At 56.3% G+C, this 68,589-nt stretch overlaps 3 protein-coding genes and 1 long non-coding RNA gene across 5 annotated transcripts; 1 reads left to right on the top strand and 3 right to left on the bottom strand.

Moving 5' to 3' along the window:
* Positions 1–43,354: 43,354 nt before the first annotated feature.
* Positions 43,355–48,299, bottom strand: TVP23C (trans-golgi network vesicle protein 23 homolog C). Its single transcript, XM_048323988.1, has 7 exons — positions 48,230–48,299; positions 47,383–47,465; positions 46,305–46,449; positions 46,080–46,169; positions 45,555–45,686; positions 45,342–45,470; positions 43,355–44,661 (listed from the first exon to the last, which is right to left on the bottom strand). The coding sequence occupies exons 1-7, from the start codon at positions 48,230–48,232 to the stop codon at positions 44,629–44,631; spliced, it is 615 nt and encodes a 204-aa protein (XP_048179945.1). The 5' UTR covers positions 48,233–48,299; the 3' UTR covers positions 43,355–44,628.
* LOC125335959 lies at positions 48,125–64,630 on the top strand. Its single transcript, XR_007207596.1, has 3 exons — positions 48,125–48,207; positions 60,211–60,217; positions 64,620–64,630. It is a non-coding gene; the product is annotated as an uncharacterized LOC125335959 (long non-coding RNA).
* Positions 51,535–60,321, bottom strand: LOC125335958 (F-box/WD repeat-containing protein 10-like). The gene is made up of 11 exons (XM_048323991.1): positions 59,976–60,321; positions 59,755–59,882; positions 58,685–58,813; positions 58,081–58,193; positions 57,483–57,686; positions 57,094–57,215; positions 56,441–56,589; positions 55,440–55,582; positions 54,489–54,647; positions 53,407–53,621; positions 51,535–52,489 (listed from the first exon to the last, which is right to left on the bottom strand). The coding sequence occupies exons 1-11, from the start codon at positions 60,067–60,069 to the stop codon at positions 51,648–51,650; spliced, it is 2,298 nt and encodes a 765-aa protein (XP_048179948.1). The 5' UTR covers positions 60,070–60,321; the 3' UTR covers positions 51,535–51,647.
* Positions 62,714–67,734, bottom strand: LOC125335951 (cytochrome P450 2C5-like). 2 transcript variants are annotated; one of them, XM_048323983.1, is made up of 10 exons: positions 67,659–67,734; positions 67,175–67,364; positions 66,655–66,817; positions 66,177–66,326; positions 65,398–65,558; positions 65,073–65,249; positions 64,832–64,973; positions 64,250–64,437; positions 63,426–63,567; positions 62,714–63,275 (listed from the first exon to the last, which is right to left on the bottom strand). In XM_048323983.1, exons 2-10 carry the CDS (start codon positions 67,352–67,354, stop codon positions 63,082–63,084), a joined length of 1,497 nt encoding a protein of 498 aa, XP_048179940.1. In that variant the 5' UTR covers positions 67,355–67,364; positions 67,659–67,734; the 3' UTR covers positions 62,714–63,081. The 2 variants fall into 2 exon arrangements, with proteins under 2 accessions (XP_048179940.1, XP_048179941.1); XM_048323984.1 differs by having other exon boundaries at positions 67,175–67,359; positions 67,659–67,715.
* Between the last annotated feature and the right edge of the window lie 855 nt (positions 67,735–68,589).

Genomic DNA, 68,589 nt, shown 5'->3' with positions numbered 1-68,589 from the left:
ACAGGGGTGGCTGATCCCCTCAGGGCCGCGGAGCAGGGAACAGAGCACAGGGACCTGCCCAAATGTGCTGCCTCAGCAAAAATCCCAGAGAGAAGAAAGGAAGAGCAGGAATGCTGCTGACTCACCAGGCACCAGGGAGCCCGGCAAACACGGCAGCAGCACAGAGCTGGGGAGCTTTGGCTCAGGAAAACCCCCTGGAATTCCAGTGCCATCACTCAAGGTAGACCTGAGCTAGAGCTCCGTGCTTGGACAGAGGAGGAGGAGGAGGAGGGGGAGGAAGAGGAGGAAATACTTTTTTCAAGCAAGCTCTTGGCATCCCCAAATGTGCCTTTTGAGGAGAACAGGAGGAAAGATAAATGTGAGCCCTGGCAAATCTGCAGGAACTGTGTGGGGCACGTGGCAGGGCCAGGAGCATCCCAGGGGGGATTTATGGCCCCATTTAGGAAAAAAATTAAACTGCCCTTATATAAAATAGTGTTCTGTGATGGCCACAGCCCTTTTTGCACCCTTCTTTGGCAGGAAGGTTCTTGGGAGCTCACAGAAAGGGGCTCGGCACCCACAGCACAGCCCGAGGATGCGGGCTGGCATCCAGAGCTAATCAGCTCTAATTGCACATTCCATTTGATTTAATTATGCTCTTGCTCTCCCTAATTCACTTCCACTCCCCTCTGCCATCCGCAGCAGGGCTGGGATTGCAGCAGGATCTCAATCCACACCATTTGGAGCTGCCTGAGGGGGCTGGACAGAAAGATTTGTGTGCAAGGCCTTTCCCACTGACTGAAAGGCAAACGGGGTAAAGAGGAGTCAGGAGCAAGAGGAACCCAGTCCCAAAACCAATGGGATTTTTTAGCATTGAGTTCAGCCCCAAGATTATCACTGATAACCAGGCTGGGTCTCATGGAGGGGGAAAGGCTCCATCAGGAATGGCAGAGGTGCCTTGGGCCCAGCCTTGCTCCATCAGAGCCTGGAGCTGGGTTTTCAGCTGACGGCACCAGGGCTTTCTGGGGGGCCTTTATGCAACACTCTGAAAACACCTTAAAAAAAACCTCCATAGATAAATAAGCAGGAAAAAAAACCCTACAGAGATAAAGTAAAAAAATTGTGAGCTTTCTTCTGACTTTACTTCTCCTCACCTGCCTCCAAATGATTTTCATTAAAACAGTTTCTAATGGAATAATATTCACATTTAACTAGCTCTGATTTTTCTGTAATTAATAATGTTATTCTGAGCGGCTGAGTCGAACTGTAGCAATCTCACCCTACCAGCACACACCATCCCTGCGACCAGCGCCCCAAAGCCAAGAGAATTCTCCCAGACAGAAGGGGGAGCAGTAATTGCAGTCTTATCTATTGTTATCAGCCTTGCACAAGTGATTTATTGGCGTAATCAAAGTTGGAGCCTGGGCATGACTCCCAGACCCTCCTGTGTCACCAGGACAGTGCTGCCGGGGAGGTGACACTGTGGTGACGCTCCCAGCGTGGTGGCACTCCTGGCACAAGGCAAGGGCAGGGCTCAGGTGGCACCAGAGGCACCGGCACTCCCCGGGGAGCTCTCCCGCACTGGGATCGGGGATTCCGTACCCGCCAGGACCAGCCAGGACCAGCCCACGGAGCCGCCCTTCACCGGGGCAGGAACGACCTTGGCGGGGCCCTCCGGGCATCCAGACTGGGAGGGAGCATCTCAGTGTTGTGTCTGCAGTTCATTAGCCCTAAACCACTGTCCTGACGTGCTGCCAGCTTTATCTGATTCACCCCGGGGAGCCGCCCAGCTCCTCCTGACAGATCCGTGCTGCTGGAAACCAGGGTGAGCTGTCCCTGTCATCCCCAGCCCTAGTGCTGCAGGGCAGGAGCTCAGGATATCATGGAATTCCAGAATGGTTTGGGTTGGAAGGGACCTTAAAGATCATCCCATCCCACCCCTGCCATGGGCAAGGACACCTCCCACTGTCCCAGGCTGCTCCCAGCCCCAATGTCCAACCTGGCCTTGGGCACTGCCCCACCCTCACAGGGAAGGATTCCTTCCCAATATCCCATCCATCCCTGCCCTCTGCATCCAAAAAGGGCTGCAAGGAGATGAGGGATGGGAAGTCTTATTGAAGTTGAGTCTCATTTCTACAAGGCAGGGAAAGCTGGGACAGGTGGGATTCCTCTGGAATCCTGCTCCTGCAGGGCTGGGTGGATGAAACACCTTCCTCTTACAGGAGGGGATCCCAAAGTCCCTGGGCAGCCTCACACAGGACCGGGATCAGGGAAAGGACCTCGCTGGGTCCTTTGCTCACTGTTACTCTGAGCAGGTTTTTATTGCAGTGAAGGATGGAGGCCCCCCGGCCGCTCTGGGCCGAGCAGTTCCATGAGAGCACATCCAGGAAGGCCGGAGCTGGCACCTGCAGGAGCTGCCAAAACAAATGGCTGAATTATCCAACAGCTTCCTCCCTCGAGACATGGGCCAGGAACGGGAAAATCAGAGCCAAGGAGCCTGAGGTGAGGAGCAGCAGCCCTGCACAAACACAGGGCCTGCGCGGGGCTGGGACGCAGCACCTCTGGAATCACAGAAGTGTTTGGGCTGGAAGGGACCTTGATGCCCATCTGATTCCAACCTCTGCCGTGGGTTCCACTGCCCCAGGCTGCTCCAGCTCCTGACACCTGCTGATGTCCCACTGGAAGTTTGGTCTGGAATAACCACGTCCGTCCTGCCTGACTTCAGACACTTGGCTGAATAAGGAGAGAGTTCCCCGGGGACTGGGGAGTGGAACAGGGGCAGACACGGCCCCGGCGCTCTGCATCCCCCCACGAACACACAGAGCCCCTGCAGTGCCACACAGTGCCCAGAGTGCCACACACATCCCTGCAGTGCCACACAGTGCCCAGAGTGCCACACAGTGCCTGCAGTGCCACACACATCCCCGCAGTGCCACACAGTGCCTGCAGTGCCACACAGATCCCTGCAGTGCCACACAGTGCCTGCAGTGCCACACACATCCCTGCAGTGCCACACAGTACCTGCAGTGCCACACAGTACCTGCAGTGCCACACAGTGCCTGCAGTGCCACACACATCCCTGCAGTGCCACACAGTACCTGCAGTGCCACACAGTACCTGCAGTGCCACACAGTACCTGCAGTGCCACACACATCCCTGCAGTGCCACACAGTGCCCAGAGTGCCACACACATCCCTGCAGTGCCACACACATCCCCGCAGTGCCACACACATCCCTGCAGTGCCACACACATCCCTGCAGTGCCACACACATCCCCGCAGTGCCACACAGTGCCTGCAGTGCCACACAGTACCTGCAGTGCCACACAGTGCCTGCAGTGCCACACAGTGCCTGCAGTGCCACACAGTACCTGCAGTGCCACACACATCCCTGCAGTGCCACACAGTGCCTGCAGTGCCACACACATCCCCGCAGTGCCACACAGTGCCTGCAGTGCCACACACATCCCCGCAGTGCCACACACATCCCCGCAGTGCCACACAGGTCCCTGCAGTGCCACACACATCCCTGCAGTGCCACACAGTGCCTGCAGTGCCACACAGTGCCTGCAGTGCCACACACATCCCCGCAGCGCCACACACATCCCCGCAGTGCCACACAGGTCCCTGCAGTGCCACACACATCCCTGCAGTGCCACACAGTACCTGCAGTGCCACACACATCCCCGCAGTGCCACACACATCCCCGCAGTGCCACACAGGTCCCTGCAGTGCCACACAGGTCCCTGCAGTGCCACACACATCCCTGCAGTGCCACACAGTGCCTGCAGTGCCACACAGTGCCTGCAGTGCCACACACATCCCCGCAGTGCCACACACATCCCCGCAGTGCCACACAGGTCCCTGCAGTGCCACACACATCCCCGCAGTGCCACACACATCCCTCTCCTCGTGCTCCACTCCATTTGCAAAGGAAAAGGAACATCCCACCGGCAGAGCCGGGAGCCGCGCTGTGGTTTGGGTTTCACTACAGGCTTTTTATAGCTTGCAGGGACACAAAGCTCTGTAACGCGAGAAGGTCGGGGTGAGGCTGCCAGGGCCACAGCAAACGCTGCCTCTGAGAGCAGCTGAGCACGGAAACACAGCCCTGCCACCATCACACATGGTGACACCGTCCCCAGCAGTCCTGGGGTGACACAGAGCCATCGCCCCAGGGAAAGACGCTTGTTCCCACTTATTCCTCATCTCTGTTCCAGTGAGGGGTCGCCCTCGTTCGTGTGCCCAGTCACGAGGAGCCCCCACGCCCCGTTCTGGTGTCCAGCAGTGTCACACCAGGGCACTGCAGTGGCTGCTCCCAAGTGCCAGGGCAGGGCTCGGGGGCTGCGCCTTCATTTCCACACCACAAAGCTCTTGGAAGGAGCTGCTGGCTCCACGGCTCTTTACCTTGGATTGCAGAGAGCATATTTGTGCTTGAGTCAATATGAAACTGATTGTTTGGGCAAGGAAAGAATTCAGACCCCAGATTCTGTTCCCCTCAATGCGAGGAAACTTTGGGGGGAAAAAAGCTTGGAAAAAAAAATTTTATCCAAGTTAGTTGGAATCTGCAAGAAAAATGTGGAGACACAAGAACAAAACCCAAAGTGAGACATGAACTGGATGGAGCCTCTGAGCTGTTTGGGAGCAGCCTGGAATGGAAATGGTGAGGTGGCTGCAGGGGGGACCCAGGGATGTGTGTGCAGCCCACCCGGCTCTCCCTCCCTTTCCAAAGTGCTCATTCCCAAATCCTGCCCAAGCTGCACCAAGCGCTCCAGGAAGCCTCAAAGGCAAACAGGAAAAGCAGCAAGGGCTGAGTGGAGCCGCGCTCCGACAGCACCTCCCACCCACCGCTCGCCCTCCGGGATGTTTCCGGAGCACCACGGAATCCTGGATAACCCAGCAGGGCTTCAGTGGCTCTGAAATGGCTGTGCCACAACAGAGCCTCGTTTGTCACACGCTGCTGACGAGTTTTCCATGAGCAAACCCAGGGATGCTCTCAGGGACAGCTCCTGAGACACAGCCCGGGTGTGGATCCAAAATTGTCTCCTGTGTTTCAGATCAGATTAAAAAAAAAAAAACAAAGAAAAACCCCACTGAAAGACAATACCCAAGTGGGACACGGCCCCTGCCCTGGGCCCTCCCAAAGACAAGGCATCTTTCCCTGTCTCAGAGCAAAGGAACCGGCTCTGCCTCTCTCCAGAGCCACCCGAGGCTTGGGGACAACCAAGGAAAAGCAGGAGAAGTCACCCCACCAGTGACAGAACAACCCCAGACCCTCCTTCAAAAGGGGTTTAGGCACCAAGGAGCCTTTTTTCAGTTTGAGACACCCTTTTTTCTTTCAGGTCAATACAAAGTGGGAGTGCAGAGTGTTTGGTGCAGAAATCTCTTCAGCAAAGCAGAGGCAAGGACAGACGAGACACTTGGTGAGCCTGTGCCATTTGTCCCTTCTCCTCCTGTGCTCAGCGCCCGCTCCCAGATCAGTCCCTGCCACTCGGCCGGGCACAGCAGGAAAACCAAGCCCCCACGTTTCGGAGGGAGATTGCATTTCAGAGAGAAACCTCTGGCATTTGGCCTCAGGACCATACAGGGGATGAACGGGGTGGGCTGGGTGCTCACAGAGCCCCATCCAGGCCAGGCAGAGGGAGGGATCCACCCCCAGCCCGTGTCCCGTGGACAGGGAGGGATCCACCCCCAGCCCGTGTCCCATGGACAGGGATGGATCCACCCCCAGCCCGTGTCCCGTGGACAGGGAGGGATCCACCCCCAGCCCGTGTCCCATGGACAGGGATGGATCCACCCCCGGCCCGTGTCCCATAGACAGGGATGGATCCACCCCCAGCCCGTGTCCCATGGACAGGGATGGATCCACCCCCAGCCCGTGTCCCCTAGACAGGGATGGATCCACCCCCAGCCCGTGTCCCATGGACAGGGATGGATCCACCCCCGGCCCGTGTCCCATAGACAGGGATGGATCCACCCCCGGCCCGTGTCCCATAGACAGGGATGGATCCACCCCCGGCCCGTGTCCCATGGACAGGGATGGATCCACCCCCGGCCCGTGTCCCATGGACAGGGATGGATCCACCCCCAGCCCGTGTCCCGTGGACAGGGATGGATCCACCCCCAGCCCGTGTCCCGTGGACAGGGATGGATCCACCCCAGCCCGTGTCCCATGGACAGGGATGGATCCACCCCCAGCCCGTGTCCCATAGACAGGGATGGATCCACCCCAGCCTGTGTCCCATGGACAGGGATGGATCCACCCCAGCCTGTGTCCCATGGACAGGGATGGATCCACCCCCAGCCCGTGTCCCGTGGACAGGGATGGATCCACCCCCAGCCCGTGTCCCGTGGACAGGGATGGATCCACCCCAGCCTGTGTCCCATGGACAGGGATGGATCCACCCCCAGCCTGTGTCCCATGGACAGGGATGGATCCACCCCCAGCCCGTGTCCCATAGACAGGGATGGATCCACCCCCAGCCCGTGTCCCGTGGACAGGGATGGATCCACCCCAGCCTATGTCCCATGGACAGGGATGGATCCACCCCCGGCCCATGTCCTGTGGACAGGGATGGATCCACCCCCGGCCCATGTCCCATGGACAGGGATGGATCCACCCCCAGCCCGTGTCCCGTGGACAGGGATGGATCCACCCCCGGCCCATGTCCTGTGGACAGGGATGGATCCACCCCCGGCCCATGTCCTGTGGACAGGGATGGATCCACCCCCAGCCCGTGTCCTCATCCCTGCTCCCCACAGGAGGCAGCTCAGCGGGACTGGCAATATTCCGTGCTGGTGAAGAGCGAGCATGCCGGGAGCTCCCATGAAGGCTCTGGCACGCTGGGATCTGTTCCCAATTCTCAGTCCAAAATATGTCTTCACATCAATGCTCGGGTGTGCCACAAAACACCAGTTATCTGCTGGGATGTGGGGCAGGGCCTGACTCCCCGGGAGTGTTTTCCTGCCCATTTTTATCCTCTATATGATGAGAGCTGAACTGCCCCACTGAGAGAATGGTGTGGAGCTGGCAGAGGGTCCCACAGCCCCCAGGAGATCCATCCCCCAAAAGCTGTGTCAGCACTGGGAGGGATGGGGAGCGGACGGACGGGAGGTGGCTCGCCTGGAATTCAGGCAATGTGGCAATCAGAAGTGGAGAACTGTGCTGCTCCAGGGAGGGGGAGGAAGAGTTTTCCAGGGCAAAAGTGCTTATTCATCACCAGAACTCTTCTGGAAATTGTCCAAAACGTGGCTGTTTGCAGAAGTGAAACCTCTCCACAGCCCTGGGAAAGGATTCTCCTCCCTGCAGGAGGTGGGAGCAGGGCAGACACACCCTGGGAATGTCCCTCCCAGGCAGGGCTCACTCTTTGCTGCTTCCTCAGAAAACTTGTACCAGTCCCAGCCTGTCCAGCTGCAGGAAGAGAAGCTGTGCTGTTGGGAGAAATCTCTTCCTCCAGTCCCTGTCCTGGGGTGCAGAGCCCGGGGAGCACAGCACAGCACAGCACATGGGACAGCTCAGAACTGTCACCAGGCTGCCCCCAGGGTGTCCCCAGCACCTGCAGCACTCCAGGAGCATGAGCACAGACGTGGGCAAGGCTCCAGGGTGGGATGGAGGGATCTGCATGAAAACAAGCAGTGGGAGGCCTTTTATCCCAGAGGGAGTCTGTGTGTGGAGCACACCAGCTGGAATGTTTTCCAGCAAACTGAGGGGCTGGAACAAAGCCAGGGCAGCCAGGAAAGTAATTTCCACTTTCTGTTTCACAATAATTGATCTGCCTCATTTGCAGTGCTGGAAGCAAAGGGCCTGGCCAAAATTTGCAGGGAAGTTCACTTCTGTGTGAAGTCTCACTCTGCCTCCTTCCAAATCCCACCTCTCCACCCCAGGCTGGAGGAACAGCTGGAACCTCTGCTCAGTGCTGGGAGCAGAGCAGGGGCTGGATCTGACCATGGTGGGTCCTCAAATTTGGAAAATGGAGCAGTTTAAGGTTAAAATCAGCACAAAGTCCATTGAGACCCAGAGCTGTTCTGCGTGGCCAAGCTGAGCGTGACCACACCGGGAACACACAGAGGAGTTCTGGCCACAATGTGGGGAGGAGTGTCTCATTGAACTTTGGCTTTAATTGAACCGACTTATTTCTCCCCCATAAAACAGATGTATTAGTAAAAAGCAGTGCCTGGTTGGGTATTCTGCTCTTGTTCCACTCCAAATCCCTGAGAAATGAGGAGGAATGGAAAAGCTCACCCAGGCTGGGGCTGAGGCCCTGGGTACCTCGAGGTGTCACAGGGAGCCCCAGCCTGAGCAGCTTCCCAGGAGGCACCAACCCTCTGTGCCCACGCCCAGCACAGACTGGCACCGGGAACAGCCCAGTGCCACTGACCCCACAGAGCCCAGCCCAGCTGTGCCCACCCCAGACCAGGGAACTGACTCTGGGGCAGGGCAGGAACAGAGTCAGGCTCCTAAACCAACTGGTTTTACTCCAAAACATCTCCCATAGCTGGAAAACTTTTTTAAGAGTCAGGTAAAGGCTCCACCTGCCCTATTGCATCGCTCCAGGGACGGCAGGGTTCGCACAGCTGGGAGCACCAAGCTCTGAAATCCCCCTGCTCCCAGTGACCAGAAGCTCTCAGGGATCCACTTGGACCAACTTGTCCAAGCAGGATGTGTTTTTCCAAGCCAAAGCCTACACAAAACCGTCCTACAGTGGATTCTCCAAGCCTTTTCCAGCAGGAGCCTTCCCCTGCCTGTCTCTTCCCAGCGTTGTGCAGAGGGCAGCAGCACAGCTGCTCTCACCCGGCTCCAAGGTCACACCGAGGTTACCACAAGGCTCCTCCAGCTCCTGCCCCACCCTTTTACAGCCTCAGCCCGTCATTCCCACACCCTCAGGCTCCGGGATCCTCCAGGGAGGAGAGCTCCCGGTGGACGTGCTGACTCTGCGGAGCCGCAGCCCCGGCCGTGCACAGCTGCACCTTTCCCTGCACGCTCCGGGCACGGAGCGTGGGCTCAGCATCCCTGTTTATCCATCGGGGAGTGAATCAGCAGGTCTGGAGCCGCCTCGCTGGGATCAGCTCCCGTTGGGATGGATCTCTGTTATCAGCTCTGTTATTGCCATTGATCCACCCCAGGCAGCCTGGCCCAGGCCCAGGGCAGCCTTGGCAGCCACACAGAGGTTCTGTTCCTCCAGCAGGTTTTCATCGCCCCCCCACCCCCCGCGACCTCCCCACAGCCTCGGCTCTCAGCACAGCCGCTTCCAGCTCCCAGGGATCGATGCTGATTTAATTGGTGTAACATCTTCCAGGAAATGTGCTGCTGGAACCACGTGTGGGTGGAGAGAAAGCAGAGCACGGCTGGCCTTGGCTGCCATCCTGCTGTAAACCCCCCAGATTCAGGCTCAAACTCTTGGAGGGGAAAGAAGAGTGGCCAGGAGATTGAGGAGGGCATTGTGCCCCTGTGCCCCTGTGCTCAGGTGAGACCCCACCTGCAGAGCTGCCCCAGCCCCAGGGCCCAGCACAGGGAGGAGCTGGAGCTGCTGGAGAGAGCCCAGAGGAGGCTCCAGGATGAGCAGAGGGATGGAGCAGCTCTGCTGGGAGGAAAGGCTGCGAGAGCTGGGGGTGTTCACCTGGAGAGAAGTCTTGGGGTGACCTCATTGTGACCTTGCAGGGCCTGAAGGGGCCAATGGGAAACCTGGAGAGTGGCATTTACAGGGGCCTGGAGTGACAGGACAAGGGGGAATGGCTCCCACTGCCAGAGGGCAGGGATGGATTGGGAATTGGGAATAATTGGGAATAAATCCTTCCCTGTGAGGGTGGGCAGGCCCTGGCACAGGGTGTCCAGAGCAGCTGTGGCTGCCCCTGGATCCCTGGCAGGGTCCAAGGCCAGGCTGGATGGGGCTTGGAGCAGCCTGGGACAGGGGAAGGTGTCCCTGCCATGGCAGGGGGCTGGAATTGATGTTCTTGAAGGTCCCTTCCAACCCAACCCCTTCTGTGTTTTTCTGACTCTTTGATCTGCATGTTCTAGAGGAAGAGTTACTGATTTTCAGTGCTGTTGTTCCTAAACTCGACCTTTATGGATATTGCCAGTGCAGGGGAGGAATCCAAATGCCAGTGCTGAGGCAGCAGAGGCTGCAGGAGCAGGGAGGGCTCGGAGCCTGCAGCCAGCGTGGGGAGCCTGAGGAGCTGGCACAAAGCTGGGCTCTGTGGGACACGCCAGAGCAGTGGGGGCATTGTCCCGCTCCAGCAGCCTGGGGAACATGCCCGAGGTCAGCCCGAGGCTTCAGGAAAAGCACTTTGAGGCGAGATAGAGATTTCTGGCCACATTTTGGAGGCTCCCCCTCGGAGCCGCAGGGCACAGCGAGCCAGGCTTTAACCCACTGCTCGTCAGGATTGTTTTTCCTGCCTTTAAGGAGCAAGAGTTTAATCCCCCTGGATCCCAGACAAGTGACCCTGCAAGGCCCTGAATCTACCTGCAGAGCCTCCCAGGCATTATCAGCCCCACCTTCCTGCCCGCAAGGCTTTTTCCCATCACAAAGATCTGGGAGTTTTTCCCCCACACGAGTCAGGGTTATCTCTCCATTAGTTGCTCTCCAAAGTGTCCCAAAATCCATAAATCCAATCTTCCAAACCAGCTCCTCTGAGCAGCACCACAGAGCAAAGCCCTGCAGGGTACCAGCCCAGAGCACTGCCAGGACCAGCCACACCTCTGGCCAGGGGCAGCAGCACAACTTCATGGAAAGTTTAAAAAGCTCCCACAGGCTTTGGAGAGCCACTCCTGACCTTTGGAACCTCCTCACCTGACACCCACAGCTGTCCTTCCTGTTGAGGCAGGGAGGGAACAGGACCTAGAGAGCTTTAACTCCTGAGAACAGCCCCAAAGCTCCTGCGAGCAGGATCAGACCTGGGGAGGTGGTTCAGGTGAAACAACACCCTGAGAAAGTCTCAGAGCACTTCAAAACTATGAGGTGAAGCCCTTTACCCAAATTCCATAGATGGGGAAAGAGAGGTGAAGTGAAATGTAGTGATTTGGACCTTTCACACGCAGCAATGAGTGGCCTGAGGACACCTCCCTGGTCACCAGCCTCCAGAGTTCATCACAAAATGCAGGCTCAGACCCCGCTGTGCTGCACCCCTGCCCTGCAGTGAGCCAGGGCAGTTTGTAGCAAGGGATCCCCTGAGCACCCCGAGATCCCTGTGGGTGCTTCATGCCTGGATTGGGAACACTTCCAGCAGGTCCAGGCACACAGAGGCTCCCCCTGCCAGGGGCTCAGAGCTGCCTGCACACATCCTGCGGGTCCAGCGGGGATGTGCTGTGCTGCAATTGGAAGCAGATTCACAAAGAGAGCTGTGTTCAGGCACCCAGCTATAAATATTCCTCTTTGAAAAGGCATAACTGAAAAAATGTCTAAATGTCTATTTTTGCCTCCTCTGCTTCACCCACTCAAAACATTGACATCATACCAAGCTCCTACTGAGGCAGAGCCACTCCGAGAGCTGGAGCATCACAGCTGCTCCCAGCACAAATGCTGGGACAGGAAAAAAGCATCTTTGTGCCCTGGGAGGATGGAGCAGTGCCTGGGGAGGGGAATTCTTGCTTTGCCACTGCTCCGTGATCCCGATAGAAATGACTCAGCAAAGCCCAGGTCAGGCTGTCACGGCTTTGCCCTGGCTCAGCTGAGGGCCAGGACTCCTCCAAGATGCCTCCGGCAACCAGAGCTCAGCCTCAGCAGCCACACGTGGAGTGGTTTTCTCCAACAGAATCATGGAATAGTTTGGGTTGAGGGACCTTTAAAGCTCATGTGCTCCATGCAATGAGCAGGGACAATCTCCCTCTCTGTGGGAGTTAGGCCCTTTGAGCAGCCTGGGACCCCCTAGCACTCAGCACAGGTTTGGGAAGAGCTGTGAGGGATCAGAGAGCACCAGGCAGCAGCAGCAGCTCCATCACCCCGGCGTGTGCAGGCTCCCAAGGGGCGGGGAGGGCAGGCTGAGCACTGCCGTGGGGCCTGGCACCAGCCAAGACCCCGAGCAGCACTGGGCACGACTCCCTGTGAGCACTGGCAGCAGCTCAGCCCCTGCTGGGCTCCAGCACAGCCCTTCCCAGGGCAGGGCAAGGATGCTCCAGCCTGGAGCTGCTGCTGGCACAGGCCTGGCAGGGACACAAGAGCCACGTGGGGATTGCAGACACAGAGGGCTGAGAAATTCTGATCAGAGACACCCTGGTGTGAACTGGGCACCTCTTGGCTCTGGCACAGCAGCTCTGCCTTGTGCCTGCTGTGCTCACCATGGCTGTGACCAGGGATGGCGGCTGCCAGGGACAAATGCTCCAACTAAAGGCTCTGTTTGGGAGCTTAAAGCGCTGTGGGGACCCCACAGACCTGACCTAGGACTAGACCCAGCATGACCCCACCTGCTGCTGAGGGTCTGTCACCTTGTGCCAGTCCCCTCCAGCACGGCAGGTGTCCCACCCAGAGATGCTTTTCAAACACGTAGGGACACCTCTGCGACTGCTCAGGAACAGCTTTGGGGCAGAGTCTCTGCCCCAAACCCCTCAGCAGCTCCTGACCTTCCACCAGCCACGTCCCAGAGTGATACCAAACCCTCACTGGGGGTCCCCGAGTCACAGCAGCCCCACTGTCCCCAGCCTCCTGCCGCTCCCGGTGCTGGGATGTGTCTGCCCACGCTCCCCCCTGCAGGAAATCAGCCCCTGCTGTGCTCAGCCCGGGCCTGGCTCGTGTCTGTGACAAGCTGAGCGTGTGGGGAGCTGGCAGGAGCGGCCCCTCCGTGCCACAGTGACCGAGGAGGTGCTGCCGCAGCTGCTCACAGGCAGAGTGGGGGCAGTTCCAGCCCCAGGAGATGCCCCACATCCCCCCATCCTCAGATCCCGACGTTCCCTTGTGCCACGTCCAGCGTTCTGCGGGTGCTGTGCCCCTGGACGCACTCGGGGCAGGATTCCTGTGCCAAGCTGGGCTGCCCAGCACTCTGGTGCCAAGCTGTGAACCCAGGGCAGGGCCCAGGGCACCTCTCTGGGCTGCTTTAGGGGATTCAGCCTCGCCTGGAACACAGAGCTCACCTGTGTGATGAGTCCTCAGCTCTGGGACCTCAGGGCTCCAAATATCAGTGAATGTTTCAGCTGGGGCTGAGCAGGGCCCTCAGAGAATTTCACTGATGTACAAAAGGCATGAGTGACACCATTCTGTGATCTGCAGGTCTGGAGAGGTCCTTTTATCCTCAGCGACAGCAGAAAAGTCAACATTTCCCATAAAGTGAAGTTACTGAAAAAGTCATTTTAAGAATTAGCAAAGCCAGCACATCTGCGGTTTTTTGGTGGTTTGTTTTTTGGGGTTTTTTCTCTTTTGCTTTCATTGTGTGTTTTCCCCCTTTTTTCCCACAAGTGCTTTTCAGAACACTTGGTTTTGCCTGTTTCCATTTTACTCTAATTTGTCCTGGAGAAGCAACACTTCAGCCTTCACTAGGCATGATGCATTTCCAACTACTTTTTAATGATAAAATTCCTCACTGCCTTGAAACTTTCAGACCCCTGGCCTGTTGCTGCAGGAAGCTGCACTGCCAGAACAATTCCAAGGCAGCTTCAAGATTCCTGAACTCCAGGCATGATCCAACTGCATCAAACTGACCGTGCTGCAGGGAAAATGAGAGCAAAATCAGCTCTTGTGAGGAAAAGGAGAGCAAAGAGCAGCCAATGACACCCCCATCAGTCCTGGAGCTGGCCAGGGACAGGGTTCCCCACCTGCAGGGACACTGGAAGGGATGTCCTGGGACACCTTCCCTCAGAGTCCCAGCACAAGTGCAAACATTTCCACACGCAAGAGAAAAAATGGGAATGTTTTCTCAGCCACCTCAGCTACTGTTCCTGGCTCTCCAGGGATGATTCCAGCCTTTTCCTACACCATTTCCTGCCACAGAGCTGCCTGTAAATAGCTCTGGCCATCCACCTGAGGAGAGGGGAGGCCATTCCCGGAGGGGGAGGAGGTTTAGCACAGAACCAGATCCCAGCCCTGGCAAAGCCTCCGTGCAGCCAGGAGAGGGAAAGGGGGTGTTTGCCTTCTCCCCATCCCTGAGCCAGCACAAACAGCTCCCAGCTGCTCCAGCATCCTCTGCATGGGCAGGGCTGGCTGACAGCAGCCCTGGAGGGAAATCGGTGCCTTCCTGCTCCCCTGGGAACGGGGGATGGAACAGCAGAGCCTTGGCCGGGGGCTCACATCCCATCGGCCTTGCACAGCCCTGTCATTAAGTGGGGCCCTCAGCCCCCTCGGGGTGGTGCTCCCACACCGGAGCTTTGTCCCCAGAAGGTGCAGGGGACAGCCCCCCGGACCCCTCAGCAGGGAGGCAGCACGTGGCTGTGTCCCCTTCCAGGATCCCCCAAACAAAGCCCCAGGGAAGAGCTGAGGATTTATTTATTTACTCACTTATTTATTTATTCCCGGTTCTGTGGCTCGTGGCCAGCACTGAGGGGTGGCAGGGCCACTCCTGAGCTCGGGGCTCGTGACGTGCTGCAGGCACAGGGGAGAGGTACCAGGCTCAAAATAGGGCAGGGAACAAATTTATTTATCCAGCCCCAGAAAGTGGTAGTTTCTCCTTTTTTTGTCACATTTTCTCATTCTTCACATTTTTTCCCTGCAGAAGCCAAACACCCTTTCCCAAAGCACTCAGCAGCCAAATCCCAGGAGCTGCACAGCAGGAACCACACACTGGATGCAGCAGAAAATACTCCTGATTATCAGAGAAGTTGTTTATAACTCCAGCAGGGTTTTCCAGGACAAACGGCTTCCTTAAGCAAATTTCATTTTGACAGCAAAAAAGGGTCAATTTTTTTTCCACCATCACGAGGTAAATATTTTACTTCAAATGCAGAGGCTGTGGTTTGCTCCAGCCCTGAGAGCAGAGAACAGGATGATTTCCACCCCCTTCTGCTTTCATTCCAATGGGCCTTTTAGGAAAAGACTCCAAGACTTAAATGTTGTTTGCAGGGGAAGTTTAATGGAGTCTGGAAAACCCTCAGGAGCATCTTCTTCCTTTCCTTTGCTTCCAGCTCAGCCAGGTCATTCCCTCTTGCTGGAACAGGCCGGGCAGCTCTGGGGCGGCACAGTTGAGGAAGGTTTTCCTGCAAAAACGATCCTGTGGCAAACACCCGGTGGTGTCCAACTGCTCTTCTCCGTGGGAATTCCCATGGAATCCTCCTCGGTCCCGGCGGTGCTGCCTCTCCTGCCCCGCACTGGGGTCTGCTCCTGGGCCCCGGCGTCTCGGGGGCCGCCGTGGGGCTGGGGCTCTGCGGGACAGCCGGAGCGAGCCGTCCCCAGCGGGTCCTGCTGGAGCAGCAGCTGCACCAGGGGCCCCCTGTGGGTCACGTAGGCGGGCCTGGGGGGCTGCCGGGCCACCAGGGCGCTGGGCAGCCCCACACTGGCCGAGGGCAGCACATCCTCTGGAAGCCAAAAACAGAGCGTGAGAGCACAGCCAGGCGCTCCCACCAGCTTCCCTTCCTGGGGAGGGTCACAAAGGATCCTCAGGGATGCTCTTTGGAGCCAAGGACCACCCTGGGATCAGCGATGGCTTTGCTGTGGCTGTGGGGGCCAGGCAGCACCAAGGGACAGCAGTGCCTGTAGCTACTCTGCATCCAGAGTCAACCAATCCATGGAAGAAACTGGTGATATCCATAATTTCCACCTTTGTGCCTTTATTTCTATGTTTGATTCACTGCCCGAGGAGGAGCTGCACCAGGTCAGGGTCTGCAGCCCCGGGAACTGCTCCCATTGCATCCCAGGGATTGGGGCTTGCTCGCCTCCCCCATGCTCCCTAGACAGCGATCCATCCTCCCTGCAGGACACCCCTGGAAGCGCCACCCAGATTTATAAACAGGAACAGCCTGACGTGTTTTCAGGGGGGAGAAGAGTTTCTGTACCAAAAGAAGTTGGTGCTGCTGTGGCGTTAACTCGGCTCCGTACCTGAGCTGTGCACGCTGAGCTCCACCAGGACGAAAACCCAACCAAAACAAGCCTGGGGTTAAATTCTGAGCTCTCAGACTGTGGCACGCTCTGAGCTTCACCAGGGTTCTTTCGGCAGGCTGGGATCATCCCTGTCCCCAGAATGCCTGTCCTGACTCATGAGTGGGAGCGTTTAACCCTGGTTTAACACTGAGCTTGTGGGATGATGTGGGGGAAATCCACTACAAGAGGGTTAAATAAAGAATTTTTACAGGAGAATTCAATTATTTTCCAGATGTTTCTGATGACCAGGGAGTTCTGGCTCAGCCCATCTTCCAGAGAGCCAGGACAGACAGCAGGACACCCCCAGCAGAAGGATTTGGGATCCCAGGAGCTGCTCTGAACAGACCCATGGGTTTGATGGTGACAGTGCACTCGTGGGGGCTGCAGCTCTGCACCCAGTGAGAAGCAGCAGGATCAGACACAAACCAACAGAATGAGGCACAAAAAGAGCTGATGTGGAGCCTTTGCCCCACTTTTACAGGCTGCAGTTCGTGTCTTTGGGTAAACACAGAGCCACCAGCCAGGGCTGAGCTGCGGGGCTCATCCAGCTGGATCAAACCCCGGGCAGAGAACTCCAAACACCCCTGAGGAGCAGCAAAACCTCCCAGCTGCTGCCAGGCAGACCCAAAGGGGTGCCAGGGAGTGTGACAGCGAGGCCACAGCCAGAGCAGCCCCCCCAGCTCCTCAGCACGCAGACAGAACCGAGCGTGGGGCAGGACCACACCAAAAGGAGCGGGAGAGCAGCTCCTGCTCATCGCCACCAAACAAAGCCAGCCCCCCCATCCTGCAGAGCAAAGATGCAGCTCAGTCCCTCACCTGAGCCACCAGCTGTGAACAGGAGAGGCAAGGAATGAGCACACCGAGGTGGTGGAACAGGGAAGGACAGGGGTTATGGGATGTGGGGCCAGCCCACACCTCCCACCAGTGTTTTCCTTGGAACATTCACCTTCCCTGCTCCAAGCCAGATGTTCCCAGCTCCAGGGGTGAAGAGGCTGGCTGAGCTCACATGTCCAGGACAGGAGGACATGTGCATGCAGCAGGAATGGCTGCCGTGTTATTTAATCCTGGATAAACACTGCCACTCACGGGATATTCCTGTAGGCTGGGGTTTCTAAAGGGCCTGGGGCTCAGCTCTGGTGTCCAACTGCTACAGCGTCATCTCACAGGGCAATAAAGGGGTTTTACACTTTTCTAAATGGTGAGAGGAAAGAAGCAATGTGATGGAGAACACCCCCAGTTTGGATTTCTGATGGTGTGGGAACTTTTGGTGTCAGGAGGAAGTTTGGATACTACCAGCTGAATTTTCCTGTGTGGTTGTGGGTGCTTGGGTGCAAAGAACCTCAGACAAGGCCACAAGATCAGATTTCCCATGTTGGAGAGCTGAGACAGAGGCTGATAAAAATCCCAGACATTTCTCCTCTGACCTTCTCTCTAACCCTTCCCAAAGCAGAAATGATAAAAGAAGCCACAGGGAAAGGACACACAAACATCTCCCTGACTGCAGAGCCTGGATCCAGCAGCTTTCCCTGCATTACATCCCTGGGGAGGCCCCCACAGGAGCAACTCCTTCACACCATGAGCGTGGCAGGAGAGCCCTGGGAGCTGGGGATGGGAATGCAAAGCACTGGAGAGAAGATGCCAAGGGAAAGCCCAGAGCTGACAACATCTCGGAGCAAAACAAGCCGGGATCATCAGCCATGCTTTGTTATTTACAGCTTGTGCTTGGCTACTGGCCTGGAAGTGATTCCAGAGCCCAGGGAGAAAAGGCTCCCTGACATCCCTGGGAATGCTCTCAGCACGAGCTCCTCTCCCCACAGCACCTGCCAGGGAGAGCAGTCCCAGCTGATCCCTGGGATCCTGGGAAAGGCTTTCCAGGCAGAGCTGGCCTGGCTCCCCTCCCACTGCAGGCACAGGATCATCACTGCCCCTGCCCTGCCCAGGCTTCATCTGGAGCTGTCCACACCGAGGGATCAGCTCAGGACCTGCTGCAGTGGGAAATGCTCCCACACACCCCTGTCCCATCCCAACACCAGCTCGGGGTCTGGCTGAGGCACTGGGGGAACTGGTGGGACTGGGATGTTCCCTCCAGGCTGAGGCATCTGAGATGAGCCAGGCACCCACAGCACACAGACATCCCAAAAAATTCAGTTTGGCAGTTTTCACCCTTGGCCCGAGCTGATCCAGAGGCTCTGGAGGACCCTGTGCAGTGGATCCCCTCTGCGTAACCTGGAGGATATCAGGAACAGCTGCAGCCGTGGTCCTGTGGGAGCTCCCACCCTGAGCTGGCAGCACAACAGGGAGAGGATGGGCCTCAGACCCTGCCACGGCCCCCCGAAGGACAGCACCCCCAGCACAGAGCCGCACTGGTGCTGCATCCCAGCACCCGCAGAGACACTCGGTCACTTTGGTGCCCGTCTGTCCCAGGCCAGGCTGGACGGGGCTTGGAGCATCCTGGTCTGTGGAAGGTGTCCCTGCCCATGGCAGGGGGGACAAGGAGAGATTTAAGGTCCCTTCAACCCAAACCAGTCTGAGATTCTCTGATCCAGTGCAAAAATCGAATCAAAAAGCCTCCTTTGTGCACCACAAGCTGCCCCCTGCATCCAGCTGTGGCTCAGAGCAGAGCTGGGACTCCCTGAGGCCGCTCCCCCCTGGTCTGGCAGCAGGAGCCCCAGGCTCAGCCCAGCCAGGCTGTAAATCAGGCTCAGGGTGTCGGGACACCACAGGAGCCCCTTTGGAGAGCAGAGTGTAAAAGACCCCTTTGCTCAAACAATGACCCTTTTGTGACGCTGAAAATGGGCAAACCCAGAATTTTATAGTTCATTATAGAATTACAATTTCTGCAAGAGTGGGGACACACGTGGCCTGCTTTAAATCCAAATTAATGCTGCTGAGCTGCAAGACATTGACAGACAAAGGTCCACGTTTTTCTAACTCCATCCAAACAACTACCACCAAAGGCAGAATACAGATACACAGAATATCATCACGCAGAGAACACAGCTTCCCCTTAGAGCCAGAGCTTAAAGCACCAGCTGAATTCTGCTCAGGCTTTCCCCAATTTCAGACATAATTAGCAATTCACCTCATCAGCAGCCTGTGCTGTATCCCTGCCATTGTGTGAGGCTTCGTCTGGCTCATTTTCTTTACCTTTTCATGATGAGAATAAAACAAAACCTGAGACAAAGCCCTGGTGCTAAAGCCTTGCTCAATGAAGAGGTGCCTCGTGATGCCAGCCCTGCACTGCCAGCACAGGGGAGCTGAGCAGGGCTGCACTGAGGGATTTGGTTCCATTCCTCCAGCTGCAGGGCGAGAGATTCTGGAGAATACAAGGAAAAACTCTCCCCAGAGGAAGGAGAGAGGGTGGCTTTTCTGAGAGGCATTTGAGCCATAAAGCACCCAGCACTTTGCCTCATGCTACAATTCATGAGTTTAATCCTCAGAGCTGCTGGCAGCGGGACAGGTTTCACACTCTTATATTTAGAGAGCCTCGCCTGACAAACAGCCAAAGCTGTCGCCTGTAAATCAGGGGGTTCTGACAGGGCCCAGAGCAGGCAGTAAAAGCAAATGGGGGAAATGAACTTACAGGCTGCAGAGGGACCTCTGGGAAAGAATAAGCTTTTATTTTCTGTTTCTAAAGTTCATAGTCATTAGAAATATTTCTCCCTCTGTTCTTTCATTTGTTTTTTAGCCAGTCCTGCTGTCAGGCTCTGGCCCTCCCATTCACTTGGCCTTGGCCATGTGGTCCCCCACATTCCTGGCGGGGGTGCCCCGGCCTGCAGGAGCTGGCAGATCCCAGGGCTGGGGCAGAGGAGATTCCACATGTGGCTCCCAGGGGAAGCAGGAACTGGGCACTCACACATCCCTGCAGCCCACGGGACTCCAGGCCTGGGGACAGGGCCGTGCCTGGGAGGGAGATCACAGCACTCGGGAGCACACAGCACTTAGGGGGAAGGTGGCAGTGTGAGATTCATGGCTGCAGTCAGCCCTAAAGGCCTTTCCCAGCATCAATGACTCTGCAATCTTCCCTGACACAGGGTTTTCCTTCACACTGAAACATCTCCTTTTCCTACAACCAAAGGGAAGCACAGAGAACTCCTGCACTACCCTGGGAAGAAGCAGCAGCTGCTGTCCCTCCTGCCCCACAGCCTGGGGGGCTGACGAGCACTACCGGGCACATCTTAATGCTGCATTTTACCTGCTTAGCCTGCATGGCTGGGGGACCCTCAGGACAGAGGCTTCCTGCCCCCAAGGCTCCCATCCAAGGGTTTTCCAACCTCTCAGCTTCAGCAAAATGAGGAGAACCAAGTGCTCCTCTGACAGAAGCAAAATTCAGACCTTCCCTGTCCTGTACAACTCCACAGCAGTTTGCTCCCAACTCCAGCAGGATTTTAATTTGACCCTCAGCACAAAGATGGAAGAGCAATTGCAAAATAACTGCTGGGAACCAAATCAAGCTGATGAAAGGATAAGAGCAACAAAAATCCCCTTTATTCATTCATCTGATTCTACTGTTTGAAGTTCTCCACGAGCTGCTGCCAGGCCAAGCTCCGCCCTGCATGTGCAAATTGGGGGCTGTGTGATGAAGATGGAAAGAGAGGATCATAGGCTCTGAAAGGGAGGAGCAGGAACAGATCAACAGAAGAGGCAGCACGGCAGATTTGGGAAGTCGGGATCCCATGACAGATTCCAAGGAAGGCGAAAAACCTTGTCTAGGTGCTAGGGCTGCAGTGAAAAGCCAACAGAAGGAACAAATAGCTCAACAAGTATTTTATTCCTGTTTATTCCAGGATGGGCTTGATTCAGCACCAGGTGGAGTGGACAAGTGCCCATCCCCTGCCTTCAGAGGGCTTTGGGTCTGCTGGGAATTGAGCCATGGGCTAACTGGGATGGCTGGTTAGCCAAGGTCCCACCCCAGGCCGGGGGGTACCACACTCCCAAATATTTCCAAACAGGTGCTGAGGTGGGAATGAATCCCTGTGGATCACATCCCCCTCATCCCTCTCCAGAGCAAGCACTGCCCTCACCAGCCCCAGGAACACATTCAGATTCCAGGACCATTCCTCCAAACAGCCCCAAGTCTGGAAAGTGCTGGAGGAAGAGGAGGAACACGCGTGAGGGTGTCCCCAGCAGCAGGAATGTGCAGGCGCTGCCTCCCCAGGCTCCCGGGGACGCTCCTGACAGCGCTGCTGGGGACAGAGCAGGATCCACGACACAGGACGGGAGCACTGAGCAATAACCACGGGAATGCTGCTGCCTCTCGCTTTCAGTGCACCTCTGCTCTTTGCAGGCACGTCATCTGTCCTTTCTGCACTTCTAGTTTTTCTTCTTATAAAGGGGAAGAGAACACACACACAAAAAGACAAGGTGGGCTCCAGACAGAAATCGTTGGTGCTACACCCGAGACACTCCAGTGCTCATGCAAGGAACCCCAGAGCAGCAGGGGCGGCTCCGGCTGCTGCTGCTCGTTTGACAGGCACCTAAAGCAGGGCAACGCCTGAGCCCAGAGCAGCAGCAGACACTGGGCCAGCCTGCTGGAAGCGGGGATTCACCAGGCTGCTGCTGCTTCAGCCAGCTCAGAGCAGTAAGCAAGGGCTCGTCCCTGCTGTCAGACAAGCAGCAGAGCCTTGAATTCAAGGCTGCTCAAGCTGCTCACCTCTGCCCGAGCCCAGCTTTAGTCACCTTTCCTGTGCTCCCCCTGCCCTGAACCCCCAGCCATCCCAGCACCTCTGCACAGCCCCCACCCTGGCTGGGAGATGGGCAGCAGGGACGTGTCCATCCCTTGGGAGCCACGAAACGGGGAGCACCGAGCTGGGGGAGCAGCCAGAGCACAGAAACTCAGGAGAAAGTGCTTGTTTATGTGAAAGCACGAGGAGGCAAATAGTTGACATTAAGCTTTTGGGGAGGCTGTGGGACTGGGCTGTTTCTTTCAGCCCTCACACAAAGGGGCCCTTTTTGTCTCGCTGTAAAACAGAAACGATATTGAAGGATCTGTGGAATTTCTGGGCATTTTTTCCCCGGGAGACGCAGTGCCCTGCTCTCCAGTACAGATGAAGCAGGATGCAAAGGGCAAGATGCTCCAAAGTGGCTCCGCACCCGCCTCCTGCCCCGCTGCTGCCACAGCCCCCCCAAAATCCTGCCCCCCAAGACCTCAGTGCTTCCAGCACGTACAGGGGCAGAGCTTGGAGGTGCCCCCAGGGACCAGGGCTCGCCCAGCTCCCACACCTGGAGATGCTGCAGGGAGCCAGTGCTGAGCCCATCACCCTTTGGGAAGGGGATAGCAGCTCCCACACCGGCCCTGCCGAGCATCTCCAGCCTGGCCCCAGACCCAGCTGATGCCAGACTGCCTCAGACTCATCATCCCACACAAGGCTCCAGCTTCAGCTGTCCCCAGGAGTGACACCAAGCCCACCCACAGCAGCTTCCAGGCCTGCCCAGCTCCGTGTCCCAGCAAGGACCAGGATGTGGCTGCTGCTCCATCAGTGCTGAGGACACGTCCCGGTTTAATTCGTGGAAGTTACACACCACAGTTTTGCCCCCAAGGTTTCCTGCCCCACAGGGCTTGGACCAGCCCAGAAACAACAGCCAAGCACAGCCAGCTGTGGCCAGGCACCTCTGGAGCACACAGCCCTTCCTGCAGCTCCTCTTGGTGAAAGCAGGGATTTCTCCAAGCCCACAGAGGTCCCTGGATGTACCTGGGTGACCCTCCAGGAGCACCTGCCACCTCAGAGGCTAAACTGGGCACAGACCGCACCGCACTGCTCAGCCTGGAGCTCCTCACATCCCCGAGGCACCTTCTGCCCATGTGTCCTCCGCAGGCTCTGCCCTGGGAATGCAGCTGGGACAGGGATGAGGGGGCAAGGCACCCAGCAGGGGCAAGGCAGGGATGCCTGCAGGGAGTGAAAGGAGAGAAGCCCAACCCTGACAGAGCAGCCTCCGCTTCACAGAACTGCAGAATGGTTTGGGTTGGAAGTGACTTTAAAGCCCATCCATTCCCACCCCTGCCATGGCAGGGCCACCTCCCACTGTCCCAGGCTGCTCCAAGCCCCAATGTCCAGCCTGGCCTTGGGCACTGCCAGGGATCCAGGGGCAGCCCCAGCTGCTCTGGGCACCCTGTGCCAGGGCCTGCCCACCCTCACAGGGAAGGATTCATTCCTAAAGAAGTTTATAGGATCAAAGTCCCATTAACACCAGGGCTGCAACTGCTGCTGTTTGCAGACATTTCCGCTCCTCACCGCTCAGCACCAAGGGGAGAAACTGCGAGTTCCATTCCCTCTGGAGCTCCGCCACCTTTCCCCTTCCCGACTGTGCCCAGCACACGGCCGGGGCAGGGAGGTCATTTCGGGACAGCCCCGGCCCAGAGGCTGCTGCCACGGGAAATAAAGTCCCCATTGTCCCGCCGTGTGACCCCCGGTGGCAGCAGGAGCGCGTCCTCCCCCCGGGTACGGGGAGGGACCAGCCCGGCTTCGTGCCGGGGGAGCTCCGGCACCTCGCAGGGAGCGCAGACGGGAACATCCTCCCAGTTAACTGCGAGCCTCCAGGGAGGGAAGAGAAACCCCAGAGCACATCCACAGCCCCATCTGATGGAAGCCTTTTGGAGAGCAGCCGGTCCCAGCCCTGCTGGGGCTGAGCACCGCTCCCGTTTGCCCCGGGCACCGGAGCAGCCCCTCCCACCCGCACGCTGCACGTGTTTCACTGGAAATCACAGAACCAGGGAATTCCCTGAGCTGGGACCCACAGGGACCATCCAGCCCAACCCCTGCTCTGCACAGACACCCCAACAACCCCACCCTGGGCATCCCTGGCAGCGCTGTCCCAACGCTCCTGGAGCTCTGGCAGCCTCGGGGCCGTGCCCATTCCCTGGGGAGCCTGGGCAGTGCCCAGCAGGTTTTTAATAACAGAATGGAGACTCTTCTGCTTTATGTTTTTTTCTGCTTTCGCTAAAATCCCACTCTCTAATAATGGGAAAAGGATTTCTGTGTGAAGGCACTCAGATGAGGAGACATCCAACACCAACAGCTAAAATGAGTTGAGCTGGCTGGGAGTTTGGAGGAAAAAGCTCCAGCCTGAAAGTACTTTGCTGGGATAAATCTGCTTTTCAGAGTTGCTGACTTTTTGACAAGATGAAAAACTGGACAACATCCACTTTGCATCAAAAATCAGATCAGGCAAGAGAACAGAAAACCTCACTTTTCAGTGAAAACAATCCCTCCAAATGGAAAATTTGCACTGCTTGTTTTCATTCTGCCACGAAATTCCCCTCAGCACAGGGAAACATTCCCAGCCAGCCCCATCAGCACGTGGGCTGAGAGGAGAAGTGACAGAAGTGACACCGTGACCCAGGCACAACATTCCAGCCACAGGGCTCAGCTGTCCCTGCTCATCCCGACTGCCTCTGCTCCTGCTGGGGTTTCACATGTTCCCAGACTGGCTCCTGCTGAGCTGAGCTCCCCTCCAGCTGCAGACCCACGGGAGATGTCACTGCCCAACATCTCCCAAGCTCCAAGCCAGCAGCATCACTCCAGCACAGAATTCCAGGCTTTTGGCTTTGCTGCACTCGGTGTTTCAAACCCCAGCCCTGCCTGAGCGACCTGACCCTCTGAAATCACAGAATCATGGAATTGTTTAGGTTGGAAAAGCCCTCCAAGGTCGCCAAATCCAACCATTCCCTCAGCACTGCCACGGCCACCACTAAACCCTGTCCCCAAGTGTCACATCCACAGCTTTTAAATCCGGAGGGATGGGGACTCCACGCCTGGGCAGGCTGTTCATGGCACAGGAGAGGATGGACAAGGTCACATCACCCCCAGCTCCCCTGCCCGTGCATGTCATGAACACCCAGCACACACCCCTGACCCACCCCACATTCCCGGGAAGGGCCTTGGGACACGAACTGTCCTGGACACAGCGTGCAGCAGAAGCAGGGCTGGGACAGCAGCTGTTTTTAGCAGGAAGATGCTGCAGGGCTGTGACACCTCCCTGCCACGCCAGAAATGTGAGACAGGAACATTCAGTGTCCAACCAGATCCATCTCAGTTTGTACCATTCACCTTCCATGGGAATGGAACGTCCCCCTGCCCATCCCCAGGAAACCCAGGGTGACCCAGGACGGGCTCCCCAGTCCCTCATTCCTTGACAACAAACAAGAGAACACGAGAGCAGAAAAGGAAACCCTGCCCAGACCCACCACCAAATATAACCCGGGCAGGGCCGGGGCGCAGGAGCGGCGAGACCCGTCCTGCACACGGATCATCCCTGGGGACCGGAACATTTACTGCCCCTGCACCCAGCACAGATCCCTCCAGCCCCGGGGTGTCCAGAGCTTCTGCCGGAGTAGCAGCAGCAGCACAGGGGGATAAAAATAAAATTCACACCTCCAGGGAAGAAATTCCCTCCAGGAGTTGTGGTTGCTGAGTTCTGGTGGGGGCTGTGTGTTTCTGGGAGCCTCCTGGAATGACCTGAGTGGTTTGAGGTCACTTGAAGCAGCTTCTGGATGACTTCATTTTCCTACTCATTAGCAGGTCCCTGGTGGGTGTCACACACCACAGACCCATTTATCTCAGAAAGCAAAAGCCAGGCCTGGATTCCATCAGGAATGTAACAGACCCAGCAGAGCACTCTCCTGAGGGTGCCTGAGCAGCCCTTCCCGGACTAAACCTCTCCCCTATGATCCAGAGCTGGGAACCACCTCTGACAGCTGAAGCTGTGAACAGCTTTGTCATCGGGAAACACTCAGAGCACTCGTGCCACCACTTTGTCACCACTCGCGTGACCCTTTCTGTATCTGCCACCAGCAGCAGCTTTCTGTCAGCCTCCAGCTCCACTCAGCACAGAAAACTCTCCCCGTTTTCAGACCACACCTCACCAGAAGGGAAAGCAGCACTCCCAAGTCCTGCAGACAAGCCATGGAAACCCAAATGATTTCCCAGGACACAGGGGCTGCCCGTGCTCCTCGCCTTTGGCTTGGGGACAGCACACGAAGCTGTAGGAACCTGGTGAGTTCCCACAAACACATCCCTGCTCCCCCTGGGCCCCCTGCTCTCCTACAGACACCAGCTCTGGCTGAGTCTGAGCCTTGCTTGGAGCCAGCTCTGAGGTCTGGCCTTCCCGGCTCTGACCCCCAGGAACAAACCCAAAGCACAGGTGAACTGGGCTTTTAGACTAAAGGAGGGTCCACTGAGATTGAATAAAAGAAGTTTTTTTACCATGAGGGTGGGCAGGCCCTGGCACAGGGTGCCCAGAGCAGCTGTGGCTGCCCCTGGATCCCTGGCAGTGCCCAAGGCCAGGCTGGACATTGGGGCTTGGAGCAGCCTGGGACAGTGGGAGGTGTCCCTGCCATGGCAGGGGTGGCACTGGGTGGGCTTTAAGGCCCCTTCCAACCCAAACCAGTCTGTATTTTATGATTTCACTGCCACATTTGACTGCCCCAGATCAGCGCAGGAATGTGACCCAGGACAGATTCAGCGCTCAGCACCTCCCCAGCCCCGCGGCTGCAGAGCCTCCTCCTGCACCTTTAGATGGCAGCAGCTTTCTGAAAGCTGTGGGAACACAGGGAAAGGGAAAAAAGATTTCAGGCTGGAGGTCAGGAGATGAATGTGGGTGAGCAGCAGGTCAGGGACAGAGCTCAGAGTGCCCAGACACAAGCACAGGCTGGAGGGAGCACGACTGGGGCTGGCCAGCAGCGCCAAGGAAATACAAGGAGCACATCCAGAATGACCTGAGGAGCTTTGTGGGGATTTCTGGAGGAACTGTTCATCCTGCCTGTCCTGCTGTGCACAGGCTGCCCCATCAGCCCTGGACACACCTGGGGTGACAGAGGCCACCAGGAGCTGCTCAGGGGGACAGAGCAGCCAGCAGGACACCTGATCTCACACTGAAACCCTCAGATCAGCCACCCGCAGTGAAAACTGTGCTCTGCTTTCCTCCAAGGGTCCCCAAGGGCTTTGCTCGGGGTTTCTTGCATCCCTCACACATTCCTGCATGGAAGCTTTGGATGTGATTTCCAAGAGACACCAACACCAAAGGAGCCTGGACACCAGGAGCACAAGTTTCCTCAGAAACAGGAGTGTCCACCACAGAATTAATCACCTGCAGCATTGTTCTTCCTGAGCTGTGCTCGAGAAAACCTCACACTGAACTCCTGCCCGGCTGTCCCTGGAGAGCAGCTCAGCTATCCCAGGCTCAGCACTCCAGCACCCTCTGCCTCCTCCTGCCTTGTCTCCATTGCATGGAACATGGAAATGGAGATCAGAACGATCTTCCCAGGGGTGCAAGGAAGGTAAAAGCCAACAACAGTCAAGCCAAGTGCCCCCCTCCCCACCTTGCCCTTTCCCTGAGCTGGCAGGAAAGGGATGTCTCAGATTAACACTCCATAAAGTGCTTGAATCCTAAAAACAGAGGCACCCTCAAATGAAAGCACAGACCATGTGTCCAAGAGCATCCAGAGATTTTTCTTGCCAGCAGGGACACACTCTTGGCTGGAGTTGCCTCAGCAAAAGGTTAATCCCCTCTGAAGTACTGGTTTTCCAGAGAAAAGTCCTGTCCAAGCCATCAGCCACATGCAGGCCCTCACCTGTGGGACTCAGCCCCACACAAGAGGCATTTAACACCTCAGATCACGCATTGGGTCTCAGATACTCCGTATCCAGAGGAGCCAGATCAGGGCATTTGGATCCAATTAATTTCCCTAATCTGCCCTGAAAGTCAGCCAGGGCTGGGGCTGCTCCAGCTGCACACATGGCCTGGAGCAGGAAAGGACAAGTCCCTCAGAGCGTCCTCTGCAGCACGGATTTCCCAACAGTGCTGTTCCTCGCTCCAAGAGCAAAATCACTGCACTGACGTTTTCCTGACAGCAAAACTGATCCCTCTTCCCTGCAGCAGCCTCTGCCTCCCCTCTCCAGCCCTGAACCATCAAACCCCTTTGGGAATTCTCAGCAGAGCCCATGGGCAAGGCAGAATAAAATTCCTGCAGAAAGGCTTCCAGCTCCCCCGGACACCTCCTGTGCTGCAGGAACTGCTCCTCTGCCACATCCGAGCTGCAGCCAGGAGCCAGGGCTGGCAGGAACAGCAATGTCTGTTGAATTAGGATCCTTTTTCGTGGTCCAGGATCCATCCCCTAGTGCTCAGCCCTCATGTCTGGTGAGCAAGCATTGGTGACACAGCAAAGGACAAAGGACAAGTGAGAGAACTCCCATTCCTTGGCTTGTGGAAGTCGGGGAAGTTTGTGGAGGCCAGCCAGGATCTCACTGGGGGCTTTCTCTGGGAAGTTCAAATGGATGTGAAGGTCTGGCCCAAACCCATGTGGAGAAGGGCCCAGGTAACCAATGCTGGCCCCTAAAGGATGAGCAGGGCAGACTGAGGAGCACCCACACCCAGCTGCCCGCAGTGGTCACCCTGGGGTATCTCAGAGCAGCTCCAGGCTTCCTCAGGAACAGGGAAAAGCAGTGGGAGCACCTCAGTTCCCTGATCATGCTTCAGCTCCCGTGTAACGTGACTCCTGGCTGGTTTTCCGCTCTCCAAACGCCACACGAGCAGACATTCTGTTCAGCCAGAGCTGCACCGAGCTCCCTGAGCCCTGCAAGCTCCTGACTCCAGCCCTGACCACAGAGGCACAGGAGGAAGTGAGGGCCCAGCGCTTCTCCAGCAGGTCCCAATCCAACATCTGCTTTCCATGTTCCCCTGGCAGGGCTCCGGGTGCACACAGCACATCTGTCTGTCTGTCTGCACACAGCAGGGCCCTCTGTCTGCTCCAGCACTGCTGGCCACCGATCCCAGAAAACCTGGGTGGGGGATACAGAGCAGCTCCCTGAGGAGCACCCCTCATCCCCTGGGATGAAGTGAGAAATAGAGCTGGACAAAATAGAGCTGCAGTGGAGCAGGAGGGATCCCTGCCCACAAAACAGGGCTGGAAAGCAGCTCAGCCGCAGCAGGTAAAACCCAGCAGAGGCACCCAGAGCATTTCTGCAGCAGGCAGGGGGGACACGGCCCTCCCACCTGCGTGGCAACACCTGCAGCTGGGGATGGACGGGGCTGGAGGGGCCGGGGGAAGCTCCGCAGGGAGCCAGTCCCACACTCCAGGTGTCTGGGGCAGGACTGCATCCCCGCAGGCTAGTGGAAGGGCTCCTCCAGCTGCCCCTGGGGTGGCCACAGAGCTGGGCCGAGGCACATCCCCACCCCAGGCAGGGGTCACAAGAGCAGGGATGCACCAAATCCATAACGTGCAGGGAAATTCAAACCCCCCAGAATTTAATGACAGACTCCAGAATCACTTCATTATGCCACGGACTCCACCGCTCGCTCCCCGCACACGAGTGAAGGCACCGCACACCCCCAGGCCGGCTCTGCTGAGGATGCTTCACACACAAAATTCAGTGTTCGCTCTGCACCACCCACGCCGAACTACCCAGAAAATCATTTCGGTGTCACCTGGTGCAAACACAAACTCCCTGCCCGAGCAGCGGAGACAAACGAGGCGCGAAAGGCTGCAAATAGCCACTAATTCGCATTAATTACCGGCGATCAGGGAGGGCAGCGGTACACCCGGGGCAGCGAACTGCTACAAGAATTTAGAAGTGAGGCTCATTTTCCTGCTGCACGAAACAAAGTCCGAGTATTTCCCGGTATTTCAGGGAATGCGTCCCACATCTACCACAGAGTAAATCCTGACTCCCCTGGGAGCTGCAGAGATCCCGACGGAGCGAGAGCTTCCCGCAGTCCTGGAGGACACGCACGGCAGCACCACCAAGGAAAAGCAGCGTGTTCACCCTCATCACAGCAGAGCCCCGAGCTTCAGTACAAACCATCCCAGCTGCAGCTCCACCCGTGCTCCTGCAGCCGCGGGTTGAGCTCCAGCCCAGGGGAGATTGAAGGTTATCAATAAAAAAGTCACAAAGCTTTGCAGGAAAGCAGCACGAGGGAAATGCCCACACTGTGGGAATCCTCTGCTGTAACCCTGCCCATCACAGCCTCACCTGAGCTCAGGCCCTCGAAGATGCTGATACAAGGTTTTCCCGTCCATGTCAAGTGGTGAAATGCATCCTGCTCTGATGGTTCCAGGATTTTCTTTAAAAAACTCATTTGTCTCACCGAATCTATAGTGGGGGTACAAAACAGGCAAATTAGTGTTTGGCTGAGTGGCCACGAGGTTTTTTCCTCTTTGTTCCCCCTCAGGGACAGGCCAGGCCAGGAGTGTGTGGAAAATCACCCTGTGAAAAGGCAGTGTCCATAACGGAGACGGAGGAGTCCTGCAGCTTTACTGGAATAAAGGGAGAGAGTGCACTGGGCCATACCCCCATGGGGTCTCTCTCGAGGTTTTGGAGGGTGCAGCCTCCTTTTATCCCAAACTCCTGGCCGCACGTTGCTCTCTTCCTTTCCCCCTGGGCTGAGGTACCAGGAGGGCACAGCCTGACCCAACCGCCTGCCCCGTATCCCCCCGGGAACACTTGTGGCCATTCCCCCCAAAGCTGGGAAGGTCAGGCTGCCTGCGCTCTGCAGGACTTTGGGCGGCCCCCTTTGTCCAGTCCCCTAAAGTTCAGGGGGTCAAACTCTCTGGGGTCCGTAACCAGCCCCTGGGGCCGTGAGAGACCTTGGGACCCATTTCCCCAAAGAGGCCTCGAGCTGTTTGTAGAGAATCAGCGCCCACAGTCCCTATCAGGAGCATCCTGCAGGGAGCTGCTCCCAGATCTCCCAGAGATGTTCGGTGCTTGCCTGCCTGGCTCCATCGGCTCGGGGGTGCAGGGGAGCCTGACTGAAAGCTTTGGAATCTGCCTTGGAGTATTAGATCCTGCACAAAGGCTTTGGAGAGCACAGGCAGGTGGCAAAGTCACGGATTCTAGAGAAAAGCCATGGTTGGAGCTGGTGACACATTTCAGGCCCATCCTCCCATGCTGTGTGTGCCTTAAACCCAGGTTATTAGGGAAACTCCCCAGCCTGTCCATTCAGGGGCCGTCCTGGGAGTCACACTCCCGCCCCAGGCTGCCTGCACCAGGGTTTGAAACGCTGCTGGACACTGGGACAACTGGGCTGACTGGGAGCTGGGCAGAGGACACAGACCGGGGCTGCAGATGCTCCCTGGATTTCCCTTCCCGTGCCCTCTCTCTGGCTGCTGATTCCCCAGCTCCCCCCTCCCGGGCCCTTCCTCTGCTTTCTCCTTGCAGTCCCATCCCCATTTTCACACCCGCAGTACTGGATGCAGCAGCCAAGCTCGGAGCGGGGCAGCTTCTGCTGGAGTTAAGGCGCGAGGCACGCCCAGGAACGCAGCCCCTGCTGGGTGCCCGTGACACCATAGAGCACCCCCAGCCCCGCTGAGGGGACAGCTGAGACCCGGCCCAGCGCTGGAGGTGCTTTTATCCCCCAGGGCCTCCTCCCCAGTCAGTGCCACCAGCTGAGCCCAGCCACCCCTGCACGCCTCTAAAAGGGGGTTTTAAGGTGGTGGGGGATTCCCCCTCTGCTGAGTTCCAGCTGGATCAGCCAGGGGGTTTGAAGGCTCCCAGGGCAGGGGTGCTCAGAGCTCATTTCTGTAGGAAACCAGCCTCAAATCAGCCTGGATGTGCCCAGTTGTTCCTGTTGTCCTGTGCATGGCCTTTGTACAGCCTCATCTGTCTCTCCAGGTGTTTTTCTGTCCCCTGGTTACCTCCCCACAAGGATGTGCCTTTTCTTGGGCAGCTGACACAAATCCTACAGGAATCCCCACTGTGGTGGGTTTCTTGTGTTTTTCTGTCCCCTGGTTACCTCCCCACAAGGATGTGCCTTTTCTTGGGCAGCTGACACAAATCCTACAGGAATCCCCACTGTGGCAGTCACTACCATGTCACCATCCTCCTGCCACACCAGAAACTCCAGATCCTGGCTAGAAAAAGTCCTGCTGCTCCCTTTGGTGCTGCCCCACCTGCACCAAAATCAATTCCAAACATCTCAAACAGCCTCCCTATCCCTGGATACATTAACAGCACATTGACCCAGACAGCTCCTCCTGCAGTGCCCACCTGGAGTTCCCGTCCTGGGACAAACCACGTTTCCTATCAGAGATGTAGAAAGGGAGAGCTCTGGTGATGCCTTTTCCTGGTCTTAAAATCAAGAGTCATACACGGTTAGAAGGGGAAAAGGGATTTTACCTTGGTATTTATTTTAAGGATCCTTAGGTGTACATGTTTAGGTCATATGCATCGAGATGCACCCCGCCGAATCTATCTCTGTGTCTGTGTCTCTCTTCCTCCCCCCCAACACTGGGTATAACATTATAGGTTTTACTAATTAGCAGATCTATCAAAGATTCCCCAATGAGAGGCTCCAGTGAGCCCCCCTCCCCAAGGAACCTTCCCCTGGATGGTTCTATCTTGGTTTACAGAATGTGTTCTGGAGAGGACCTTGGGGTCTGGGGCACACTGATCCCCGGCTACGAAGCTTCTAAAATGTTGAGTCTCTCAGCTTGACAAACAAGTCCAAGAATGGAGGCAAAAAGCACTGGGAATACAGAAGTTGTAAAAAGGTATAACAGGGGTATAAAAGAAAAGGCAAAAATCTTCATGGCATCACTGGGAAGGACACCCATGGACACCTGACCATCCATGTCCAGCACACGCTGGTGTGGGAAACCCTTGTAACCAGGAGAGCTCCACACAGAAGCAAAGCTGATACAATTCCCTGCTTCATTTTGGGCAAGACAAATCCTGTAGGCACAGGGAGCAGATCCTGGGTCCTATAAAAGCTGGTTCCAGGTCTTGACCATGAAATAACAGCTCAGGTGCTGCTGCTGGCTTGTCTTTGAGCCCCACAGCCTGGGCAGGGGTGGTGTCCCTGCAGAGGGTGCAGAGCAGCACCAGCACAGCCACGGAGCACACTGCCATGGATCAGAGCGCTCATGGATCGGAGCACTCATGGATCGGAGCACTCATGGATCAGCTCAGAGCGTTCGTGGATCAGCGCTGTTTGTGTATCCCCTCTCAGACCCTTCTAAAGATTCTGCTTTGATCTCCACGTGTTTTAAAAACCTCCAGCCCAGCCCCAGGAGCTGCTGGAGCAGGAGTTGGATCCAGGGCAGATCCCGCCTTACACAGAAGATCCTCAGAGGGAAAGGTTTTGCAAGAGCCCGACTGGGGTGACCTCATAGAGGCTTTCTACACAAGGCCTTGGGGAAGATGTGATTCCTCCCAGCGCTTCCAGTTTGCTCCTTATGACAAATGGCAGGAGAAGAGGGGTCTGTGGGAGGAGCCCGGCCACCAGGGAATTCCGGGGCTTTCATCCTGTCCCCGATTCTCCTTCCCTGCTGCAGTGCGGGGCTGAGTGTGCTCTGCCCAGAGCTGCTGTGCTTGCCCTCCTGGTCCCTGTGTGGGGGACAGGAGGGGACAGGAGGGGACCAGCAGCCCCCCCGTCTGTGCCGTCCCATCAGCTCAGTCCCCTGCGGGCACAGAGCAGAGTTTTTCCAACTGAAACGCGGGGCCCTCATGGAAGGAACTTATTTTCACCTGCGGCAGGTGGGCGAGGGCTCCTTGTGGGACCCGGGCTGTAATTCCTGAGCCGACTGGTCAGGAATGGGATGGGATTTGGACGCTCATTGTGTCTGGATTGAGTCACGTCTCTGGCAGGAAGCAGCGAGTTTGGGAAGTGTGTAATGGAGCCTCTCGTGCCACGGGAGCCTCGGGGGATGCCTGGTGGGAGGGAGGGGAGGACGGACCACCCAGGCACTGCCTGTCCCCTCCCGAGCCACGGAACAGGGCTGGCAGTGCCCAAAGCCCGGAGCTGCCGCCCTCCCGCAGGGTCACCCTGGGGGCGGTGACAGGGTGTGAGCCCTCCGTGTCCCCAGAGGAGCCGGGGCTGAGCCGCACGGGCGGGGGACAGCACATCTTTATCGTATTTGGGGGCAATGTCCCCATATATGCGATTTCATAACCGCAATCCTGAGCAGTGCAGTCAGAGAGCAGAAGGGGGACGCCCGCGGCAGGGGCAGAGGGTGGGAGCCGGAATGGGCTGAGGTGGGACAACGTGGGAGGATGCTCCCAAAAAAACAGCAGGAGAAACCAACGAATTCCAGTGAGCCGAGGAACTCCACCCAAGACAACCCCGGCAGCGGGGCTGGTCTGAGCCCCAGGACAGCCCCTCTCGCGGGTGGGCAGAGCCCGGGGGTCACACGAGCTGTCCCCATCTCCAATCCCATCACTGGCAGCTCCCGGGCGTGGCCCGGCGCCTGCATCCCTCTTTCCAGGGAGCTCCTGCGGCGGTGACAGTCCCCGTTTGCTCAGAGCACCGTAAATAAAGCGGCTTTTGGCCAACACCCGCGGCCGAGTCCTGCTCCGGGCCAGGAGTTTCAGCGCTGAGCTCACTCCTGTCCCAGCCCCAGCGCGTCCCCGCCCGGTGCTGGGAGGAGCAGGGATGCAGGGAATGAGCGCTGGCGGGTGCACCCAGCTCAGGGAGAAAGGGAGAGGGCAGGAAAAGGAGTCAGAGCTGAGGATGGGGTTATTCCGCCTAAAAAACTGCAGATCTCCTGCTCGGGGGGTGCTGGTGGCCCATCCCAGAGGGATCAGAGCAGGGTGGGGCTAAAGGGAACCTCCCAAGGGAGGTCTGAGCCCCGCAAGGCCGTGCTAAAGGAGAGCAGGAGGAGGCAGGTTCAGAACAAGCAAAAAGAAGGTTTTATTCAGTCTGTGGTTGCTCTGTGACAGGCTGGGCACAGGTCCTGTGTGTGCTGAGCTTGTCCCGCTGTCAGGCCCAGAGGGAGCTCGGGGAAGAGGTTTCCATCAGGATGAGTTATCTGCACTCATGGAAACACCCCTGCCTCGAGTGGTCCCTGCCCTGGGAGAGCCCAGCCCTGCACAGGAGGTGCCAGCACCCCTCTGCCCCTTCTGGGAGGCTCCGTGCTCTGTGCTGGCATCAGCCCAGCCTGGAGCTGCCCAGGCTGCCCGGGTGGCACCAGGAGCTGATGCCAGAGGGTTCCCCAGCCCTGACGGACAGAGCAGTCCGGTGCTGAGGGAACACATCCAGGAGGAGGAGGATTCCAGGAGCTCCCTCTGGTTCAAACATTCCTGGAAATGAACAATCCCTTCCTCTGGGAGCCCCCTGCCCCAGGAAGAGCCTTGCTCTGGAAAAAGCGTCATGAGGACAACCTGAGCGAGCACAGCTCCAGGCTGGGCTCTGGCAGGACAGGGAGCCAAGGCCGCTCCTGGTGTGACACGGATCCGGCCGGGCCTGGCCAAGCTCTGCATCACTTCCACCAAATCCCTGTCCCTGCAGAGCCGGATCTGTCACACAGCCGGACACTCGGCATGGCCTGCAGGATCCTCCTCCCTGGGGCTGGGCTCCTTTCCAGATGCCTTTGGGATGTGCCAGGGGGGTGGAACAATTTCCAGGATTTATTGTTTACAGCCAGAGGTGCTCATTCTATGAGGGATACACAGGGAAATGCCTGTGGAGCCACCTCCAAGTCATTCCTTCCCTCGGATCACATCCAAAAGCTCTCACCACAGTCCCAAAATATCCCTTTCCATCCAGTATGCCCACGTTCCTCTTCCTCTGCCTGGTTAAGAGACCCTCGGGGCTGGGCTGAGAGCTCTGCAGGGGTTTCCCAGGATTATTTAGCAGGATTGCTCTGCCATGCCCAGCTCGCCGTGGCCTTTCCTTGCAGGAGAAGCTGAGCTGGGGCCACAGACCTGCCCTGACCCCCCAGACCCTGGCAGTGCAGCCCTCCCTGGGCTTTCCCAACTCCCGGAGTGTGTGGGATGCACAGCAAAGCCCAGCACGCTGGGGAAGGGCAGAGGGCAGCTCTTCCAGGGCCGCCGCTGAGAGAGCACCGGGCAGGACGAGATAAGAACATCTCTGGGAAATCTGAGTCACCCTGGCGTTCCGTGGGGTGGGAGCGGTGGGAACGCTGTCCTGGCGAGAGCTCGGACAGCTCCAGCCTCTCCTGACACAGCAGAGCAGCCTCGGCACTGCCAGGGCAGGGGGAAGCCAGGGATGGCTGTTCCTGTGTGGAGCAGTGAGAGCTGCAGCGAACAGCCGCCCTCCAGGCCCTGCCTCCCTCCTCCCTGTGCTGCTGGCCTGCCTTTATTCCCTGTAGGGAACGTGCCAGTGCCAGCCCCCCGTCCCCATGCATGGCTTGGACCTTTTCCTGGGGGAGGAAAGTGCCAGTTTGGGACTCCCCAGCCCATCCCAGCAGTGCCAGCTCCAAAGGATGGGTGGGGAGAAGGTTTGGGAGGCCCAAACAAGGCCCTGGCACCCTCTGACAGTGGCAGGGAGCTTTGACACTTGTGGGGGTTGGCATGGCCTCACCCATGGGCACATCAGCCCCATCTCCCATCCTGTGTGTGAGGACAGAGCCTGGCCTTTCACCCCACTTTTGGGACAAAAGGCTCCTGGTCCATGGCTTTGGCACTGGTCCGACACAGTGAACCCCCAGTGACCTTCCCCACAAACCCCCAGTGACCTTCCCATCACCAGCCGGGTGCTCCCCAAAGATCTCATCCCAGGGAGCAGAGACAGACCCTTTCTTGGGAAGTAAGTTTATTTATGGTTTATCTGCACAGCCCTGGCACACGTCTGTGTTGGTGGGAAGGAGAGGGGCAGCGAGGAGACACCAAGCTCCAACTCCAGCAGTTAAATATTAGAAGTAATTTCTATCCTACTCTGAGCCAGACAGGCTCTTTGGGTGTGCTTTGTCACACTTGGGGCTGGACACACCAAACCCACCTGCTGAGAGCTCCTGGGACACTGGGATTCCTCGGATGTAGGGGGTGTCCTGAGGGCCCCATGGGGTTAAAATGGACTTGACTTCACCTGTATGGGGTTGGTTTAAACAAATGACCAAAAGTTAAATCAGTTAATTGGAACCTTCTTCTGTGGTTGTCAGTGACTGACACTGTTCAGCTACCAGCAAATACAGGTCATGAATGGCAATAAATTGCAATAAATTCCACATCTCGCAGTGTCCAGGCAGTGCTTCCACAGCTTGCATCCACGTCCATGCTTTAAATTCCCTCCAGACACCGAGATCGTCACCGTTTCCCCTCGCAGCTGCTGAGTCCTGCAGACTTCCAAGGTTTCAGCCCTTGAGTTGTGCTCATTTTTTATTCCCTTTCCTTGAAGGCCCTGACACATCCCCGGCTCCGGCGGCTCCCGGCTGGACGCGCTTGGGCGTTGCTAAAGCACATTTAAGGAAAACAGCTCAGAGCATCCCACACACGGACCCGGTGTCTGCCAGGGCTGCGAGCAGCAGCCAGATCTTGGCTTTTTGTTCGGAATGACACAGGAAAGACAGAATGTCTCCCCGCCGACCCCAGGAAGGGTCACACAGATGGCTTCCAGGCCCGGCAGAGGTTTAGGACATGGGATAATTCCCGTGCACATGAGCTGTGCTGCTTCCTCTTGTGTAACTACAGGATTTTTGCAGCTGGAAGTCAGAGGTCCTGCGGCTCAAACCACGAGAGCAGAGCCAAGAGCTTTGCCAAGAGGGGCCAGGGCTGGAATTTCCTCCTGGTACATATTTAGAGCGGGAGAGACCTGAGCTGTGGGTTCACATCTGGGGCTGTGGATGCTCCCAGCTGGAGGAGGACACTCAGGAGGCAGAGCTGGGAGTTATTCCCCGAGGGAATTGCGAGGCTCCTGCTGCTTCAACACCTTTGGGTGTTGTTGAGCCTAAGTTAAGCAGCCACCAAAGTTCAAAACTCCATGCAATCCATCCCACATAGGTGGGCAATCCCAATGACCCTGCCACACACCTTCCTCTCCCAGCCTGGCAAAGGCCATCCCAGAACAGGGAAATCTGGATTTCCAGGGAAATCTACCTTCTCTCAACCAGATTTGCACAGGTCAAGGTGGAGCCAGGCAGCGACAGCCAAACTGCAGGCTCCTCAAGCTCCTGTGTGGATCAGCCCAGGGATCAGCCCAGGCAGGATCCTTTCCTGGGGAGCATTTATGAAATCACAGCTTATTCCCCAAAATCGGGGCAGTCCCGAGGGCTGTTGGAGGAGCCAGCCCAGGCAGCCGGTCCCACACACACAGGGCTGGCAGCAAATTCGCTTTTTACTGGCTTTTTCCAGCTGCAGCGGTTGCTCACACCCCCTGTGACAGCAGAGCAGTGAATCATGTTCCCGTTATATCCCATCGGATCCCGCTCTCTCCCTGCCCGGCCCCAGCGCTGGTTTTGGTGGCCGCTGCCCTCTTTGCCCACCGCGGTGCCACGCCGGGGCGGCTCCTGGCGCTCCTCGGGCCGCACGATCGATCCCGGGACTTGTTTCCAACGAGCCCGTCCCGAAAGCTTTCTCTGCTCCATTTTTAAATTGTTATTTATTTAATTGTTCTCGGAACAAAAGGGTAAGGGCTCCCTCTGCTGCCGTGAGAGCACGGATCGAAGTCCCGGCAGGGGCTGGAAGGGACCCAGGGCAGGGGCAGCCCAGCCGTGCGGCTCCAGGTGTTTGCTGCTGCTGCCCTCAGACACCAGGGCCGCGGGGATGAGGAGGGTTTGTCCGGGGGCTCGCTGGTCTGATGTCCCCTAGAGGCTGCCCAGTATCGTCACACCCCAGGGGATGCTGCCCTCCCCATCCTGCTGCAAACGGAGGAAAATTCCACAGGGATGCTCCAGATCCTGCATTTTTCTCCCGTTGTGCTGAGGATTGGGGTGTCCCACGTGCAGCAGCTGCAGAAGAGCTTGGGGAGGTCAGTCTGATCCCCCTCGTGTGGCTGGGGGAGCCTTGTGAAGGCTCCACATCCCAGAACTCCAACCTGCATCCAGCCCTGACTGCTGTCCTGCCCCAGCTCGTGGCCGAGTCCCCCGCTCTGTGTGCCAGGAATGGAGCAGGAATCAAGCAAAGTCCCTGCCTCCATCTCCATCCAGTCCAGTCCTAATTAAACCAAGCTTTTGGGCAATTAAAACATGAGAAATCAAGGGCTCACAAAAGGGGAGGGAATAGTTTTCCCTCATCCAAAGAGATTTTAGGTGAGGGTTTGGGTTGGGACCTCTGCCCACAGGAGGGTTTGTCACCTCTCGTGGGCTCTCAGGGGCTGGGAAGGAGGTGTGGCAGTTCCCAAGGCCAGAGTGATGCAAATTCCTTTGCAACAGGGTCCGGATGTGAGGGAGGGCTCCAACAAGAACAAAACATAATCCGGGTGAGAAGAAACTGAGGTGAGTTTAAACCTGAGAGGAGAGGGAGCAGGTGACAAGCACTGAAGGTCCCACTGGGGGAGAGGATCTCTCTGCGGGGCAGAAGTGACACAAACCATAAAACAAGGCCAGACCCAACAGGGGTGCCCTCAGTAGGAAAGGGTGAGTAAGAGCTGAGCCCTCCCCTGCTCTGGAGTCACAGCAGCAGCAGGGAGAGTGTCCGTGGCACAAAAGCTGAGTGACTCACGGGCTCCAGCCGTTACTGTGGAGTTGTTTACACAGTGCTTCGGACGAAAAAAAAGGAGGAAAAAACGCTACAGAGCTCACCCAAAATGAATGAAATGGAAGGAGGTTGGTGACACAAGGAGGGATAACTCAGAGGAACAACCCCACAGGCCCAGGAGGTTTCCAGGAGGAGTCCGGAGGGCTCAGGGATGAACTCACGGTGCATTAATCCCCAGACTGATGTTTCTCCTGGTGCCAGATGGGTGGGACGAGGCAAGGGTGATCCTGGTGGTTTTTAAGGATTCTTGGAGGAATGTGAGGAACAACAGAGCAGAAAGTCCAACTCCCATGTGGAGCAAACTGTTGGGACTTCTACAGACCAGGGTTCACAGAGAGAATCAGCTGAAGAACCTCAGCGTGGCTTTGGCAAATATTCTGGGGGATATCAAAGCTCTTGGAAAGTGCAGCAATGGGGGATGGGCTGGCCTGGCATTAACAGCCAGCACGGAGCAGAAGGGGAGCAGGACAGCACAGAAAACCCTTCTGCTCTTACCTGAGGGTATCAAAACTGCTCCTCGGAGGCTTCACCGTGCTCTGAAAGCCCAGGGGCTGGAGCAGAGCCTGCTGGAGGATCATTTCTGTGGGAGCAGTGTCCCTGCAGAGCATTGGCATCATTCTCAGCCCTTCCAGGGTAAGCAAAGAAACAAAAGTACTTGGGAGAGATGGAATCCCACATCTCCCTATATCCTGAGTCTTCTCTTGCAGTCCAGCTGCTCAACCATCCTTACAAAGGTCCTCCTGGACATGAAACCGCAGTGTCCCCTGGACATCTCCACCCCAGTAAAACCTGTGCCCTTGCTGGGAGATGGCAATCCCTGTCCTGGAGGATGCTGAGTGCTCCTGGCACTGTGCTATGGGCTGAGACCATGGGTATGAGAGGGCACCCTGGATCTCCAGAAGTCAATCCAGCAGGATCCTGACAGCAGTTTAAGTCTGTCTGGGATTTCAGATCCCACATTTCATGCAAACCCAGTCTCTTTGCAAACACCAGACCCCCTGGCCTGGCCTTCCCTCTGCAGATGGACACAAAATAACCCGGCAGGTGCCACACGGAGAGGTGGAGCCTCTCACCGTGGTTACCTGTGGAGCACTGCTGCAGGACACTGCAGACCCCAGGAAGCCGTCTGGGCTCAGAATCAGCCAAATGAATGGCACCAAAACCCACAGAGGGAGCCCCAAACCCGCAGAGGTCCAAAGGTGCTCCAGGAAGCGTGGCCGGGATTTGGCCCTTTGCATGCGGCTTTGCCAGGCCAGGAATTGGCTTGAGGCGAGCCTGGGGCTTGAGGGGCTCACTGGGCCAGGAGCCTTTCCTGGTGTAATAAATGAATTGGTTTCAGGGTGTTGGTTATTACTGTTTAGATGAGATATAAAAGAGGGGAGCTGAGGGTGGAATAGATGGACATGTTAATTGAAGGGAAGTTGCGAGACTGTACGGGTGTAATGCTGGGATGTAACCCTGCATGGGGATATAACAAGGACCCAATGGGTTTAACAGAAGGAACTTTCTAGTCCATGGCTTCGTAGGGTACAAGGGATGAGGACGATGCCCTGGACTGGGACTGGAGAACGAGCCAAGCAATGAAGCGGAGTTGTTTGGAAATGATTGGTGAGGAATGCACGGAGGTACAGACCGACCAGCCAACAGGGAAGGCACCGATCAGCACGAGGATTGAGAAATGCACCAGTCCGGTGGCACCAGAGACTCTAAAAGCCACCAGGTGCTCTGCACCGCGTCCTCCTGCGGGCCTTGGGCTCCAAGGGAGCGCCCAGTGGGTCTCAGTGTCTTGGTGGTGGATTGTTTTATTCTGGCTTGTCGCGCGGAGCCTGGGCTTATCCTGGGTTCCCGCTCTCAGCAGGTAATAAATAAACGAGTTGGCTTTTCCTTTCAGAAGTCTCAGCCTCGTTTACAACACTGGGACACGGCTGGGAGCAGGGAGAGCTGCCCCGTGCGATGCTGGCCCTGGGGAGCAGCCGGGGCCGAGCGGCGGAACCCGGCACGGAGCGTCCCCGAGGCCAGCTGTCCCCAGGGCAGGAGAGGGAGGAACTGGAGCGGCATCGGCCCAGCCGGGGTGCTTTGGGCACACGCAGAGCCAGCGGCCCCGCGGCCCGGAGCCCCCACAGCAGCCGCGTCTCCTCGCTGCCCTCCCCGCAGCCCCGGGCGGGGAGAGGCGCCGGCTCCCCCGGGTTTGCCCAGGGCAGCGCTCGCTCCCTGCTCCCAGCCCGGGGCTCTTTGCCCAGGGAGGCAGGAGGGAAGCGAGCAATTCCTTCCTGCACGGAGCCCTGGAAGTGGCACCGAGTCCTGGCCAGATTCCAGCGCCCTCGGCCGCAGCCTTTGGTCTCCAAAAGGTCACGTTCCGGAGGCTGCAGCTTTGTTCTGGAAATGCCAGCTGGGATGTCCTGTCCTGTCCCATGTATGGCCTTGGCAAGCAGCGACAACAGAGCCTCCCTGCAGCCCTCCAGCCCCAGCCAGGCTCCAAGGGATCCACGGAGGAACAGGCAGGCTCCCAAGTGCCCAGACCTGCCCCCCTCAGCATCCTGGACAGCACCGAGGGAGGGGAATGGGGAAAAACTGCCTGGGAATCTCTTTGGGGTTAGAATGTCCCGATGCATCCCAGTAATGCGTCAAAGCACAGTGCCAGAGAAAGCACTGCCTCTGTCCCTGAATTCCAGCCCCTTCCCGGGGAATCCAGCACCCAGCAGCTGGATCAGGGTGGTCCAGGGGTGCTGGATCAGGGTGAGGGAACAGGGGGAGGGAGGGGACAGGTCCCCACTGTCACCAGACAGCGACAGAAGGATCAGTATGAGCACCCCAGACAGACAGGGTGCCCCAGGGCCTGGTCTATCCCAGCTCCTTGCTGGCCCATATTCCAAGGACTCCAAGCAGGGCTCTGCCTGTGAAATGAGGATAATCCCGAGCCCATCTTCCAGCTGTGCTTGCAGCATCCGATCTGTATTTCCTATTTCAGAGCAAAGAGATTACTATTATTATTATTACTATTATTATTATTATTGCTGCTGCTCCTGGAGAATTTCTGCTCTGTAAACCCTCCAAGTTCAGCCCCCACCCAGGGCTGAGGTGGGGCCAGGATTACTCAGCTGATGCTCAAGAAACTGGCTCAGTCTGGAGTCCTGGGGCTTGTGGAAAAAAGCACATTCAGAGGATTTCTCTGCTCTGAGGCAACTCCCACTTCCTGCTCCCCAGGAAACCCCAGTTCACAGCGAGTGAGAATCAAACCAGACTCACACCCAACTGCAGCAGAGATAAGAAATTTGGTTCTGATCCACGACAGAAATGTAATAGACTGCCAGTTTCTCAGAAGCCAAAAGCCTGAATGTTTGCCAAGAGCTAAAAATAACCCACACAGGGCTCTGTTTAAAGGCACCTACTAAGAAATGCCTCTGTCCTTGGTTAAATAAACTGCAACTTCCAGAAAAGCCCTGTTTTCCAGGAGTCTGGGGGGAGCTTTGGCAGCAGGTGAATAAACATGAAGTCCAAAACTTTGAGCACATTTTAGAAGCAGCAGCTCGTGGCTGGAGCTTTGCCAGCCCCTTGGCCCAGCAGCAAACAGGGGCTGGAGCAGGGAGGATTCCCGTTCCTCCCTGCAGGACCTGCACTTGCACGTCCCCATGTGGCTGCTGAAGTGTCTCTGCTTCAGGGTTTGACTGGATTTGGCCCCTTTACATTGTTTCTCAGAAATAACTGATCCCTTGGATGTAAATGGGACTGAAGTTCCTCTGGTGGGGGCACTGAGCACTCACGGGGGTCTGGGCAGGGAGCACCTGTGAGTGCTCTCAAAGGAGATGAGCCCTGGAGTGACTTCAGCTCTGCATGGTGACAGCCCCAGCAGCCTGGGCAGTGTTTGCCCAGGGAAAGCTCTGCAGACCCCCGGGTGACAGGAAGTGTGCCAGAGCTGGAGGAACAGCACTGTTTAAATGGACAATAAACCCCTGCTAAAGGCACCTGACAAGGACACGGGCTAGAAATGAAGCTGAGCCATGAACCACAGAAGGGATGTCTGGGCTGGTTAAACAAAGCAGTATTTTAATTTCCATATTTTATAAATAAGTATTTACAAAAGGAAGGTATCAATCCAAAGAGTTGAACAAAGGTACAGCTCCCAGCACTGCAGAGTACAGGGAGAGGAACCAGGTTAATGCAACCCCACAATTCACAACACCCAGGAGTCAAAAAGAAATCACATTCTTCATTTAAAATTCCTCACCCAGAATGTTCAGCACCCACTGCTGTGGAAGCATGAGCTCCAGGGACAGAACCCCATGCGAAGGACTGAGCGCAGATGAGCTCAGAACACACCACTGCCATCCCACCGAGCACTGCAAGCCACCATCCCACAAAAGGCTCTTCCCCAGCTCAGAGCCCTTGGGGAGCTTAAGGACAGCACAGGGCACGGACTGCAGGAAGGGAACACCCTGCCAGTCCCACTGCCTGTGCCCCTGTGCCAAGGGAACTGCTGACCACATCCCCCACGCCCTCCTGGCCTGAGGGAAGGCCCCTCCCAGGACACCCCATGGCCTCGGTGTAACAGGTCAGGCACACAGGGGCCACTCTCACAGCCCCTGGCTGGACCTGGGGGTGCAGCTTTCCCTGGACACTGGTTCTGCTCCTGCCACTCTCTCCAGACAGGCACAGGCCTGCAGGGATTCCCACAGAACCAGGGGTTTGGGATGTTCCCCAGGTCTGTGGATGCTTCAGAAAACCAGGGCCTGCTCACAGGTCACTTTCTGCAGCTGCCATCAGATTTCAGTGATCTTCCCACCAGCTCCATTTCCTTCAGATGCCCCTCACTGCAACCACTCAGCGCCATTCCAGTCACACAATGAGGGATGCAGGGCCAAAAAATCACTCCCTAAACAGAAGCAGCAACAACCTCCAAGAGCAAAACCTGTCCACAACTGAAACTACCTGAGGCACCAAGCGCTGGAGGAGCAGGAGAGTTGCCAAGGGTCAGCTTGTACATGGCTTTTCTGAAGTATCTCCAGCAATTTTCTCTTAACTCATCCAGTAGTTCTAAACCTGTATGAAACTCACGCAGGCGATCTTTTAATTTAAAGTTTAAGCAAATTAATTCTCATTAATCAAACTAAAGAAAGGACTTAAACACAAACTGCTAGTGGAAAATGGAATATAAGTTGCCAGGAGTGTTAACCTCAAGTCTTGCACAATTTATTTACTTCTTTTGATTCACACCTTGTGTGCAGCTCCCAAATTGGTCAGAGCAACCTTCTCTGTTGGTCACTGCTGAGAATCCAGCCTGGCCTGAGGCTCCCACCACACTCAGGATGCTGCTTGGTCCTCTGTAGCCATGGTCTGCAGAAGGCAAAATCAAAGAGGGCGGGAGAACCCTGTGAGTCACTGCTGGGACTTTGGGGCAAAATACTAATTTCTGCCAGAGCCTGGCCTGGGCCTCTGGGTAACCCCTGCGAGGGTAAAAGAATTCAGGAGCAAATCAAGGAGGAGATGGGCCCAGCACAGAGTGCCAAGAAAGGTCCATCAGTGTCTGAGCTTCTGGTCACACTGACAGCAGTAATTCCAGCAAGTATTTGTGAATCCATGGCAGCCAAAACACCTCTGCCAGAGCCATCAATACAGCCAGGAAAAGCAGTCAGCAGCAGTGAAGTGGCAGCCTGGAAGTGGAACTGGGGTGGTTGTTCCTGCTGCGTCACAGACCCCTGGCAGGAGGAAACCCAGAGCTGGGGAAGAACAGGAGCTGCTGGGAAGAGCTGGGTGGGAGTGGGAAAGAACACAAAGGGCAGTGGCAGCCCTTTCAGCCATGAGTGTTATTTCCACCAGTCATATTCCAGTAATTCCCAAGGCATTTATCCATGGCACTGGCCAATACCACAGCGCTGCACACGGGGCTGGATGGCAACAATCAGCAGTGCTCTGTGCCTGAACTGACGGGGCTCACATTCCCCAGCTCAAATACCACCTTTTTTCTGTAGCCACCCCTGTTTTTCCCAGGGATTCCAAAGCCCTGGACACCTCACCTGCCGCAGGAACTGCTTCCCAAGGTAGTTGGTTGCCATGCTGGTCAGGTTCTTCCTGCTGCCAACCTTACACCTGATGTAGCCGTAGAGGTTGGCTCCCTGCAGCACCACCCCCATCACCACCACTGCCTGTGACAGGGGAAAAAAGTCACCAGCTGCCACTCCTGGCTCAGACAGGGCCAGATCCACTGTGGAGCTCAGGGAGGGACTCACCAACCACTTCACTTTGAAAGAGAAGAGAGCACTGAAGGCAAAGATCACCCAGATCATCGGGCAGGTGATCAGGCCTAGCCAGAAAATTCGGGACTCTGCTTCAGATGAGGTTTTACCCCCTTGTGCTGACACCTAGAAACAGAGAGGAAATGGAAGTGATCAGGCTGCTCCATCTTACAGATCCATGTCCTTGAAAACAGAGCAGAATCCCCACACTCCCTGGGATTTCCCTCCACACAACAGCTTCCAAGATTAATTTCTACATCACACAGAGACATCTCTGCAACAGAAAGCGTTTCCATTTAAGGGACTCCTTTCAATTTTCTCTCAGAATCACTGGAGGCAGCAGCATCAAAACCTCTTGGAATGCTTGGGGCTAAAAGGGTAAGTTTGGGAAAAATGACATTTCCTGCATGGTTCAGTTATGAAGCTTAGAAACAGCCAAAGGAGTAACTTCCACAACCACCAATTAACAGAGGGTTCATAAACCAGAAACAATTACAAGATTAGAACAAAATCCTTTACCTTCCTGGCTTCAAACACCCAGTGACTTCTGCCATCATCATCCACCTGGTTCCACCAGCGAAGGCCAACCATGAGCCTCCCTGTGACGTTCTGAAAGAGAACCCATGGACTGTGTCACTTCGTGGGACAGGCACAAATAAACTACTTTTTTTGAGACATGAATATCACTGTCAATTATTTTTATACAGCAAGGCAAAGAAAACAAAAAGCACGAGAGGAACTCACCTTTACTGCCCAGAAGTCACAGGACAGGAGGAGGATGATGGTCACCATGCAGGCAATGAAGCTGCTGGTTAAGAGCTCACAGAGCAGATAAACAACTATGGCACTGACTCGGAAGAATAAGTGGAAAAATGACGCCACTGGGTGCCTGGAATGAAGGACAGGACAGTCACAGCTCCTGCAGGCAAGTGACATTGCCAAGGGATCTCCCAGCAACCCGCAGGACAAGGACCAGCACTGTAACATGAACCCAGCGTTCTGAAAATATGGGAAACAACTGCCTGCAAGCTGACACAAGGAAGAGACATCCCACATGCAGAGATAGCCCATGCGCAGGCAGGATCTGGGGTGGGAGGGGACAGGCAGCTTTACCTGGTATTCAGTTTAGGGCAATTTTTGGTGTAAATTTAAAAAGGTTCTGACAGAGAAAACTCTCCCGAAGGAACACAGCAGATTTGCCTTTCTTTGTGATTTCAGAGAATCCCAGAACGGGCTGGGAGGGACCTTAAAGCTCCCCTGGACCCAACCCCCTGCCAGGGCAGGGACCCCTCCCAGCAGCCCAGGCTGCTCTGCAGTTCCTCTGCAGCTGCCAGGTCGGAAAGGAGCAGGGCAGAGCCGAGGCCACCACGGCACGAGGGGATGGACACGGCTCCCTGCGGGATTTGGGCACAACAGGGAAGGAGCAGCTGGACTGAGCAGGCCAGGACATGGAGAGAGCAGGGCACAGAGCACACCTGGGAATGGAGGCTGGGGAGGAGATCATGGACCAGCCCAGAACCAGCTCCTGACACAGCAAGAGCCCCCCTTACACAGAGTTGTATCCCTGTAGTTCCCTTACACCCAGGAATTAAACACAGGTTAAGTGTAAGGGCGCTCAGAAGCAGGAAGGGACAGTTCTACAAATTCCAACAGGGCTTCTGGAAGTGGAGCTCTCAGTTACCCAGAAATTACTCTCCATTACTTCCAAATAAACGAAGAAGGGCTCGGCCATTACATGCTTTGATACAACGTGACAATCCTTCCGTCCCTCCTCCTGGCTCTGCCTGGAGCTCACCCAGGAACTCCCTCTGTCACCACTGACCTTATTTTTGACTTTTTGGATCTCCTGGATACATCATCATCTGCATCAAAGAGAGACACATCTTCAATGTCATCACTGCTGTCCTGAAGTGGGGAAGCAGAGGCAAAGGCTTACAGGAGGAAAATGAAACCATTTACAACTTCAGCCTGGGACAGTGCTGATTACCCAGAAAATCACAGAGGCAGCTCAGGATCAGAATTCATTTGGGAAGAATGCGAAGATGTAACCACATACAAGCCCACACTGTGATCTGAGAAATGATCAGCAGGCCTCGGTTTTGGTGAGCTGCACCTGGGCTGAGCCCCCCTGAGCTGAGCAGAAACACCGTCTGCTCCCCGGCGTGTAAGGCTTTAACAAACGGCCTGGGACATTTGTTCTTCTTGCCTCAATAACAACCCATGTGGGACGATATTTTTGTTCCTGAGCCTTCCAAGAGAGCCGCTGCCCAGGACTGTGGCCAGGACGGAAAGCTGCTCTGAGAAGAGCCCCTCTCCTGTGACCGCCCGGATAACCTGCGGTGCCAGGGAGCCCCCGGAGCGCAGCGTGTGTGTCAAACACCGCCGGGCAGCGGCTGCGGGGCCGAGCGGGGGCTGGTGGTGCGGGTGGGCCTGCGGCGGCAGAAAGCGCCTCTGTGCCCCGCAGTTCGCCCGGGCCCACGGCCAGGCTCCCGCTCCGGTCCCGCTCCCGGTCCCAGTCCCGGTCCTATAATCCACACCTAGGCCCCCGCTCCGGCCCCTGTCCCGATCCCGGTCCTATAACCCATGCCGCAACCCCTGATCCCAGTCCCAACGCGAATGCCGCTCCCGGTGCCGGTGCCGGTGCCGTGTCCAAGCCCCCGGTCCCGTACCATGGTCAGAGCCGCCACTTCCGCCCCGCCGCGCGCGTCACGGCCGCGGACCAATCGCGGCGCGCCCCGCTCCGTGATCCCGCCCACAGCCCGGTGCGTCACGGCCGCGGACCAATCGCGGCGCGCCCCGCTCCGTGATCCCGCCCACAGCCCGGTGCGTCACGGCCGCGGACCAATCGCGGCGCGCCCCGCCCCGCGACCCGTCTCGGCCGCACCGCCCCCCGCGCGTGCGCGCTGGCGGGCCCTGGGCGCGAGACGTGGCCGGGGCCGTTCCCGTTCCCGCCCAAGCGCCGTGAGGGGAGCGGGGCCCCGAACCGGCACCGCCCGCTCCCAGCCCGGACCGCTTCCAGCCCGGACCGCCCCCGGTGGAATCCCGCCAGCCGCTTCTCAGGTCATCACAGGCTGTTGCTGAGAAATACAGTACCACGTAAAAACTCAGTTTAGTTTTTAATAAAGAGAGGTATTTATAGAAGAGGTTATTGCAGCTCTTTAGTAGTGTCTTGCTCCTTTCTGTTCACTGTGTGAAGCATCCAGCCTTTCTGCTGGAATAGCGACACTTCAGCTATAAACAGCACTTGGATGAAGCACATTCTGTTCTGAGGCACCTGTTGAGCTGTGCAGGCAGAACTGCTGTGACACCAGTGTTGTAAACGAGGCTGAGACTTCTGAAAGGAAAAGCCAACTCGTTTATTTATTACCTGCTGAGAGCGGGAACCCAGGATAAGCCCAGGCTCCGTGCGACAAGCCAGAATAAAACAATCCACCACCAAGACACTGAGACCCACTGGGCGCTCCCTTGGAGCCCAAGGCCCGCAGGAGGACGCGGTGCAGAGCACCTGGTGGCTTTTAGAGTCTCTGGTGCCACCGGACTGGTGCATTTCTCAATCCTCGTGCTGATCGGTGCCTTCCCTGTTGGCTGGTCGGTCTGTACCTCCGTGCATTCCTCACCAATCATTTCCAAACAACTCCGCTTCATTGCTTGGCTCGTTCTCCAGTCCCAGTCCAGGGCATCGTCCTCATCCCTTGTACCCTACGAAGCCATGGACTAGAAAGTTCCTTCTGTTAAACCCATTGGGTCCTTGTTATATCCCCATGCAGGGTTACATCCCAGCATTACACCCGTACAGTCTCGCAACTTCCCTTCAATTAACATGTCCATCTATTCCACCCTCAGCTCCCCTCTTTTATATCTCATCTAAACAGTAATAACCAACACCCTGAAACCAATTCATTTATTACACCAACACGGTAGCATCACAACAGGTGAATATCTACACTTTGGGGAGGGCAAGGACAACCTGAGTGACACCTGCTTGCACCAAAACTACCAAAACTGTCGTGCCAGCCCTCACCTGGCTCTGTGTGCTCATGGGTGCATTGCATCCTGCATGACCCAGTTTGTTGCAGGTTGTGTCACATGCCTCAGTCCAGGTGCACAGAATGGGTCAGTTTAGTTCAAAGGTGAGTAATTAAAGCACTAAAACTGACAGAGAGTAGACTGGATACTAGGAAGGAATTCCCCCCTGTGAGGGTGCCAGGCCCTGGCACAGGGTGCCCAGAGCAGCTGTGGCTGCCCCTGGATCCCTGGCAGTGCCCAAGGCCAGGCTGGACATTGGGGCTTGGAGCAGCCTGGGACAGTGGGAGGTGTCCCTGCCCATGGCAGGGGTGGCACTGGGTGGGCTTTGAGGTCCCTTCCAACCCAAACCAGTCTGGGATTCTGTGATTCTATGAGAAACAGCCTCCCCTCAGATACATCTGTGACTTCACGTACCAGGCCTGACATTTTGCCACAGGTTAATTCCCTTCCAGGCCATCTCCAACACCCTCGCCCAGCTTTCCCTCTGCCGAGCTCAGCCGAAGCCGATCACAGAAGGACTTGTTCCAGCCCTGCCCTTGCGGGTGATCTCACACCACCACCTTTGCCTGTCACGCCTTCCAAGTACCTCAGCACCCACAGCTGCAGGGAGGTGCTGATTTATCCACTCCAGGCTGAACACAACCCCCTGATCCTCCTCACTTCATCATAGCCAAAAAGGAATCAGCCTTTCCATGACGTTTTTCCAGCAGGCTTTCTTTGGAGACGTTTTCCCCGGGGGTTGTGGCACAGGTTCCGTGGCCGCAGCGGGGCTGGGCTTGTCCTCGTTCCTTGGGAGAAGCTGCCGTCCTGTGGTGGAATGTGAAACCCCTGCCCCTTGTGCCTCTCGCCAGGCACAGGCACCTCGCAGCGACCGTCCCTGTGCCGTGGCACAGATGTGCCGGGCCTCGACAGCTGCCAGCTGCCCTGGGGTTATTTTTCACTGGCTTCATGCCAGGGTTTGCAAGTCCAAGATGGCATTGAATTAAACAAGCCAACACTAATCACAGCCCCAATATGTGTCAGAGTTTCAGAGATTTTAATTTCAAACCAGAACTGCTGCTGACAGTCCCTCGGCGTGACTGTGGGCAGGATTGGCCTCCCTCAAACCTCTGATGCAACAGATTTCTGGTACACCAGCCCAGATACTCAAAGCTGAACAGCTAGAAGGGCTTTTGTCTTCCTGTTAAGTCCCGAGTATTACTGGAAATCACAAAATCACAGAATGGTTGGGGTTGGAAGAAACCTCAAGGATCAGCCAGTTCCATCCCCCTGCCATGGACAGGGAACCTTCCACAATCAAGGTCATGTAGGCATTTATCCACAGAAATGGGGAACCCCCTCCCCTACTCTGCATTTCATAGAAATGAAGTTTGAAGCTGCTTTCCACAGGTCCTGGGGCTGGTGCTGTTCCTCCCCAGGGCAGCACTGGAGCTTCCCCTGCTGAACTTCCCCGGGGCTCTGTCAGCTTTGAGTCCAACCTGGCCAGGTCCCTCTGGATGGCAGCACCTCTCTGGGGTTGGTGGCATCTGGGGGCACCCTGCCCATCGTCCGGGGCATTAATTAATGATGATAAACAAAATCAGACCCAGGATCAACCCCCAGTTCCTGGCCTCCAAGCAGACTTTGTGCCACTGATCCCCCCAGCCTACACTCAGCTTTCAGTCCACACATCTTCAGCTTCTACACTCTAATCGATCCACAAAAGCTCTCATAAGATGTTTTTATTATTGTTCTCACAGGGTTGAGCCCGTGCTGAGCTGTGTTGGTGTCAGACAGTGCCATGTCTGTTAGGAGAGCAGGTTTAGGGAGCTGAATCCAGGAGAGGGCTTAGTCCATTCAGTGCCTTGAGAAACAGCTGAGTATACCAATAGTATTTCTTGGGAAAACTTATAGTGGGGATGTGTTTTACACTTAAAACCACAGGGAGTATACTTAAATATACTAAATATACTTAAATATATATAAATGAATACATCTTTATTTTATACTTCAAACCACATGGCAGACTTAGCGGGACACCAGAGTTCCCAGGTTGTGGCTGCTGCGGACTCAGGAATCACCTCAGATAAATGTGTTATGCCCAAGTTCTGGAGCAGGTGTTTTCCTCTCCCCAGTAAAGGAATCCACAGGTAGGCCTTTAATTTTCCTTAGCCAGGCCTTCCTTCTGGCTCTTTCCTCAGCTTCCGTGGGCTTTGCCTGCTGTGCCTGATGCTGAGCTGCCTCAGCTGCCTCATGCACCTCCTGCTCTGCTGTCAGAAGCCTGAACCCACTGTCCCTGCGGGAACCATAGGGGCAGGAGCTTAGGGGCTTTATTCCCCTGGGAACTTCATTTCTGATCTGTGCAGCTGTGCCAGGTGTTGGCTGGATCAGCTCCGAGGAAGCTGTGCAGAGATCGATGAGCTGATCCCCATCTTTGGGGCCAGGAGTATCTTTCCCATGGCCACTGGGAGTTTTCCTTTCTCGCAGTGAGCCACAAAACTTGGGACGTACAACACAGGGAGCAGGGATGGAGGATTTCACAGTGGGGCTGTGCAAGGAGTTCTGCAGCCTGAGCCGCAGCATTTTGGTTTCAAAGGGTGTCGAGATTTTTGTCACGGTCAGAGAATCACTGTGCAGCCTGGCACGCTGGAGCTGGGCTGCCTGCTCCTCTTTGTGCTGCAGGGGCGTTTTGGACATTGGCACCTTCCTCGGGCGGTGTTGCTGTGCTTCCCTGGCCTTTGCAGAGAGCTCAGTGCTGGAGCTGACTCGGGCTGGCTTGCAGGAGCTCTGCAGGGTGCTGATTGTTAAGAGGAACTTGTCAGGGGACATTGGACAGCTTGGGTCTCTCTTGGGCAGCTCAGGCTGCAAAGTGGCTTCTGCCTCCTCAGGTGCAGGGGGAGCAGGGCCCTGTTCGGCGTCACCACCTGTATCCAAAAACAAAGCAACACATTTGGGGTTGAGAGGCTTTCCCACACACTGCAGATCATAGAATCAAAGAACCACAGATTAGACTGAGTTGGGAGGAAGCCACAAGGACCATCCAGTGCATCCCCTGGCCCTGCACAGACACCTCAACCATCCCACCCTGTCCCTGGGAGCGGTGTCCAAACGCTCCTGGAGCTCTGGCAGCCTCGGGGCCGTGCCTATTCCCTGGGGAGCCTGGGCAGTGCCCAGCACCCTCTGGGGAAAGAACCTTTCCCTGAGATCCAGCCTGAGCCTGCCCTGGCCCAGCTCCAGCCCTTCCCTTGTGTCCTGTCTTTCACAGAGCAGAGCATCAGCTGCCATCTGATGGCCCAAAAAGCAGGAACCCTTCTTTAGCCCATCAGTTTATCTGCAATACTCAGTTTGATTGTGGAGCTGGAGGATTTGTCATCAAACTGTATTGAATAGCTCTGGCTTAAAACAAAATCACATCACTGTGTTACAATTGAAAAGGTGCCTGGTTCTGTGCAGTTGCCTTTCCCGGCGATGGCAGATCCTGAGTGTAGGTGTTCTCTCACTTTCCCGGGTGTTTCTAATGAATAATTCAAGCCCTGAATCAGCAGCGTGTTTCCAAGCCCGCCAGCTGTGTGAATATGAATACTACTACTGATTTCTCTCTTACTCAGTTGGAAAATGACAGTGCCTGTCTTGAAAAATGTGTTGAATTGACACCAAACCCTTGTAAAAAGGCAGAAAGGTTTCACAGAAGCCTAGAAAATGACTGAACCATTGAAATGGAACAGCACATCTGCTCTCGACAACAGCAGAGAGAACGAATATGGGCTGGGCTGAAGGCAGTGGGTGCTTGGTTTGTAGCTCAGTTTAGAAAAGCCAGAAAAGCAGAGGCTCAGTGTGATACTTTTGGGTCTTCCACGGCTCTTTGATGGCTGGCGAGACCCCGGGGACCTGTCCTGAGGCTCCTGAGCTCGTCGCTGCTCTGCGCTGGCACCCTGGCGCTTCCCTCTCCGGGACTTCTTGTCCTTCACCACCTCTCTGTCAGCGGGTAGGGAATAGTCCCACACCACATCCTCGAACTGCAGCAGCACCACTCTGCTGGGGGAGTTGGTCACCATCCTGGAGAAGGGAGAGAAGAGCCATAAAAGCACAGGAATCATGGACACGGCAGGTCCTGCCTGAGGGGCTCCTGTGCAACACAAAGCCCCGAGGCTCAAACGGATCCGAGAGAATCATCTCTCCTTGAAGGAGCGGCAGCAATTAACCCCATCAATCAGACACTGCACATTTTGACTCGTGCTCTGTGTGAGCTCTCTGGGGCTCTTTTCATTCAGCTCCAGTGCAAAATTAATTTTAAAATAATTAGGATGAAAATTGCCGGCAGCGAACAGAGCAAGATCAGTGCAGTGCTAAAGGAGGGAAGCACCTAACTGCAAATGCCATATTATCAGGGGCATTTAAATGTGGATTGGAGTGCTGTGCTATTGTTGGGTGTGGTTGGGCTGGAGTTAATTTCTTCATAGCTGCCCATTTACTGCTGTGTTTTAGTGTGGCCAACCCAGCCTTGAACACACAGCAGTGTTTTACCCATTGCTTCCAGTGGAGCCACCTTTAGTTAGAGGTGCACAAGTGAATGAAGCCGGGAGGATTTCTCATTATTGGCCTTTATAAAGAGGCTGTAGGTCAGGGAGCAGGCAGAGGCACTGTCAGGTATTGGCTTGATTCTCCAACCTCCTAAAAGCTTCTGAATTCATCTTTACAGTTGGGTCTGTATCTTCAGCTGTAGAGAAACAGGAAATTATACATTGCTCAAGAGATTAAGGAGAACTCTTCAGCCGTTGTGAGCTAAATCGGATTATTGAAGTAGTTAGTAAGTAGTAGAGCCCTTTAAAAGTTATTTGTGAGAAGGAAAAACACACAGTTCCTTAATTTCAGTGTAATCTACCAAATTTGGGTCAGAGCCTGCTGGCAGCTCTTGTCACCAACCTGTTTCCTGCAACACAGAGAGAAGACAGGGGGTCCCCGCTGCTGGTGGGCTCCAACACTCTGAGGCAGGTTCCAGTCAGGAAGTTGAATATCCGAATGTGTCCATCAGCACAGCCACTGATGACTCTGAGGTACAGGAACTCCAGGGACAGGACTTCCCTGAAAACACATCAGGTGAGGGTTGGCACTTCCATGGTGCTTTCACAAGGAGAAATGGTCAGCGAGCCCTTTTGGCCTGGAGGAGGAGCAGAGCTCTGGCTGAGCCACAGCTTGTGCTGAGGAGTGGATCAGGACATTCCAAAGGCCTGACAGAGAAGTCTCAGATCACTCCACGTCCAAAGCAACAGCCCAATGCATCCTTCCACTGGACGGTGTCCCTGCCCATGGCAGGGGGTTGGAATGAGGTGATCATAAAGTCCCTTCCAACCCAAACCATTCTGGGATTCTGTGATTCCATGCTCCCCATAGCAACCATATGGCCATGGCCATCTGCTGCACTTGGAGTTTCAGTTTTATGTCCAGGAAAATCAATGCAAACCATACGATTCTCCAGTTTTCACAGTTGTAGATACAATTAAAGTTTGAGAGAACAGCATAACACACAGTTGGTCAGCATGAAACTGGGCCACCTCTATTGCTGCCCAGGTGATGTGACACCCTGGGGCACTCAGGGGGGATCCTTGGAACATTGGACTGTGCACTCTTTGGTCATCCCTGTTTGTGATAAAGTGTTGTGGGTTTGCATTTCAGGTGGTTCCAGGTCTAAACTGAAAATGCTGCTTGTGACCACGTGGTGCCTGACAGAGCCTTTGAGACAAAGACTGGTGAAAGTGGGGATATTTCAAATCCTAAAACTGATAATTAAAGCATTTTCTGCTCCTGTAAGGGGCACGTTTTTTTTACAGATTCAGTCCACTGTTGAATACAACTTGAAACACATCTGATTCCTACTTGGGATGGAAGAAAGCTATCAGGCATCTCCTAAGTTTTCCCAACATGCTCCATCCCAGGGCATATCCATCGCTGCTCCCTGTGACGAGGTGCCACTGGTCAAAGGACAAGCAGAGAACTGGGCCTTGGTGCCTCTCTAACGTCTGCAAAGGAACAGAAAAAGGTGCAACGCTCTCAGTAATCTGAGTGTAAATGGGTCTGAGGTGTCTTATGGCATCCAGGACACCAGGCTGATAGTGTTTTATAGGGTGTTACTGTGCACCCTATGGATCACTGTGTTTGTGTTACAGTCACTGAAGTGTTCTGGGCTTGGTGCTGCTGCTGAGCTCCTGGCATGGAATTAACCCTTTTCCATCCTTATTACGTGTGACAAAGAGATGTTACTCTGCCGAGACCTCTGTGGTCTCTGGAATGTTGTCCCTGGAGGGCAGAGAGGGGCTGCCCTGGCTGTAGGGGAAGGGGCTCAGCTGGAGCTGGGATCTCTGAGATATCTGGGCCATCTCTCAGTTTCTCTGCAGGTAAAGGGCTTCACTCCTCTCCCAGGTGTGGACTGGCACCGATTCTGGACACCTGCTCAGGGAATTCACAGACTCTCAATGCTCCCACAGCTGCCCAGCTGCTTCAGCTCCAGAAGCTGCTTCTGAGAGCAAGTTTCCCATTTGGGGCTGACCCCTGGTGCCTCCAGCCCCAGCTTAGTGAAGCTCTTCCATCATCTCCCCAGGTTTGGAAGGTTTCTATGGGAGCAGAGATGAACAAATCTAAAGAGAGCGAGCAGTGATGGGGGTGAAGCAAATCATACCCTGCCTTAAAATCAACAGCTGGTTGCAAGTCAGTTTTTTAATTATCTGCAGTTTTCTTTATTGGTTTAGACTGATTTGAGGGTTGTTCGGGGGGATTGTTTTCTTTTTTAGAAAGTCTTTGGCAAAAGTGAAACACTGTGATGAACCAGCAGAGAGTTTTGACCATTTAGCACAGAATCATCCACTTCAGAGGAAACTCACCTTGATCAGAGCCCCTGTCTCAGCACTCCAGACCTTCACCAGCCCTTGGTGGCCCCCACTGACCACGTGGGTCCCGTCCATCCTCACTGCCCACACAGGGCTGTTGTGCATCAGAGTCCTGACACATTTCCCACTCTTCAGGCTCCACACTGTTGGGGAAAAAGGGAGGAGAATTAAAAATACATCTGCCCCAATGATGAGTGTTGGGAGTACAACACGAATTAAAAAATACTACCGGATTACAGTCACACCTTGTACCTGCAGCTCTGTGAGGAGCTGAGTGTTGGCTTAAAAAGCATAATTGTATGGAAAAAAATTTAAATGTAAAGTCCAAAAAAGGCACATCTTTTTCACCTTTATTCTATAAGGAAACATCTGGCAAAGCTGAAAGTTAATACCACTTGCCCAAGAGTTGGGCTGGCATTGCAGCCTCATAGCCATTAATTCTGAATAAAAGCAGAAATAATGAGAATTTAGGTCCTGACACAATCAGAGACTGTGTGTGTGCATGTGTCCCCAGCTTAGGCTCTCGTGGAAACAGACTCTGCTTTTCACCCTTCCTTGCATCCCCATGCCTGTGTCCCACTCACTCCAACTCCAGGTCTCTGCCCTTATGCTCCCGTGTTTGCCTCTGGCCGGGAGCTGCCTCTCACCTTTCACCATCCCGTCCCCAGCTCCTGACACAAAGTGCTCCTCGTGGGAATCCAGGCAGGTGATGGTCCCGTAGTGACCAGTGAAGGTTCTCACACAGGCGCCGCTGGGAATGTTCCAGTACCTACAGAGCACCGACCCAAGAGACGTGGAACCAGATGAGCTTTAAGATTCCTTCCAACCCAAACCATTCTGTGACTTCGTGGTTATTTCCTATTTAATGTGCCCAACTCTTCTCTCACACACGCTGGGTTAAAGTCAGGAGCTGTTCCACTAAGATGTCAGAGAAATTGGATGATCAAGTCAGGCTTAGCATTAAGTTTTACCCATATCCTACCCTTTCCCCTCTGTTTGCCACGGTTTGGGTGTCCCAGGCACAGCCTCAGCTCACCTGATGCTGAGATCAAAGCTGGTGCTGACCAGGAGCCCTTTGTCCTCACAGAGGCAGAGAGCTCCGATGGGCCCAGCGTGGCCTTGGAGCAGAAGAGGCACTTCCTTCCCTCCTGGCACACGGAGCAGCCTCACTTTTCTGTTGGCAGAGGCAGTGACCACCAAATCCCCACCACTGTAATGGATTATCCTTGTCCTGTCTGATCTGGAGAGAAGCAGTGGCTGGGGTGAGCTTTAGCTGGCTGCAAGGTCTGGGACAGCATTTCCCTGTGTTTAACTGAGCAGGGTGGGCAACACTGCCGTGGTGGATCCTCTGCAGGGCACCACAACCAGGGTCCCTAAATCTGCACTTCCCCCTTTGTATCAGGGTGGGCTCACAGAGGGGTGAGGGCTCCTCCCAGCTCCATATCCCTTGGGATACATCATGGATCACTAACCCTTATTCCTTTAAAAACAGCTTATCTTGGTATCTTTATTAAAATTTGAGATTACTTAATGCTGATGCTGAGGAACCTTCTCTAGCCATCCAGGAGGATCTCAGGGAATGGAGCAGCTTTCCTAAAGCTGCTGCTGGCCCCACAGTCGGGCACTCTACTCACTGCTCCATGAGGACACGGATCTTGTAGGAGCCACAGAAGACATTCCTCTCTTCCAGCTCGACCTTGAGAGTTCTCATTTCCTGATAGGCTGTGTGCAGACCGAAATCCTCTGTCTGATGGCAAGAGAAATAAGGAAAAGTAACTCAGGGAGGCAGGAATGCAGCATTATTCCATAGCATTGAGCACACCAGCTCTAGTGAGGAGCCCAGGGCAGACCCAGAGTGTTGCTAAGGAAAACCAGAGTGCAGCAAGTCTCTGCTTAGTCCGGGGTTGTTCCCAGGCCATGTTCTGTGGCATAAATGGAAGCCCTGAGAGCTGCACCCTTTATTCCGTGGGAGGAAGGCCCCTGTCCCCAGGGCTGTGCTGTGACTGGGGACACAGGAGGACGAGGCAGAAGTTTGGGAGTGCCTCCCGAACTCCGTCCCGCGTGGGAAGGTGCTGAGCAAGCCCTGGCCCTGAATCGCTCACCATGGGGCAATCCAAACGCAGGAGTGGGAGAAGCACAAAGCAACTCCAAATTCACTGTGCTGTCTTCTGAGCCCAGTCCTTCCTCCCCAAACACTGAACTGCAGCATCCATGGAAGGCAAACAGCCTCCAACAAACCTTCGATTTACGTCTCTTGTTCTGCTCCTTGTCCTTCACTTCGATGACCTCACCCTCATCATTTAACTGGGGAATTTGCACATCGACTCTTTTAGCATAGCTTGGAATGGTTTTTCTAGGACACAACTCCTGGAATAAACCAATAGAGGCAACAATTACTGCAGAGCCCAGGCACGCAGGGGTGCTGCTCATCTCCATGGGGTGCTGAGGTTCCCTGCAAAGCTGAGCTGCACACACTGGCTTGTTGTTGAGACCTGGCTTACATTTAGCACTTCATCTATCTAAGGTTTAACTTCTGGTGAAAAATAATTGCTTTTTATTATTTTTTCCAAACTCTAATCTTAAGCTTTTAATAAGCAGCAAGATTTCGAGCTCATCTCGTCTTTGGCAGGCACTCAGTTGATTCAGAATCCAAACTCATTGAGATGAGAGGCTCTCAAAACACCTTGGTCAACACTCAAGATTCATTTTGAGCCTGTGAAATCTTCCCTGAAGCCTTTTTTGAAGGGCAGCACAGAGCTGAGTTTCTGTGCTGCCTTCACAACCCAAAGCATCAGAGCCTCCAGACTGTCTCTTGGGGGATGCCCCTTCACACCTCGCTCGGTCTGTGGCAGGTCCTGCTGGCCAGGACAAGCCTCTCCCCGGAGTTCTGTGTTCCTGTGTTCCAACCACCACCCCCAGCTCCTCACACAGACCTTGCATTTCCCTTGGCCCGTGTGGAGCAAATGGAGCTCATTCCTGAGCTGCCTCGGGAGCTGTTGTAGCTCTGCCCAATCTCCACTGCTGCCAGAAATTTTCATTGTGACCAAACTCTGCTTTCTTGGTGACGAGAAAGTTTGGATCCATTTTTAGAGTCACAGGCTCTCTAAAGGAGAGTAAAAGCCATTCTCTGGTGCTTTCTTGTGACAATGTGAAGTGTCACCTGGCTTTGCTCTGCAGCTGGAGGTAGAAGGGCCATGGCAGATTTGGGGGCAGCCTCTGGCACAAGAATTTCCATGTAGCAGCTTGGGCAGTACCAAAACCCGCTCTTTTTAAAGTGCATAATAGTGGCAGGAGCCCAGGTGTCCCACCTGCAACTGCAGGAGGTCCTTCTGCACTGTGCTCCGACACTCCTTGTCCTCCTGGACCTGCCTGACCAGGAATTCCCAGTGACTATTCACAGCAGAACAGGCATCCAGGGATTTTGGATCCAAAAGCCCTGGGAAGTTAAAGGGACAGATTGGCTAATCCCCACTGGACACCATTCCTTACCCTTAGGAGAAACCACCCCTGGAAATCAGAGCAGCTTTACCCAGGATGGACATGGACAGCTGGAATGGCAGGAAACGAGTGAAATCCTTGGACTGGCTGTCACTGGAGCGTGACTGGAGAGACGCGGGAACCATGGTGGCATCTGAATCAGCTAAGGACGTAGGTGAGCTGTCCCCTGCATCAGGACCCTCCTGGGCAGGGCTCTCGGTGCTTTGGGGCCAAAAGCACGTTCTGGTGCCTGGCCACCTGGAAAACGGAATTTGCAGTCCGGGAAGTGCCGGAGTTTTGGTGCCATGGACAGCATCGTTGTCAGCAACGCCCTGAAAGAGCTGGGTGGTCTTTGACTCTTCCGCTCATCACTTTGGCACCGTGCGAGTGACGGGACAATGCTGGGAATGCTCCTGGGCTGCAGGACAGCTCACACCAGCGCGGCTGAGGGACAGGGGGACATCTCTTCCCCTCAGCCCTGCCCTGGAGATTGGCGAGGGCTCCTCACTTATGGAAACATCAGGGGGTCAGAGAGCCACGGGACACCGCGGGGGGGCTTGGTGGGGACGCAGTACAGCGGTGTGCTCTGTACTTCGCACCTTCCACCTCCAGCAGCCACCAGCACGGGAAGGCGACAGCCCCAGGCTCCAAGGGGGCACAGCAGAGCCGCTCATGCCAAGGAGGTGGCACCGTTTCACTGAGAACAGGGGGAGACCTGCTCTTCCTTTAGCCACTGCATTTTCATCAGCAGAAGTACGACTGGAGCTGTGACATTGCAGAAGGAAAGGAAGGGACCCGCTCACCTGCCCGGGGCTCCCCGCCACCGCCACCGCCACCGCCACCGCCACCGCCACCGCCACCGCCACCGCCACCGCCTCGGGGCTGCCCGGCGACAGTTACCGTAATCTCCAACCGCCGCCCTAATGCTGCTAAGAGCCGCGCAGCCGCGGGCACAGCCCCTCAGCAGGCGGCGCCGGGGGATGTCCGGGAGATGGGGGATGTCAGGGTGATGGGGGATGTCAGGGGGATGGGGGATGTCAGGGGGATGGGGGATGTCAGGGGGATGGGGGATGTCGGGATGCCGGGGGATGCCGGTTTAATGGGGGCGATGTCGGGATGCCGAGGGATGTCAGGGTGATGGGGGATGTCAGGGTGATGGGGGATGTCGGGGGATGGGGGATGTCGGGGAATGGGGGATGTCGGGATGCCGGGGGATGCCAGGGTGATGGGGGATGTCGGTTTAATGGGGGCGATGTCGGGATGCCGGGGGATGCCGGGGGATATCCGGGCGATGTCAGCAGCCCCTCCGGGATGGGGAGCCGCAGTCAGGGCAGGGCACCATGGAAGCCCCGAGCACAGCTGGGCTGGGCAGTGGCCCAAACGGGTGCGGGAAGCGGGAGCACGAGTGGCCTTTGGACACCGGTGTTTGGTTTTAGACACAGGAACCCAGAGGTCACCCACATCACGGGCACACTGTGATGCAGGCATTTGGGTCGAGATTGTGCAAAGGCTTTGGTCACACGCGTTTTTGGCAGGTGGCTCTGCCTGCCTGCGCTTACCCACGTTGAGAAAAGAGCTGATTCAGTCATCTAAAGGTCACAAATGCACTGAGCGTCAGGGTAAAGGCTGGTTCATCCATCCACTGGGACGAGGCAGGGGATTCACCAGGTCCTTGATCTCACCTACCTCCCACAGGGCATAGCCACCTCCCCCAGGACAGAGTCCCTGCTGTCCCCCTCTCCGTGTTTGCAGGAGCAAGGCAAACCCCACCAAAACCAGCTCTGAGAACCCAAATTTCCCCCATGCCCTGAAGTCCCAGGCTTCATAGAGACCCCAAGCCCCACTGCTGACACAACAGCCCTTGCAGCCACCCTCATCCCCAGGCAGGGGGAACAGGAGGGTGGGAGCACATCCCACCCTGCCAGCTCCCCTCAGGACCCCCAGAATGACTCCAGCAGCTGCACAGGAGCTGAACTGGCACCTGAGGGCACTTTCTGGAGTTAAATACTGACGTGAAGGAGTCAGAGAAGCACAGCCCAGCACTGAGACACCTTCTGAAAGGTGAGAGAATTGGAATTGTTCAACCTGGAGAAGAAGAGACTCCAGGGAGACCTTAGAGCCCTTTCCAATACCTGAAGAGAACAGATTTCTGTTCCTGAGAGCTGAGAGGGACTTGGGACAAGGGATGGAGTGACAGATCAAAGGGGAATGACTTTGAACTGCCACAGGGCAGGGTTAGATGGGATATTGGGAAGAAATTCCTCCCTGTGAGGGTGGGGAGGCCCTGGCACAGGGTGCCCAGAGCAGCTGTGGCATCCCTGGCAGTGTCCAGGGCCAGGTTGGACAGGGTTTGGAGCACCCTGGGATAGTGGCAGGAAGTGGAACTGGCTGATCTTTAAGGTGCCTTCCAACCCGAACCATCCTTTGATTTTTTTAATCTCTTCTACTCCCCACTCAGCCCTCCTGAGCCACAGCCCCTCTGTGCTGCTCCTCAGCCCTTTCCTTGGGAACTTGTGCTCCTTTTCCAGCTGAATCATTCAGCTGCTGCTGGGGCTCAGGTGGCTCTGCCCGCCTGGGAGCCCTCCCCAGGCTCAGAGTGGGATCAGTGTTTGCAAACAAGCAAGGAATTCCTGAGGCGTGTAAGAGTCATTTGAAGACACAGGGGAAAATCAGCTAAAACAAGCCGGGTGATTTCCTGGCTCAAGCTGTTCTGGGAAAGACACCTGGAGCTGAAATCCTGTGTCTGAGAGGTTTGCACTGGGAAGAACTGGAGGCAAGAGGCACCACGAGTGTCCTTATAAACACCAGCATCCCGTTCTGATGGTTATTTTATTGCAGAGCTCTCTGAATCTGTCACCAAACGGAGGGAGCCCCTGCCCAGCCCAAGGAGCCCCAGGCAGCCCTGCCATGAGGAGCTCAAACAGCACGGGTGGGGAGGGACGAGGACAAGCAGTGCTGCCTTCCTCGTTTTCCTGGGATGTGGAGGGAAGGGTTGGGAGCAGGTTGCTCATGGAGCTGGTGGCAGAGGCGCCTGACAGTTCTCAGAGGAGAAACTCCAAGCTCAAAGTGTGGTGGCTGTGCCCTCATGGCCACAGGGCTCGCTCTGGGGTCGGGATGGAGGCACCTGGAGGAGCCTTTCCTTGTCCCGCTCTCCCTGCTTAGGAGGACACTGAGCGTGGAATAGCGAAGAACTTGCCCGGGATCGCCCTCCTCTCTATCTCGAGCCATAGGGAGAACAAATCCATCTCCTTGTGCTCCGTGGCCAGCTGGAAGGTGAAGCTCTGCAGCAGCGTGGTGAGGAAAAGGAAGAGCTCGATGCGGGCCAGAGCCTCCCCTGGGCACATCCGCTTCCCTGGGCACAGAGAGAGGGGGTGACTCCCACGGGGAACGAAGGCACAGGAGCGTGAGCAGACAGCCCGTGGTGAGGGTGGCTCTGTGGTGCCGCTGGGTGTTTGAGCTGGCACTCCTGGGCACGGAGCTGGCAGGGCGGGGCAGCACTGACCTGCTGAGAATGCCATGAAGGCCTCGCGCTTCCTGAACTCGCCCTTCTCATCCAAGAAGTGTCCTGGGTCCACTTTTTTGGGGTTCTCCCACTGGGTTGCATCCGAATGCACAGAGGAAAATACCGGAATAACAGGAGTGCTCTGCGGGAGAGGGATGGGGCAGGGACGTGAGGAGGGACATCAGTACCACGCCGTGGGCTCTGCTGGGTGGGCTTAGTCAGGGGGGAGCATCCGGGGGGCACGGGGGAGCTGGGTGTGCACCCCAATGGCCAACCAGGTTCCATGGGGAGGCAGCCTGGAATGATGGCTCTGTGCCACAGGGACAACTAACGTGGGGCTCTGCTGTCCCCAAGGTCCTGCCAGTCTCTGTGCAGCTCATGAGACACAAATTACTGAGTGATTCCCATGGATTTCTGTTCAAACCCCTCTCACTGCCCCAAATCCAAAGGCAGGAGATGTTCCCTCGGCATGGGCTTTGCACACAATGCTCGTGGTCACACCAGGAGGGGTGGCTGTCCCCAGATCTGCCGAGGGAGGCTGGCCTGGCCCTACACCAGGGTGGGCTCCTGCTCCAGCCCCGCAGCCTGTGGTGGGAAGAGCTGTTTGCCAGGATGGGCAAGGAAGGGACACGGGGGGGAGGGCAGGATGGGCAGTGACATTCACCTGCCCCTGCTTCGCTCTGCAAGGTCATTGCCTCCGAGGATTGGGAAAGATGTGGGGCCTTCAGATGTGCACAAACAGTGCAGGGACAAAGGCAAATCTCACTCAAGCCCTGCTGCCACCTCTCCCTTGGGGGCAGAGGCTCCGGGGCCACCCTGTGTACCTTGGGGATGGTGTAGCCCCTGAACAGGACATCCTGCGTCGTCATGCGCGGGAAGTTCTCGATGCGGGTCTTGTGGAAGCGCTGCAGCTCGTGGATCACGGCGTTGGTGTAGGGCATCCGCAGCTTGTCCTCTGTGCACGGGGCACGGCCGGTGCCCACCACGGCATCGATCTCCTCCTGGACCTTGGCTGGGGACAGCAGGGGGGGCTGGGTGCCTGCTGTGCAACCTCCCCAGAGTTTCTTCCTGGCCTCCTTGGGCGCTCATGCTAAACACGGGGATGGGCTGGAGGGGGAGCAACCTGGCCTAATCCGAAACAGTCTCTGTCCTCATCCCTCCCTGGATCAGGCAAGCTCAGAGCATCTCCCAGAGGCCGGTGCAGGGCCATCTGCACGGGCAGGGATGGAGCACAGGGAGAAGCACCCGGATCCCCCTGACCTGTGGGAACCTGTGTCCAATGGCTCCCAACCTTGGGTGACCCCACAGGGTGATTTTGGTCTGCCCCAAAACGGGACCTTCCAGGGCTGGGACTCCCTGCCCCGTGACCTCCTCAGGCACAGAGCAGCTGTGTTCTGCTGCCATACCTTGGATGTGGGGGTGCTTGGCCAGCATCAGCAGGAAGAACACCAGGGTGTTGCTGGTTGTCACCGTCCCGGCGCCAAAGAGGTTGAACACTGACATGATCAGGTCTTCTCGGCTGTACATGTTCTCTGGGCTGCCCTTCTCCTGCAAGGATGGGGTGGTGGGGAGGGATTCAGCGTTGTCTGGGTGATATTCCAGGCTGCAGCCAGGCTGGAGGGCAGCCCCCCCTCACAGCCCCGCTACCTTCTCTGCTTTCATCAGGAAACAGTCGATGTAGTCCCGGGGGCAGCTGGAGTCCAGGGTCAGCTGGTGGTACTGCACCTTCTCTCGGATGTGGTCCTTCAGCTTCTGGCAGTCGGCCAGGACCTTCTTGTGAGGCCCCGGGAGGTGGTGCATGATGCTGGGAAAGGTGTTGTACACCTGGGAAGGGAGGGGCACAGCAGGGCTCAGGGTCCTGACAGAGCCTCCCAGCCCTGCCCTCACAGCCGCGCTGTCCCATCAAAGCCAGGGAGCATCCTCAGCCCCCAAGGGCAGCAAACAGAGGGTGCTGAGCACACCAGGCTCCCACCTTGGCCACAGGGGACAGGAAGAAGCTGATGTAGTTCCCAATGGCATTGAGCAGCTCCAGGAAAGCCACGTCAGTGTAGCTGTAGCGGTTTCCGAAGACCACGGAGCAGATCACGTTGGAAACTGCGTATCTGAACATGATCATGGGCTCAAAGGCATTGCCTGCAGCCACACGAGGTGAGAAAACATCAAAAAGTCACCAGTTATTTCTCTGCTTCAAGATAGAAAACAGCCTTTCCTGCTGCTCTGAGCCCCTGGCTTTGAGCCCTGGCTGGTCTGTGGGCCTGACAGCCACAGCAAAGAGCCCTCCTGAGCTGTGGGCCTCCTCCATCCTCCTCCCTGCTCCTAAACCCCTCCCAGAGCTTGGGCTGAGGGAAGCAGAGGCAGCTGCAGGAAGCCCCAGAAGATGTGTTGGCACTGGCAGGAGCTGGGTTTGGTTGGAGAGGAGGACATCACCCTGAGAACCCCGAGGCGCCAGGGCAGGGTCCTTGCTGTGCATTCCCAGGCCTGAGCAGTTCAGTTCCCTATTCCTGGTCCTTTGGCAGGGAATGTTCCTCGCTTGTGGCACCAGTTCAGAGCAGGATCTCCCTCCCGGCCCTTCAGCCGTGGCTGTAGCACATCCCTGCAGCTCCTGGGTGGGATGGGGCTGGATCTCAGCCCTGCCCTGCAAGGATCACCCACACCAGGCCCTGCTAACAGCTCTGGGACCACACGTGTCCTGTGGGGCTCTCATGTGTCCTCTGCCTGCCACAGGGCCACCAAGGACAGGACCCACGTCACCTTTGAGCTTCGCCAGCACCTCCACCAGGTGCTGAGCCTCCTGCTGCACCTTCTGGGACATGGAGCTCTTCCCCATCCCGAAGTCCCGCAGGGTGCTGAGAGTGAACCTCCGCAGCTCCCGCCACTTCTTCTCATTGCTGGACACAAATCCTGGAGGGACACGGTGGAGATCAGCCCCTGCCCACCCTGCTGCTCCCAGGAATGGGGACCCTGCTCGGAGCCGGGCTGAGGAGCAACAGGGCAATAAGCCAGGGAAGGATGCACGTGAGCACAATGTCCATGAAAGATGAGGATCTCTACAGCAACTCAGAACAAAGCTGGAACTGCCTAACTGGAATGAATAAAGTCCTTGGACAAGGGGCTTAGGAGTTGAGAGGTCTTGAAGAGTGGGAAGGGGGCATGTGACGTCTTGGCTGCCAAGCCCTTCCCTTGACTCGGGAGTGGCCATCTGCTCGCCCAGAGAGATCCAGGCACTCACCATAGTCTTTGGAGAGCTGCATCAGGAGTGGGATCTCAGGTCTGCCCCCAAACTCCTCGGAGTGTCCCACCAGGGCGTCCTTCACCGCCTCGTACCCGCAGAGCACCACCACCGGCTTCAGCCCCAGCCACACGGTGAAGATGGGGCCGTAGGTGCTGCTGAGCTGGGGGGGACGGGGAGCTCTGTGAGCCGGGGTTCCACACCAGTCCCTTTGTTTCATTTCAAACTGGGACTCGAGCCCACAGCACTGGTGGATGCCCAGCAGGGAGGGGAAGTGCCTCCCTCAAAGCTGCAACTTCATCCCACTCCCAGCCCTGTCCCTGGGGGTTTTATAAGGTTGATTCTGCTCCCAGTAGGAAGGATTTAGGCAATTGTGGTAGAGATGAGGGAGGGAAGAAGAGAAAAGAAAGGTAGGAAAAGAGTCAGCCGTGGGATTCCCCTTTTATTTTGGCACAGGACATTCCCGCTGTCTGTCCAGCTGGGGCTGGGAATGGGTCCAGTACTGCCGCTTGTCCCTTACCTTCTCGTAGTGCCTGTAGAGGGGCAGGACATCCTTCTGCCACAGGTTGCCCAGGATGGGCCACGGGGCTGGGCCAGGAGGCAGCCGGCTCCTCTTCCTGTCACTCCTCCAGACCAGGAACCACAGGACAGAGAGGACGAGGAGGAGAGTGACGAGCAGCCCGGCCGATCCTGCATCCATCCTCACTGCGCTGCCAAGCAGGGAAAGAACGAGGAAATTGCAGGGAGGAAACTGAGCAGAGAAGAGCGGAGCCCAAACCTGCTGTGTCTGCCCTTCCCTGCCCGGGGCAGGCACAGCCCTTCCGAGCACGAGGGCTCCGGGCTGGCGGGGGACACAGGCGCTGGTTGGTCCCGGCCGGGTGCACTCCTGTCCCCGCTGTGCCGCGACAGAGGCCTCGGGGCCGCCCGGGCACCGGGAGCTCTGCGAGACCCCGCGGGAGCGCTGGGGGAGATGGTGACTGTCCCCTCCTGCACTGCTCAGTCACCTTTGCTCGGTGCTCCCTTCTGGTGGCACTCAGAGGAAGAAGCTGTCACTGTCACTGTCACCGTCCTGGCCAAGCCTTTCATGTCCCTCCAGTCACTGCCCTGCTGGTCATCGCCTTGCTCTCCGGGGCAGTGACCCAGGAAGGGACGTTCTGGTAAACAGAGATAGCTCGGAAGGGGGGGCACTGTGCCTGGCCACACGCCAGCAGGGTGACAATGTTCCATCAAACTCCCTTCTGATGGAAAATGGATCAGAAAACGGAAAAAACACTTTTTTTGGAAAGCTTTTGGGGCTCCTCTTGGGCTTTGGAGGAACATCAGCCCGAGGTGCTGTGGTTGTTTCAGGTGCGGGTTAACTCCTCCCTGGGCTCCTCCAATGTGTGTCTTGCTCTGAGCACCCACACATATGGCTGCACACGAGCACATCTGGCACGGGCACAGCCACAACACCTCTGGTTGAGAGCACTCACAGCTCAGGTTCAGGCACAGGCCGGTTCCCAGAAAAGGATGGGATTCCTCCTGGAGGAGAAGAGGGAGGAGGTTTGGGTCCATGCTGGTCCCTGCAGAGGAAGGAGCCCCTCAGCAGAGGGAATTCGGTGGTGCTGGCAGAGGGGAGCCTGTGCTGCACCACTCCCCTGGAGCAGAGCATCTTCTGGAGCAGCCAGGGGATGAGGTTCCCCCAGGCTTTGGGGAGCCCACCCAGGCTCCCTGCCCTCCTCCTCACACCCTTCCCATCCAAGCCATTTTTCCAGCTGATTTCCAGATCGAACCTTGGGCATGGAGCAAAGCCACACCCACGGGCTCCCCTGATCCCTTGCTTGGCTTCAGCTCAGCTCAGCGGTGACACTGACACTAAGGCAATTAATGTTATCCTAATGCCACTTTCCCATGGGCATCCCGAACCCTCCAAGGTGCTCTGCTCCCCCAGGGCCT

The sequence above is a fragment of the Corvus hawaiiensis genome, chromosome 19, assembly GCF_020740725.1.
Source record: "Corvus hawaiiensis isolate bCorHaw1 chromosome 19, bCorHaw1.pri.cur, whole genome shotgun sequence".
NCBI classification, from domain to species: Eukaryota; Metazoa; Chordata; class Aves; order Passeriformes; family Corvidae; genus Corvus; species Corvus hawaiiensis.
The sequence above is the reverse complement of the archived record's forward strand: the minus strand, read 5'-3'. Positions and strand labels throughout refer to the sequence as shown.

What these genes read in the sequence shown, in the direction of transcription:
- TVP23C (XM_048323988.1), bottom strand. An exon ending in TCCAAAAAGTCAAAAATAAG is followed by an intron (nt 46,450 to 47,382) that starts GTCAGTGGTGAC and finishes CCTTCATTCCAG; the next exon opens with GCACCCAGTGGCGTCATTTT. An exon ending in CTTTCAAAGTGAAGTGGTTG is followed by an intron (nt 45,471 to 45,554) that starts GTGAGTCCCTCC and finishes CCCCTGTCACAG; the next exon opens with GCAGTGGTGGTGATGGGGGT.
- LOC125335958 (XM_048323991.1), bottom strand. Translation starts at nt 60,069, where the DNA reads ATGGTTCCCGCGTCTCTCCAGTCACGCTCCAGTGACAGCCAGTCCAAG. An exon ending in ACAAGAGACGTAAATCGAAG is followed by an intron (nt 58,194 to 58,684) that starts GTTTGTTGGAGG and finishes TCTTGCCATCAG; the next exon opens with ACAGAGGATTTCGGTCTGCA. An exon ending in ATCCGTGTCCTCATGGAGCA is followed by an intron (nt 57,687 to 58,080) that starts GTGAGTAGAGTG and finishes GCTTCTCTCCAG; the next exon opens with ATCAGACAGGACAAGGATAA.
- LOC125335951 (XM_048323983.1), bottom strand. Translation starts at nt 67,354, where the DNA reads ATGGATGCAGGATCGGCCGGGCTGCTCGTCACTCTCCTCCTCGTCCTC. An exon ending in GCAGCTCTCCAAAGACTATG is followed by an intron (nt 66,327 to 66,654) that starts GTGAGTGCCTGG and finishes GTGTCCCTCCAG; the next exon opens with GATTTGTGTCCAGCAATGAG. An exon ending in CAAGCACCCCCACATCCAAG is followed by an intron (nt 64,438 to 64,831) that starts GTATGGCAGCAG and finishes TGCTGTCCCCAG; the next exon opens with CCAAGGTCCAGGAGGAGATC.